Here is a 72,089-nt window from a genome sequence, read left to right on the forward strand (position 1 = left end):
CCCAGACGCTCGGCCGCTGGGCAGTGAGTAGAGGAACGGTGGGGTCTTGTCGTACGATGAATTAATTACTGCCGAGCAGTACAGACGACTGAGCCACTGCGGTGCGCACCGCACGAATCTCGCCACCTGGTGTCGAGGGATGGGTCACTGGGTGACGGGCTTAAGGGGACCCGTGATGGAATGAGCATCAGTGAGTCAAGGAACTCTAATAACGCACTGCATGTTAAGTGACTGAATTGAATTAAACTAAAGTTTAAAAACCCCACGGCATTGAGTGAAAAAAGCCAGGCACCCGGGAGCACAGGCCAGGAACAAATGAGACTACAGCCCCCCTCAGCCCATCAGCAGGGGTGCCCTCTGCTTCGCCCGGCCTGGGGCAACTCAGCCGGCAGCACCACCAGCAGAGGCCGCGGTCACTTCCCGCAGCCAGTGCTGGTCGGACTGGCCTCCGTGGTTCTCGTTGGGACTGCGAAACTCATCTCCGCACCAACCTCCAGGAACCTCTGGGGACTGAGACTGATCACTGAGAGCCCCGGAGAACACACATGTGCCCAGAGCCACTTTTTACTGGCGAATTTAAAGCACAAGCCTAGGAATTAGGGTGTGGGGAGGGAGAAGCGGGGTCACCCAAGTGGTCAGGTGTCTAGGCTACCCAGGGCTTTCTGAAAGAGAAGCCCTAACCCTGACGCCGGTGGGGGGAGTGGGGGACAGTCTAATTCCTGCTCATGTGGCTCCTCGCTGTGTGCTGCAGCTGGAGGTATGATTATTCAGGACGGATGACTTTTGAAACTGAGGCCTCCGCAGTCCCCACCGAATGTCAAGCATTTAAATTAGGGTCAGAGGTCTCCAGGCAGGCACTGACCCCCAGCAGTGTTTAGGGATGCATACTTAATGTGGCAAACTTCTAAACAAATGCAAAGAGGTGACTACTGTGCCCAAGAGGGTTTCCTTTAGGGAGGAGGGAGGTTGTGACTGGGCTGCAGGAGGGGGTCCCGGCCACCAGCGTCCCATTTCGGATTGTTAGGGTACGGAGTCGACCACCCCTCAATTAGACAGAGAACACTCTTGATAATGCAAGTCACACAGCGAGGTTTATTTCCAGCTAGCTGGGGTCCAAGTATCCACCCGGCGCAGTGGGTTTCAACAAGGACCCCAAGCACTCAAAGCCAAGGGTTTATATAGCATTTTCAAGGTACTTCTTCATAGCTACATACATATGCACTCCACTTTGACAGTTTAACTTTGTTTAACCTTTTGCCACACCGGCGTCACCCTGGCGTCATCCTGGCTGTTAAGCGAGATTTAGGTTTAGAGGAAATTTAACTTTATTTACATTTTCTTCTGCCTCAGCCTCCTTCCGTTTTATGGTGCGACCTTAGGACTTAAGAACTGAGCCCTTTGCTCAGTTGGTTAAGCAGCTGCCTTCGGCTCAGGTCATGATCCCAGCGTCCTGGGATCGAGTCCCGCATCGGGCTCCTTGCTCTGCAGGGAGCCTGCTTCTCCCTTTGCCTCTGCCTGCCACTCTGTCTGCCTGTGCTTGCTCTCTCGCCCTCTCTCTCTGATACATAAATAAATAAAATCTAAAAAAAAAAAAGCCAAATGAAGAACTGAGCCCTTTGTTTCTGGAAATTGGGCCGTTGAAGAGATAGCCCTTTTTGTTGTAAATCACCAGGACATTTGCAAACCAAGGGAGATTCCTGTCTTGCAGGATTGTGATCTCCGCAAGTTAACTATTTGTTTTTCTTTAACATTTGGTCCCTATGGCGCCATTACCTAACCTCCCTGATGGTATATGATTAAGTTGTTTTTTCAGGTTTTAGCTACTTTCTCTCATCTCAAGTTACGTGTGCTCTGTGGGCTGGTTAGGGACGCTCAGTAAAATGGCTTCCCGGCCTTCAGGATGGCCATTCTTATGCTAACCCACTCTTACAGTGCAAGGTGCCAGCTTTTGCTTTGCCAAGATGGCTGTACTTATGTCGGGGCTAGACTCGAGGTGGGTACAGCCTTGTTTTTCTTGGCCTTCACACCTGGAGCTGATTTCTGGGACTCCCCTGGGGGAGGGGAGCAGGGACTGTAAAACAGGTCCTTACAGGATGTCCAGCGGCATGCTCCGGGATGTGTGCATCGCAGTGATTAACATTCTGTGACTCAGGCCCTTGCCCTGTATTTGCTGCATCTCACGCTGAGAACACAATTCTCTGAACAAAGAGAAAACCAGTGCGGACAGAACGGCCGGCGAGACAGAGGGTGAAGACATGTGGCTGGGATCAGAGGCTGGGAGGGGGGACACAGGGCCGGCCAAGAGCGAGGCAGGAGGCCCTGAGTTTCCTGTGTGCCCCGTGATGACCGCCGGACGAGCACAGCATACGAGGGGCCCTGCCAGGCGTTGCCCGGCTTTGAGTTCCAGCCTTCAGCAACAAGCCCAAGGACGTTGTTGGGAGCCTTGCTGATTTCTTCACTATTAGCCACAGAGAAAACAAGATTAATGAATAGGAACTAATCCACAAGCAGATTTCTGAATTCGCCACGCCAAAAAGGCACCCATCAAGTACTACGTGAATTGTGCGTCCTATTTCACAAAAAGGGTCACACGAATTAATGGCAGAAGACACTGTCTCCAACTTGAGAAATGAAAAAACCAGGACATTTGGGGATTTAAGCCATGTATCTGAAGCGGCCCTGAACGGAAAACAAGTTCAGGAGTAATTCACTAGCAGAGAGCGTTGCTTTGCGCATCGTCAATGATTTCTGCTTCTAATTACTCGGCCCGACTGAAGAGCTTGTGGTCTGTTGCCCAAGAACATGTTCATGATAAGGGGTTGGAGCTACAGGCAGTGAACGGGGAAGAAGTAACCTGGAAGACACGGGCTAGTGTGACGAGGCTTGTTTGCACCACCTTCCTGGCCCCAGATGTACCCTCTCTGGTGACAGGAATGTCCTCCTTCCTCCTGGGACAGGGAGGGCACCTTTCACAGGGAGAAGATTGCCTGCTTTCAGGAGGACAAAGGAGGGTCAGACTGTCCTGTGCGCCGCGCCCCGACTCTTTCTCAAGTGCCTTTAATTCAAAATATCCGTATGCCCGAGTGGGACACCTGCAATAGACACCCGTGGGCAGAATTCTCCTCTTTAGTTTCTAGTCCACGTTTCGGTTACCCACTCTGGATGGAATCCACCTTTCTTTCGACTTCTTAGCACTTTCTTTTCTTTTTCTTCCTTCCTTTTAAAGATTTTACTTATTTGAGAGAGAGTGCACATGAGCAGGGGAGGGCAGTGGGAGACGGAGAAGCAGGCTCCCCGCTGAGCAGGAAGCCGGATGCGGGACTGGATCCCAGGACCCCGAGATCACGACCCCAGCGGAAGGCAGACGCCCCACGGGCTGAGCCTCCCAGGTCCCTGTCCTGGTGCTTCCTAGGGGAAGGGCAGGCGGGAGCGTGTGGAGCAGCGCTCGGTGCCGTGGTGGGAGCAGATCGCTCCTGGCGGCAGCGTGATGGCAGCAGCCTCATGTGTTCAAACACGTCTAACAAAAATGCTAGAATTACAGCTGCTTACTGAGAAATACTGTAATGTTCACGGTGGACATTAAGAACCATGAACTCTAAGCACTGAGCTACTGCTTTTCATTTTTTTCTAGACAGATCCGGTTGAGAACATGTTTGAACAGAACCTCGAGATCAAGTTCTACATCAGTTCTGGACCCGCATCTCTGTCCTCACACAGTGGAGACGAAGCCAACCCCGTTAAGGTGCCTCCTGGGAGAGCTTGGCTCCCACCCTGTCAGTGTGTGACACGGCAAAGGGAGTACGAGCCCCGGTCAGACAGATGGCGCCATGTCTCTCCTCATGGAAAGCACTGCGGGGCTGGCACGGTCCCTGGTCCCTTCGCGGGTCCTCAGGTTAACTGGTGGTGCTGGGGGATTTGGTGCTCACAGGAGAACTCCGCTCCTCAAAGCCTGTGACAGACAACACAGCCTCCATGGGCTCTTGAGGAACAGCAGCTCGCGACTGCGTCCGCTCCGAGCACTCGGGAATCAGGGTAGAGCAGGAACCTGCACTGGAGCATCCAGTCCAAGGCTCGGTGTAATTAGTAAGCAGTAAACTATCTGTAATATATGTTTATGTAAACATAAACATAGCTGGAAATATTTTCTCTTCTTCTATACGATGGCGCGTAAAACAACATTTCATTGGCTCTTCCTTCACGTTAATCAGAGACTGAGTCTCTGCAAGAGAAAATGTTTCCTGCAGAAGGTGAAGGGGTCGGTGCCTCTCTGCTCACGCGCTCCCTGCTTAGAAACACCGCGCCCCTGCACCCCGGTTAATCTGGGCAGGGGTTCTTTGCTGCTGGCTTTGGGGCCAGGGGCTGGGCCGGAGGCTGTGTGAGGCATACATGTGGTTTAGTCGGGAAGGCTCCAGTGTGGCCTCTAGCAGTGCCAGACTTTACCTGCAAATTCTGCTCTGCTCGGAGCCTCCAAAATTTTGATGACCATTTATCTTACTGGTTTAAAAGTTCAGTGACTGAAGCTTTTCCATCATAGAGGAATAACCCACCATGAGTCCCCAGGTCTACTGCCCACGAGGCAGCCAGTTTCGTGTCAGATAGAGAGACGAGGATGAAATGGAAGGCACTGCCCGTGTGACTGACACTGTCCTCCCCCTGGGACGCCCCTGCCCCCTTCTTGTACTTGGCGTCACATGCACGAGTGCTCAGCTGGGGACTGCTCAGCCGGCATGAAGCACGCGCACATGGAGTCCCTGCTCCTGCACAGCGGGCAGTGCTGAGACGCCTCCCTCGCTCCGAGTGGTGTTCCGGCATGCCTGGGCCCGTGCGCTTAGATCTACAGGTCGGTTCTCCTCTGGAGGCATGTCTGAGTTCCTGCCCTGTCTCACCACCGCAGTGTCTCCATTATAGTGAGCCTGTCTGGGCCCTGATGCTTCTACGGCGTCCCCTTTCCCAATCCAGGGTCTTAGCCATCTGCGGCCAACCAGGCTCCCGGGCAGGTGACCTCTGCCTGACAGGTGCTCAGGAGGCCCCCAGGCCACGAGCCTAGGGCCTACAGCATTCAGCTCATGTCATCTCATCCCGCGGACACTTCAGCATCCCCCATATCACAAGATGAAGGGAAGGGATGGGACAAGAAGATGTTTTGGGAGAGAGAGAGACCACATTCACCTAACTTTTATTACAGTGTATTGTTCAAACTGGTCAAATTTGTTATTGTTGTTCATCCCTTACCATTCCTAATTTATAAAGCAGACTTCTTCACAGGTGTGTACGAATAGGAAAATGTATTTATGTATATAAGGTTTGATACTATGTGTGGTTTCAGTACCCACTGGGGGGCCTGCTTACATACTGGTGAGTTTGTTCACTATTTTCACATACATGCGTATTTTCAATGTAAAATTTTGGCAACAGAGTGCTTTAATTTCCAGGGAATAGTTGCAGGTTTTATGGAAGCTTTGCAGGTACGGTATGAATTTAGTTTTCCTAGCCTACTTGTAATTTACTATTACAAAATTATTGACTATGTTCCCTATGTGCACTTTTCATCTACATGAGTTATTTATAACTGGGAGTTTTTATTATTTATTATTTTTTTAACTTAAATTCAATGAGTCAACATCTAGCACATCACTAGTTTCTGATGTAGTGTTCAATGACTCATGGCTGCGTGTAACTGGGAGTTTGTATTTCTTGGTCCCCTTCACCCACTTTATCCGTCCCACCACACCTCTCCCTTCTGCCAACCACCAGTGTGTTCTCTGTTTTTATTCAGAGATATTTATACTCACGTCTTCTTTATCCCTTCATATTGGTGGACACTTGTGCTGCTTCCATGTCTTGGCTACCGTAAATAATGCTGCAATAAACAGAGGAGTGCAGATACCTTTTCAAATCAGTATTTTCACTTTCTTTGGGTAAATACCCAGCAGTGGAATTACTGGATCACATGGTACTTCTATTTTTAAATTTTGGAGAAAGCTCCGTATTGCTTTCCATAGTGGATGCACCAGTCTATATTCCCACCATGGTGGATCCGGGTTCCCTTCTCTCCCTATCCTTGTCCACACTTATTTCTTGCCTTTTTGATAATAATCATTCTGACAGGTGTGGGGTGGGAGCTCACTGTAATTTTGACTTGCATTTCCCTGATGATGAGTGATATAGAGCATCTTTTCATGTGTCTGTTGGCCATCTGTGTGTCTTCTTTGGGAAAAAAAGTGTCTATTCAGGTCCTCTGCCCATTTTAAAGTCAGATTATTTGGCTTTTTGGTGTTGAGTTGCATGAGTTCTTTATATATTTTGGACATTAACCCTTACTGGGTATAGTATTTGCAAGTATCTTGTCCCATTTGGCATGTTGCCTTTTCATTTTGTTGATAGTTACCTTTGTCGTGCAAGTTTTAAAAAATTTTGGTCTACTTCCAATAGTTTATGCTTGCTTTGTTTCTCTTTCCTGAGGAGACATGTCCATAAATATGTTGCAGAGGGTGATGTCCAAGAGATTACTGCCTATATTTTCTTAGGGTTTTTATGGTTTCAGGTCTCACATTTAGGTCTTAAACCCATCTTGAATTTATTTTTGTGTATGGTCTAAGAAAGTGATCCAGTTTCATTCTTTTGCATGTAGCCGTCCAGTTTTCCCAACCCCATCTGTACCATCCTTTTCTTACTGAATAGTCTTGGTATCCTTGTTGAAAATCAGTTGATTGTATAAGCGAGGGTTAATTTCTGGGCATTCCATTGGTATATATAACTGTCTGTATGTCAGTACCACACTTAGATTTCTAAGTGTGAGATCCCCCCCCACTCTGTTCTTCTCAATACTGTTTGGGCCATTTGGATCCCTTGAGAGTCCATATGCATTTTGGGATAAATTTTCCTATTTCTGCAAAAGTGTCTCTGAGACTTTGATAAGAACTGCACTGAAACTGTGGCTCATTTTGGGTATTATGGACATCTTAACAATATTAATTCTTCTAATACATGAATATGGGATGTTATTCCATTTATTGGCATCCTCTGGATTTCCTTCTCCAATGTTCTATAGCTTACAGTGTACAAATTATTTGCCTCCATGGTTAAGTTTATTCCTAAGAATTTTTTTCTTTTCCATGCTATTACAAAGGGGGCTTTTTCATGTATGATCATGTCATCTGTGAATAAATGTACACAGGTCCTCTTCCCTATATGGGAAGAGGTTCCCATATAAATTTTAGAATAATATTATTTATATCTGTAACAAAGCTTTATAGTACTAGCATTTTGAGAGAGGCAGCATTAAACCTGTATTTATTTATTTATTTATAAGAAGATTTATTTATTTATTTATTTGACAGACAGAGATCACAAATAGGCAGAGAGGCAGGCAGAGAGAGAGGGGAAGCATATTCCCTGCCGAGCAAAGAGCCCGATGCAGGGCTTGATCTCAGGTCCCTGAGATCATGACCTGAACCGAAGGCAGAGGCTTTAACCCATTGAGCCACCCAGGCGCCCCAAAACCTGTATTGAATCTAGAGAGAACTGGCAGCGTTCCTATGTTGAGTCTTCCCATTCATGGGCTCAGTATGCCTCTCCTCTGACTCACATATTCTTGGACTTCTCTCAACAGCACTTTGTTGTTTTGAGCACACAAGTCTTGGATGTGTTTTGTGAGATTTATAGCTAAGTATTTTTTTTTTTTTTAGCAACTGTAGATGGTGTTGTCAAAGTATAGTTGATTTTTGTATGTTGATCTTGTATCTTGAGAACCTTAAAGCTCATTAATTTCTAGGATGTTTTTGTTTGTGCGTGTAGATTCCTTGGAATTTTCTATGATCATTTCATCCGAAAATTGGTATAGTTTTATTTCTTCCTTCCCAATCTGTATGGCTTTTGTTTCCTTCTCTTGCCCTACTGCCCTGGCTAGAACTTCCATTGCTATCACAGAAGAATGGACATCTCTTGTACTCACATTAAGGGAAAACAACTCAATCTTTCACCACTAATTATGATGGTAGATGTAGGATTTTTGTAGATGCTCTTTACTAATTTGAGGAAATTTCTTCCGTTCTAGGTTGCAGAGAGTTTTTATCACAAATGAATTTAAATTTTTGGAATGTTACTTCTGCATTAATGTATTCTATGATGAATTTTTGTTTGTTAGCCTGTTAATATGACAGATAGCATTGACTTATTTTCAAATACTGGGTCAGCTTTACTTCTCTGAAATAAACACAATACTCATAATGTATATGCTTTGTGTACACTGTGGGATTCTATTTGCTAATACACTGGTAAGACTTTTGTATCCACATTACCCCAGAATATCTGTCCACAGTGTTTTCGTGTATGTGCTGCGCTTGTCTGATTTTGCCATCATAGTAATATAGGCTTCATAGAATGTGTTGGAGAGTATTCTCTTTTATTTAGTGAAAAAAATTGTAGGATATTATTGATAATTATTTTTTAAGCATTTGCTATAATTTTTGAATAAAGCTAATCTGGAGATTTCTTTTTGGGAGTTTTTAAGTTATAAATTCCATTTCTTTAATAGTTTTCAGGTTATTCAAATTACTTATCTCCTATTGGGTGAATTGTGGTAGTTTGTACTTTTGGAGAAACTGGTCCATTTTATTTAAGAGATTTCATTGTGGATATATAATTTACTACTCTATTGTGTCAACACTTTATCTGATCAAAAAAAGTGTGGCAACTTCACCTCCCTTTACATCATTTTACTCTTCCTCATTTGTAATAGAATTGTGTTACATCTCTCTCTCTATGTACTGAGGGATATTAGACAGTATTACAATGTCTGCTTCAACCAGCTAACATAATTTAGAAAATCTATCAAGACCATACTTTCAGGGATCATCTCTACAGTCTGTTCCTAGAAAAGTTTCTCTCCATGTGTAGAACACCCAAAACCACAAGGAGGAGATACAGTGTCCCTTCCTGAGAGTGAAGCTGGGTCTGGATGTTGCTTCTCCAGCTGCCCTTTGCCACTGATGATCATTTTTCTCCTCCTCTGGGGGAGTAAAAGGGAAGGGACACCCTTTGAGAGGCTTCTAAAAAAATCTATCCTATTTACCTGTATTTTCACTCTTGCCACATTCTTCCTTCCTTTTGGTTCTTTCATTTCCGTTCTGTGTAGAGAACTTACTGTAGCCATCCCAGGTATACTGCAGACAAGTACTCTCCAAGTTTTTGAGACTGTTTTGATTTAAAAATCACTTAAAAATTTAGTGGGCTTTAGGGACACCTTGCTGACCCAGTCTGTAGATCATGCAACCCTTGGTCTCAGGATTTTAAGTTTGACCTGCACATTAGGTGTAGAGATTACTTAAAAATAAAATCTTTTCTTTTTTTCAGAAAGATTTTATTTATTTATTTGACAGAGAAAAAGTGAGAGGGAACATGCAGGGGGTGAGGGGCAGAGGAGAGAGAGAGAAGGAAGCTCCCCGCTGAGCAAAGGAACCAAGCAGGGTTCCTAGGGCTCGATCCCAGGACCCTGGGATCATGACCTGAGCTGAAGGCAGATGCCTGGACCCTGGGATCCAGGCATCCCAAGGAACCTCTTAAAAAAATAAAAATCTTTGGAAAAATTTAGTGGACTTTATTTGGGGCTAGTTTTACATTCATAGAAAAATGTAGTGCCAAATACAAGTTTTTACTTACCTGTCTCACCACCACCCACCCTCCCCCATCCCAGTTATTTCCCATTGTTAACAACTTGCGTTAGTTTGGTACATTTGTTACAGTTATGAGCCGTTATTATTATTAATAACTGAAGTCTATCGTTAAGGATCACGTTTTGGATTACACACTTTATGAATGTACAACCAGATAAATGACAAACGGGTAACAGACAGATCGATCACTATGGTATCAGAAATGTGCAGTTCACTGTTTTAACGACACCTGTTCCCCACCTATTCTTCCCTCCCTCTCTCCACCACCTCAAATCCTGGAAACCACCAGACTTTTCACTGTCTTCACAGCTTTGCTCTTTCCACTGTCATATAGCTGGAATCGTATAGCTTTTTCAGATTGGCTTCTTTCATTTCGCAATGTGCATTTAATACATTTTTCCCCTCTGGCTGCTTTCATTATTATTTTTTTTAATTTAATTTTTTGCCTTTAGTTTCCAGAAGTTTTACTACATTGTGTCTTGAATGTATTTCTTTGGGTTTATCCTATTCAGAACTCAGCTTCTTTAATCTATTGTCTATGTCTTTAACTGAACTCAGGATTTTCAGACATTATTTTTCTGAGGACTTTCTCAGCTTCACCCTTTATACTCTCCTTCTGGGACTCTGATGTTAGATCTTTTGTAATAGTCCTATTTTTGTCTATGATGTTCATATAGGATAATTTATATTGTTCTATCAAGTTCATGAATTCTCTCCTCTGTTCTGTTCTTCTTTTGAGCCATCCTCTGAATTTTTAATAGTGATTACTGCATTTTTTAAGTTTCTCAAATTCCACCGGTTCTTCCTTACAGCTTCTATTTCTTTACTGAGACTTTTTACAAGTTTTTAAAAAATGCTTTTGCCAGAATGTTTCTTTGATTCATATAAAAATTAGAATCTCCTCGTCTATAGCTACAAAAACTCTTTCTGGGATTTTGATTGGTGTTGCATTAAATGAATAGATTAATGAGAATTAATATACTCACTATATGGCATCTTCCAATTCATGAACATGATATGTCATTCCATGTTTTTAGGGCTTAATTGCTTTCATCAGTGCTTGGTAGTTGTCAGGCAACAGAGCCTGTGCATGTTTTGTTAGGCTTATTTACATATGTTTATAAATATATATTTACTTAGTGTTATATATATATGTGTGTGTGTATATATATATATTTAAATTTAGAGGTACTGTGAATAGTACTTAAATAGTACTTTAAAATTAGTTTCCTATAGATTCAATGCAATCCCAGTCCAAACTCTGGCAAGTTATTTTGTGAATGTTGACAAACTGATACTATAGTTTATACACAGAAACAAAAGACCAAGAATAATCAACATAATATCAAAGGGGAAGAACCAAGGTGGAGGACTGATGCTACCCAACCTCAATACTTACTATACCGCTACAGTAACCAAGACAGCATGGTACTGGTAAAAGCAAAGACAGACAGATTGATGGGACAGAACAGGAAGCCCAGAAATAGACCCACATAAATATGATCAACTGATCCTTGGCACGAGAGCAAAAGCAAAACAACGGAGAGAAAGTGGGCTTTTCAACAAACGGTGCTGGGACAACAGGACATCCCCCTGTAAAAGAATGAATCTAGACTCAGAGCTTACATGCTCCACAAAAATTAACTCAAAATGCACCACAGACCTAAATGTAAAATGCAAAACTATAAAACTCATTGAAGAGATCACAGGAGAAAATCTAGATGACCTTGAATTTGGCAATGACTTTTTAGACACAGTATCCAAAGATAAGCTGGGCTCTATTAAAATGAAAAACTCCTCTGTAAAGACAACGTCAAGAGAATGCAAAGACAGTTGACAGATTGAGGGAAAATATTTGCAAAGACAAATTTAAACTGCTATCCAAAATACACAAAGAACTCTTAAAACTCAACAATAAAAAAACGAAACAGGGGCGCCTGGGTGGCTCAGTGGGTTGAGCCGCTGCCTTTGGCTCAGGTCATGATCTCAGGGTCCTGGGATCGAGTCCCGCATCGGGCTCTCTGCTCGGCAGGGAGCCTGCTTCCTCTTCTCTCTCTCTCTGCCTGCCTCTCTGCCTACTTGTGATCTCTCTCTGTCAAATAAATAAATAAAATCTTTAAAAAAAAAAACAAAAAACGAAACAATTAAAAAAGACCTAAACAGGTACTTCAATACAGAAGATGCATGGATTATAAATAAGCATGTGATTTTCTATCCGATGTCATCAGAGAAGTGCAAAACTTAAAACAACAACGAGACACCACTCCACGCCTGTCAGCCTGGCCAAAACCTGGAACACTGACTCCACAACATGCCAGTGCGGCCACAGTGACTCCGACCATTGCTGCTCAGAATGCAGCATGGTGCAGCACCTGGAAGGCGGTCTGGCAGTGTCTTACAGATCTGAGCACACTCTTCCATACTACCCGCAGCTGCACTCCTCGATCCTTACCTAAATAAAATGATAACTAATCCCTGTATCGAATTATGTACATGGATGTTTATAGCAGCTTTATTCGTAAATGCCACAAGGTGGAAGCAACCAAGATGTGCTTCAGCAGGTGAGGGATAAATGGTACATCCAGACAATGGGACATTACTCACTATTTAAAAGAAACAAATTATTAAGCCATGAAAAGCCATGAAGAGACCTTAAAGTATTCACACGTAAAAGAGCTCATCTGAAAAGGCAACATACTGTACGATTCCAACCACATGCCATTTGAAACAGGCAAAACCACGGGTCTAGTGAAGCGATCGGCGCTCACCATGGTTCGAGGGAGAAAGGGTGAACAGGTGATGCACAGAGGATTTCCGAGGTCGTGAAGATACTCTGTACGGTACATGTCTGCACATTTGTCTAAATCCAAAGAACGTACAACACCAAGAGTGAACCCTAGCACAAACTATGGACTTTGAGGGATGATGTGTCAGTATTTCACGGATTCTAATTCTGGTGGGAGATGTTGATAACTGGGGAGGCTGTGCATGTGTGGGGGCAGGGGATAGTGGGGAAATCTCTGTACTTCCCCTCAATTTTTCTATGAACCTTAAACTGTTCTGAAATATTGTCTTGGTAAAAAAACATCTAGTTCCCAATTATTTATTGGTGTTATACAGAAATATGATCAATTTGTGTTAACCCTCTGTCCTGTGATCTTCCCAAACTTACCAGTTCAAGCTTTTTTTCCTTTGACATTCCTTGGAATTGTCTATGCACACAATCATATCATCTGCAAATAGGACAGTTTGCTTTCTTTCCCACATGTATACCTCTCTTTCCCAGTTCAACCTAGAACACCGGCTAGGATTTTCAGCTTGATGTTGAATTAAAGTGGTGGTAGTGTGTTGGTGGGAATGCAAGTTGGTGCAGCCTCTTTGGAGAACAGTGTGGAGATTCCTCAAGAAATTAAAAATAGAGCTTCCCTACGACCCTGCAATTGCACTCCTGGGTATTTACCCCAAAGATACAGATGTCGTGAAAAGAAGGGCCATCTGTACCCCAATGTTTATAGCAGCAATGGCCACAGTCGCCAAACTATGGAAAGAACCAAGATGCCCTTCAACGGATGAATGGATAAGGAAGATGTGGTCCATATACACTATGGAGTATTATGCCTCCATCAGAAAGGACGAATATCCAACTTTTGTAGCAACATGGACGGGACTGGAAGAGATTATGCTGAGTGAAATCAGTCAAGCAGAGAGAGTCAATTATCATATGGTTTCACTCATTTGTGGAGCATAACCAATAGCATGGAGGACAAGGGGCGTTAGAGAGGAGTAGGGAATTTGGGTAAATTGGAAGGGGAGGTGAACCATGAGAGACTATGGACTCTGAAAAACAGTCTGAGGGGTTTGAAGTGGCGGGGGGGTGGGAGGTTGGGGTACCAGGTGGTGGGTATTATAGAGGGCACAGCTTGCATGGAGCACTGGGTGTGGTGAAAAAATAATGAACACTGTTTTTCTGAAAATAAATAAATTGGGAAAAAAATAATGAATACTGTTTTTCTGAAAATAAATAAATTGGGGAAAAAAAAAGTGGTGGTAGTGGTCATTCTTGCCTTGTTTTCATTCTTAGGCAGAAGCATTCGATTTTTCACCCTGAGTGGTAATGCTTGCCTTTGTTTTTTTGTAAATGCCTTTCATCGGATTAAGGAAATCCTTCTTATTCCTAGTCTGTTGAGAGTTTAATCATGAATGGATATTGAATTTGTCAAACGCTTTTTGCATCAACTGGTACGATGTGGTATCTCTTCTTTAGACTTAAGATAGTCTCTTTTTAAACAGAAGAAAATTAAAACAAGGGTAATTCATCAATAAATATCTAATATTTTTAAGAGGAAATCTTTATCATATTCATTTTTATAAATTCATATGAAAAAGTCTATTTAATGGGACACATAGTAAATAGCACAGTGACTCTCCATCAATTTCTTTTTAAAGTGCCTTGATTTTTTTTTTTTTTTACTTTATTAACACATAATGTATTGTTTGTTTCAGGGGTACAGGTCTGTGATTCTCAGTCTCACCACAGCACACACCCTCCCCAATGTCCATCCCCCAGCCACCCCATCCCTCCAACCCCACCCCCACTCCAACAACCTTCAGTTTGTTCCCTGAGATTAAGAGTCTCTCATTCTTTGTCTCCCTCTCTGGTTTCATCTTGTTTCATTTTTCCCTCTCTTCCCCTATGATCGTCTGTCTTGTTTCTCAAATTCCTCATATCAATGAGATCATATGATAATTGTCTTTCTCTGATTGACTTATCTGACTTAGCATAATGCCCTTTAGTTCCATCCACAACATTGCAAATGGCAAGATTTCATTTTTTTGAGCCCTTTTAAAAGTATTTTTGTAAATTTGGCACATGTCCCCTATCTCCTGCATTTACTACCAAACTTGTAGGTTTTCTCCACGGTATGTGCCATCCTGAAAGGAGGGACATTCCTCAAGTCTGTATACCTACATGTTCTGCTCAACCATTTAACATCTTCCTTACAACTAAGTGTACTCCCCAGTAACACCCGTAAGCATCCAATTCTTCCCATTTCAAGAAATATTTTCTGAGTTCCCAGGAAAGAAATATTGTATGTCATATAGACAGCTAAGTTTTATAGTTGTTGAAGTCTAACTATATAAAGGTGATCTAGATTACCCAAGAATATTTTAAAAGATTTATTTATTTATTTGAGAGAGAGACAGTGAGAGAGATCATGAGCGAGGAGAAGGTCAGAGGGAGAAGCAGACTCCCCGTGGAGCTGGGAGCCCGATGTGGGACTCGATCCCGGGATTCCAGGATCATGACCTGAGCCGAAGGCAGTTGTCCAACCAACTGAGCCACCCAGGCATCCCAGAATATTTTTAGATAATTAGTACTAACTCAATCTTGCTGAACCCTCTGTAATTGATTTTAATATATTTCCATATATGTTACAGTCATTAAATTCTTATTCACACTTATAAAACAGGTATTTCAAAGAGTCTTTTGAGGACTCTGATCATATATCTACTTATTAAAAGTCCCTTCCAAATACACTTATGATGGGTGTTCTTTTAACGTGGTCCACACGCTACGACATATTATTTAAAATAATAATATGCCAACCTGCAACACATTGTATAAGATAAACACACACTTTGTTTGTGGGAAGGGAAGCATATACTAAATCACTTAAAATATCTTTTCCCCACTGTAAGAATTTTAATTTTACTATGTTTTTGTCTATTAACCAGTATAATCCTTTTGCCTCACTGGGGGAATTACTCCATCCTCACAGTTTTGGAGATCTGTGTAACGTGCCCTTGTCTATGTTCATTCCCTTGATTCAGGTTGTAGATTCTGCTCATCTTCCGGTCCACACTCCAACAATAAAGAGAAAGGAATATCACAGTAGCATCCGCCTTCCAACTAAGGTACTTGATTTAATTATAAGCTTAGCGGGTTCCTTTCAAAATGAGAATAAACTGGTTTTGCTGCTACTGCCTTGGTATTTACCAAATTTTTTTTTTTTTGCAGTTACATTCATCAAACCTCCAATGAGATTTAAAAATTAACACAACAGAAATTTCCATTATAAGAATCTTCTTAAGGTTTGATTACAGCACAGGGGTGAAACATTTTGACTATTTCAGGGGAATGTCTTTTCTATTAAATGGGCTTTGTGTGCCTGTCAAGTCTCATTTAGAAATCTTGGATGATAGTAAACTAATTAACTGAGTTTTGCCATGAAATCCACTCAAGGGATCTTGTATCTCATAACTTCCAGATAAATTCCAAATTCAGCCATAATTCAAATGTAAAACTGAAACCACATATTAGAAATATATTAGAAAGTCTTATAATTTTGGAGGAAAGCCTTCATTTTTTTAATCAATGTACTGCCTATTTAACAAATAATTAAAAATGACCAAAATATTCAAAGCATTCCTTTTTATTAGCAATAAGTAACCAGAAGCTGTAACAAATAGCAATAAAAAGGAAATTCATAAACACAATAAACCTGTTTTCCCAAACCTGATAGCAAATACTATCATAAATGATGAAACACTAAATCTTTTCAATTAAAACCAGGAACAGGACAGAATTACCCCATATCACCGTTAGTATTCAGTCATTTTCTAGGAAATGCAATAAAAATGAAAATAAAATGGCTGGAATAAACACTGGAACATAACGGTCTTTCACAAGGTCAGTATGACTGTTTGCCCACAACACCCAAGAGATTCTGGTTTAGAAAAATAACCTACTAAAATTAATAAGGTAATTTGAAAATAAGGTAAATATATAAAATAACACAGGTTATCTCTGTAATATAATGAATATCTAGGAAAGAAATAGAAGATATTTCCATGCCAAGATCAACAAAAATATACATTTAGAAAAACTAAGAATAAAACACGATGAGTGCTCCATGCAAGCCGTGTCCTCTATAATACCCACCACCTGGTACCCCAACCTCCCACCCCCCCGCCACTTCAAACCCCTCAGATTGTTTTTCAGAGTCCATAGTCTCTCATGGTTCACCTCCCCTTCCAATTTCCCTCAACTCCCTTCTCCTCTCCATCTCCCTATGTCCTCCATGCTATTTGTTATGCTCCACAAATAAGTGAAACCATATGATAATTGACTCTCTCTGCTTGACTTATTTCACTCAGCATAATCTCTTCCAGTCCCATCCATGTTGCTAAAATAAGTGGATATTGTATAATAATCTGGATACAAATTTAAAATATATAAATCTATTAGTTTGTAAAATTAAAAAATTAGAAATTATACTTGCTGTGACAGCTATGCAATATCTAGAAATAAAATAAGTTGTTTTATACCAAAACAAACAAACAAACAAACACGATGAGTGTTCTGTCAAAGTGAATGTAAGGTAGTATCGATCTGAATATCAAAAGTATTTTATTTTCTTCTTTCTGGTGTTCCTTCCTTTGTTGCGGTTCATCGCAGTGTATTAGAAAATGCATACATCTCTGCTCTCTAACAAAAGCCAAGAAAGGGAGAAAAAGAGCAGGTGCAGATGTCAGCTTCAGGCGGGAGGTGAGAGCGTGGGTGAGGTGGGCAGAGCTGAGGGATCTTCATGCTGAGTGACGGGGACGCCTACTGACCAGTGACCAGGCAGCAGGTCCTTTAGAAGCCTAGAAGCACTCAGGGACTGGAGACACCAGGTCCCCCAGGAGGTGAGGGTGCTGTGCATCTGTGCAGAAGGGGGGCAAACCGAAGACCTGAATAGGGGGTACAGGGAGCCCCACCCCACACGGGGTCCAGGGCAGGGCCTGCAGACTGTCCTTCTGTCCACGGTACGATGAAGAAGGAGATACACGAAGGACGGCAGACTTGCCGATGGGTGTTTGGAGAAGCCAGAGTTTGTTAGGATTCCCGTGTTGCCCGTTTACAGTAACAGTAATTTTGAGGACAAAGGGGACTGATCAGGGACTGGCCGACCCTCGGCGGGTTACTGATCTGCTGCTCATGGTGATGGCACATGCAGCTCTCCTCGGTGGGGCTTTGGTTCGGAGTTTCAGGATGCCTCTGTCCCACAGCCACACAGCCTGCTTTGCTGCACCCTCCAATTCATGAATTTTTTTATTGGTAGATAATGAAACACATGATTTGCTAGAGAGAAAATTTTAAAATTATTCTTTCCTTCCACAGAAGGTATAAAAACTGTGTTCCTTCTGGCTTTCTCCTCATTCAAGTATGTATGCAGAGGCCGTCTCACCCCCCACGGCAGCATCTGTCAGTTGAGACAGCATCGTTGCAAGGTTCAGAATATACTGGAACAAATAAAAGCCAGGCCCGATTTATTTGGTTCCAAACAGTATTAATGAGTATGTGATCACCAATAGATGATTCTCTTCCTCCTCCTCTTTCTTTCCTTGGTAATTTTTTGGGATCCCTTGCTCAACATTTCGTAGTTAGGAAGGAATGAGGGGACAAGATCTTCCGTTCTGGTGAGAAAGTCGGGGAGCTGCTTTTCTTTGTGCGTAAAATGGTATCTGTGACCAGAACCACTGCTTCAGTGTGATTTCACCTCCCGTGCTTGGTTGGTCTGCCTTGTAGAGTAAAAGCCACCGGTTTTTCCTCACGTCCTTCACAGCCCCCACCAAGTGTCACCAGTGCACATCTCTGATGGTGGGTTTGATAAGACAAGGCTGTGCCTGCGACGGTAAGACCCGGGGAAGAGTGATGTGGGGGGCCAAGGCTGGCGTCTCTATCCTTACGTGCCCTCGTCTGCAGGGGCTCCCGCAGCGAAGCACACACCCGGGGCGGTGGGGGGGGGTGTAGAAACACAGATGTGTTGCTCATAGGCCAGAAGTCTGGTTCTGGTGAGAGCGGTCTTCAGGGGGGCAGAGCACGGACTTCTGCCTGTGCCCCCACAGGGTGAAGGGGCCTCCCTCATGAGAGCGTTCATCCCAAGCATGAGGGCTCTGCCCGCTGCTCCTCAGCATCTCCCACGGACAGGCCCCACCTCCAAACATCACTGCATTGGGGGGGTACAATGTCAACATATGGATTTTGGGGGGACACATTCAGTCCGTTGCAATATGTCATTAAGCAAACATTCTGTTGTCTCTGAATTGCAGAAGCATGGCAGGAAAGGGATTCCTTTGCTAAAAATCTCTCGGAATCTGTTGCATTTTGGAAAGATTGGAGCCTTGGTCATTGGGAATGTTAGGGGGACTGTGGCACTGTGAGACGGCAGCCTTTGCGGCCTGTGCGTGGCCCCGGAAGCCCTGCGGTGCAGCCTGCAGGCAGGGCCACATCTTTTAAGAACATGCATTTAGGAATATTTTGTTCCCTGTAATACTGCTAGAGCACGATGACCAGATTCAGGAGTTCATGCGGCAGGAAACGGACGCTATCCGTGAGCTGTAGCTGCTTTATCCAACTCACTGAGTCTACTGTAAATACTACTGTCAGGGAGCAAAGTGCTTTTGGAAATATCGGACAGTGGGTCACTGTGCTCTAGGACGAGGAATGAGGGAAACTTCTAGGCAACAGACCCTGTGCTGTGGTGGGTTCCCTTGCCAGCGCTGTCCAGTGCTCACTCCAGGACACGGTGCTGAGCGGGACAACTTTCCTGCCCTCAGCACTGCCACCGTCACACCCCTTTCACCATAAATGCAACCTGGTGCATGAGACAAAACGGGATCTAAAATGGGGAATTCGGGGCTTATAATATCCTCCCAGGGCGGGGTGAGGGGGCAGGCTCTGAGCAGAGTGCTTCAGCGGCTATCAGGGTCAGAAAAAGAGGACAGGATCAGGAAGCCGCCACCACTGCTGCACTCCCCGTGCCCGCTACTTCTGCCAGGATCAGGAAAGGCCCTGCCCTGTCTGCAGCATCAGGACATCCCCCACAGAATAAAGCCTCCGCCCTGCAGCTGGCACCTCACCCCTGTCCAGGCAGGGTCCATGCAGTCCAGCGGGTGGTCGGCAGCTGGCACCGCTCCCAGCCAGGCTGCTCATCTCAGTCTCATAGGAAGTCCTCTTGTCCTCTTGCTGGTGCAACTTCCAGCAGGCCAGCTCCGCTGCAAGGGAGGCTGGGAAGTGCAGCTTTCAGTGTGCTGATGCTCCAAGAGCGGACCGAACTGCAGTGGAGGGTGAGGGAGGGAAACCATTGTGTCTCCTGCTGTCACGTCTCTTTATTCCCTCCAAAAAGCATGTGGGTTCTCATGTCACACAACCTGTGTAGAAAAGGCTCCCAGACCTTGTCCAGTGCCTTCTCAGCAGAAGAAAGGTGCCCTCTGTCTAGACGCACAGGCAGGCATGGGAACAGCCTATGAAGGCCGTGTCTGGGTAAGTGTCGATATTTGGGGTTTAGATGAACTCTTGTTAAGTTTATCAATCACCTCGCACTCTGTGAGCACATTCGGAAAAAAAATTACATACATGTAATATCTATAACGGATTATGCAGTGCAAATTATGTGCGAATGAACATATTTGTTCTATCCTGAGGAGACAGTTTGAGAACAAAATTCAGTTGTCCCCAGTAGGATATTTATTTTTTTTAAAGATTTTATTTATTTATTTGACAGACAGAGATCACAAGTAGGCAGAGAGGCAGGCAGAGAGAGGGGGGAAGCAGGCTCCCTGCTGAGCAGAGCACCCAGTGCAGGGCTCGATCCCAGGACCCTGAGACTATGACCTGAGCTGAAGGCAGAGGCTTTAACCCACTGAGCCACCCAGGTGCTCCGTCAGTAGGGTATTCTTAAATGTCTCAAAGTTTTCTGTTCAAACCTCATCCTGTGATGAATAAATGTTGGAAACTAGTGATGGAACTTTGAATTCCAGTCTGCCATGACAAAAGTTAAGACTAAAAGTAAAATAACTTTTTTGATAAATATTTAAAGTCAAGTTGAATTTGAGGCATGGTGTTACCAAATTTGAATTTAATGTTAACAGAGACAAAGAAATTATTTGAATATATCGCTAGTGTGAACTGAAATGGTGCCAGTCTTATTTTAGAAGAGATGCTCAGTCTTCAAAGGAATTCCCTGTTGTTTTGAAATTTCAATATACAGCTCTGTCCCACATCTTTAACAAGAAAAGTGACAGATTTATAACATGTTTATAATTTTAATTGTGTGTGTAATAATTGGATAGCATGTGATGCTTCAGCTCATACCGTTTTTATTTGTTGATGTGTTTAAATCCAAACTAAAGATCCCAAAGAAGGCAGGGGCAAGGAAGGGATGGCAGAGAGCCCTGGCTGTTGTCTGTGACTTCAAGCTCTTCCTGTACAACATGGATGAAGAAAAAGACTCCAAACCCAACGTTGTTGTGAGTCAAGTGATTGACATGAGGTAAACTTTGAAAGAGAGAATTTTTTAATTAAAAATATGGGAATAAAAATGGCTTCTGATATTTTCTTTAAAAAGTGTTGTCATTAACATTTAACTTTATGTTAAACTTCCTAATTTTCTCCATTGCCATGTAAACTTCAAAACAGAAGATTTTTGCCCAAAGTTTACATCACCAGCCCTAAGGTATGGATCATAATTCAGTGCAGTATTTGTAAGGTTCTTACTCAGAAGTTATCTTCTTAGTGTGTGTGTGTGCGCGCGTGACAAGAAGAGACAGCATCTCAGAACCAGACACTTCCTGTGAGATGGAATTCACACACCATAAATGTCACCATTTTAAAGTGTTCCATTCTCTGGTTTTCCCATGTTCACAAGCTCGTACAACTACCACCACCATCTAATTTTAGAGCATTTTAGTCAGGCCAAAACCAAACCATATTTGCCTTATCTCCATTCTCCCTCACCCCAAGCCCCCGGCAAGGGGTAGCTAGTTCTTCGTGTCTGGATCCGCTGCCCCGGCTATGGCACGTAACTGCAGTCACACGGACAGCCTGCCGCGGGCCTCCTGCATGGAGCATGCTGTCTGCCAGCCTCCTCCATGTCGCCTGTATCCTATTTCATTACTTTTCATGGCTTATGCCCTTCTTTGGGTTGAGGAAATTCCCTTCTATTTCTAGTTTGTTAAGTGTTTTTATCAGGTGTTGGGTTTCGGCAAATTTTGCTGTGACTGTCAAGGGGACCATATGGTCCCTCCTTCATTAGCATGTTGTATTACACCGATTTTTTAGAATACAGAACCTACCGTACATTCCTGGGATAAATCCCACTTGGTTATGGTGTGGGAAAAACAGGAATATCCTTTCTACATGCTGCTGGATTGGATTTGCTGTAATTTATTGAGGATTTTCCCATCTGTATTAATATAGAATATTGGTCTATAGTTTTCTTTCATTAGATTTTTTTGCCTGGCTTTGGTGTTAGATTAATAATGGCCTCAGAATGAGTTGAAAAGTACTCTTTCCCCTCTTATTTTTTTGAAGAGTTTGTGAAGAGTTGGTATTAAATATGTTTGGTAGAATTCACCAACAGAGCCATCTGGTCTTGAACTTCTATTAAAGGGAAGTTTTCTGATTCCTGTCTCAATCTCTACTTGCTATAAATCCACTCAGATTTCCATACCCTCCTGAGTCAGCTTTAATATTTTGTGTCTCCTAGGAAATTTTCTATTCTTTGAGATTTTCTAATTTTTTTGGCACGTGATTGCTCATAATATTACCTTACACTTCTAGTTTCTGAGAGGTCAGTTAGTTATGTGCCCTCTCTCATTTCTGATTTTAGTAATTTGAATCTTTTCTAATTTTTTTCTTGGTTTAGCTAAAGCTTACCAATTTTGTTAATCTTTTTAAAGGACCAACTTTTTTTTTTCTTGGTTTTCTCTTCTTTTTTCTACATTCTGTTTCTTTAATTCCCACACTCCGTTCTTTGTCACTTCCTTCCTTCTGCTAATTCTGGGTTAGTTTGCTCTTCTTTTTCTAGTTTACTAAGGTGGAAAGTTAGGTTATTGAGTTGAGATCCTCAATTATTTCTTTTGTCCCCTTTCATCCTTTCCCTTGCTTAGGGCTCCCACAATGTGTATCTTAGCACTGTTTATGGTGCCCTGCAGGTCTCTGAGGCTCTGTTCCCTTTCCTTCATTGTTCTTTCTTTCCTTTCCTCAGACTGGATCATACTAATTGGCCCGTCTTCAAGGTCAGTGATTTGGTCTTCTGCCTATTCAAAACTGTTTTCGAGCCCCACTAGTGAATTATTCATTTCAATTATTTCACTTTTCAACTTCAGAATTTCTACTTGGTTCCATTTTTACCATTTCAAATTCATTATTGATACTTTCTATTTGGTGAGACATCATTCTTATAATTTTTAAAAAAGGTTTTGTTTATTTATGACAGACACAGCGAAAGAGGGAACACAAGCAGGGGAAGCTGGAGAGGGAGAAGCAGACTCCCTGCTGAGCAGAGAGCCCAAGATGCAGGGCTTGATCGAAGGACCCTGGGATCATAACCTGAGTCAAAGACAGATGCTTAATGACTGAGCCACCCAGGCATCCCACATCCTTATAATTTTCTTTAGTTCTTTAGCCATGGCTTCCTTTAGGTCTTCAAACATATTCAAAATGGATGATTTGAATTTTTTTTTTTTTTTTTTTGCCGCTTCAACATTTTTATTCAGACTTTTTGAGATCAGTGAACGTTCACATGTAAGGAATAATACAAAGAGATCCAATGCATCCTTTACCCAGTTTCCCCTGACAGTTATATCTTGCAAAACATCGCAACTGGATATTGACATTGATATAGTCAAGGTGCAGAACAGTTCCATCACCAAAAGCTCCTCAGGTTACATTCTTATATCCACATCCAGCTCCTTCTTCCCTGATCCCTTGGAACTATTAACCTGTTCTCAATTTCTAGAATATTGTCATTTCAAGAATGTTACATAAATAGAGTTATACAATATTGAACATTTTAACATAGACTGTTTTTCATGTAACATTAATTCCCTGGGAGTTCATCTAAGTTGTGGCATGTTCATTCCTTTCATTGCAGAGTGGTATTCCACAGGATGGGTACAGCAGAGTTTGTTTAACCATTTACCCACTGAAGAACATATGGGTTGTTTCCATTTGGGGGCTATTAAAACTGCTATGAGTTTTTGTGTACAATTTTTGTGTGAATATTTTTCATTCCTCTGAGACAAACACTAGAGTACAACACCGTGTTGTATGGCATATATGCTTAGTTTTTAAGACACTGCCAAACTGTTTTTCAGGGTGGTCATACCGTTTTATATTCCCATATTGAAGATGAGTGATCTAGTTTCCCTGTATCTTTTTTTTTTTCCAATTTATTTATTTTCAGAAAAACAGTATTCATTATTTTTTCACCACACCCAGTGCTCCATGCAAGCTGTGCCCTCTATAATACCCACCACCTGGTACCCCAACCTCCCACCCCCCCGCCACTTCAAACCCCTCAGATTGTTTTTCAGAGTCCATAGTCTCTCATGGTTCATCTCCCCTTCCAATTTACCCAAAAGCACATACCCTCCCCAATGTCCATAACCCTATCCCCCTTCTCCCAATACCCCTCCCCCCAGCAACCCACAGTTTGTTTCGTGAGATTAAGAGTCACTTATGGTTTGTCTCCCTCCCTATCCCATCTTGTTTCATGGATTCTTCTCCTACCCACTTAAGCCCCCATGTTGCATCACCACTTCCTCATATCAGGGAGATCATATGATAGTTGTCTTTCTCCGCTTGACTTATTTCGCTAAGCATGATACGCTCTAGTTCCATCCATGTTGTCGCAAATGGCAAGATTTCGTTTCTTTTGATGGCTGCATAGTATTCCATTGTGTATATATACCACATCTTCTTGATCCATTCATCTGTTGATGGACATCTAGGTTCTTTCCATAGTTTGGCTATTGTGGACATTGCTGCTATAAACATTCGGGTGCACGTGCCCCTTTGGATCACTACGTTTGTATCTTTAGGGTAAATTCCCAGTAGTGCAATTTCTGGGTCATAGGGCAGTTCTATTTTCAACATTTTGAGGAACCTCCATGCTGTTTTCCAGAGCGGTTGCACCAGCTTGCATTCCCACCAACAGTGTAGGAGGGTTCCCCTTTCTCCGCATCCTCGCCAGCATCTGTCATTTCCTGACTTGTTGATTTTAGCCATTCTGACTGGTGTGAGGTGATATCTCATTGTGGTTTTGATTTGTATTTCCCTGATACCGAGTGATATGGAGCACTTTTTCATGTGTCTGTTGGCCATCTGGATGTCTTCTTTGCAGAAACGTCTGTTCATGTCCTCTGCCCATTTCTTGATTGGATTATTTGTTCTTTGGGTGTTGAGTTTGTTAAGTTCTTTATAGATTTTGGACACTAGTCCTTTATCTGATATGTCGTTTGTAAATATCTTCTCCCATTCTGTCAGTTGTCTTTTGGTTTTGTTAACTGTTTCCTTTGCTGTGCAAAAGCTTTTGATTTTGATGAAATCCCAAAAGTTCATTTTTGCCCTTGCTTCCCTTGCCTTTGGCGATGTTCCTAGGAAGATGTTGCTGCGGCTGAGGTCGAAGAGGTTGCTGCCTGTGTTCTCCTCAAGGATTTTGATGGATTCCTTTCTCACATTGAGGTCCTTAATCCATTTTGAATCTATTTTTGTGTGTGGTGTAAGGAAATGGTCCAATTTCATTTTTCTGCACGTGGCTGTCCAATTTCCCCAACACCATTTATTGAAGAGGCTGTCTTTTTTCCATTGGACATTCTTTCCTGCTTTGTCGAAGATTAGTTGACCATAGAGTTGAGGGTCTATTTCTGGGCTCTCTATTCTGTTCCATTGGTCTATGTGTCTGTTTTTGTGCCAGTACCATGCTGTCTTGATGACGACAGCTTTGTAATAAAGCTTGAAGTCCGGAATTGTGATGCCACCAACTTTGGCTTTGTTTTTCAATATCCCTTTGGCTATTCGAGGTCTTTTCTGGTTCCATATAAATTTTAAAATTATTTGTTCCATTTCTTTGAAAAAGATGGATGGTACTTTGATAGGAATTGCATTAAATGTGTAGATTGCTTTAGGTAGCATAGACATTTTCACAATATTTATTCTTCCAATCCAGGAGCATGGAACATTTTTCCATTTCTTTGTGTCTTCCTCAATTTCTTTCATGAGTACTTTATAGTTTTCTGAGTATAGATTCTTAGCCTCTTTGGTTAGGTTTATTCCTAGGTATCTTATGGTTTGGGGTGCAATTGTAAATGGGATTGACTCCTTAATTTCTCTTTCTTCTGTCTTGTTGTTGGTGTAGAGAAATGCAACTGATTTCTGTGCATTGATCTTATATCCTGACACTTTACTGAATTCCTGTATAAGTTCTAGCAGTTTTGGAGTGGAGTCTTTTGGGTTTTCCACATAGAGTATCATATCATCTGCGAAGAGTGATAATTTGACTTCTTCTTTGCCGATTTGGATGCCTTTAATTTCCTTTTGTTGTCTGATTGCTGAGGCTAGGGCTTCTAGTACTATGTTGAATAGCAGTGGTGATAATGGACATCCCTGCCGTGTTCCTGACCTTAGTGGAAAAGCTTTCAGTTTTTCTCCATTGAGAATGATATTTGCGGTGGGTTTTTCATAGATGGCTTTGATGATATTGAGGTATGTGCCCTCTATCCCTACACTTTGAAGGGTTTTGATCAGGAAGGGATGCTGTACTTTGTCAAATGCTTTTTCAGCATCTATTGAGAGTATCATATGGTTCTTGTTCTTTCTTTTATTGATGTGTTGTATCACATTGACTGATTTGCGGATGTTGAACCAACCTTGCAGCCCTGGGATAAATCCCACTTGGTCGTGGTGAATAATCCTTTTAATGTACTGTTGAATCCTATTGGCTAGTATTTTGGTGAGAATTTTTGCATCTGTGTTCATCAAGGATATTGGTCTATAGCTCTCTTTTTTGATGGGATCCTTGTCTGGTTTTGGGATCAAGGTGATGCTGGCCTCATAAAATGAGTTTGGGAGTTTTCCTTCCATTTCTATTTTTTGGAACAGTTTCAGGAGAATAGGAATTAGTTCTTCTTTAAATGTTTGGTAGAATTCCCCCGGGAAGCCATCTGGCCCTGGGCTTTTGTTTGTTTGGAGATTTTTAATGACTGTTTCAATCTCCTTACTGGTTATGGGTCTGTTCAGGCTTTCTATTTCTTCCTGGTTCAATTTTGGTAGTTTATATGTTTCTAGGAATGCATCCATTTCTTCCAGATTGTCAAATTTGTTGGCGTAGAGTTGCTCATAGTATGTTCTTATAATAGTTTGTATTTCTTTGGTGTTAGTTGTGATCTCTCCTCTTTCATTCATGATTTTATTTATTTGGGTCCTTTCTCTTTTCTTTTTGATAAGTCTTGCCAAGGGTTTATCAATTTTATTAATTCTTTCAAAGAACCAGCTCCTAGTTTGGTTGATTTGTTCTATTGTTTTTTTGGTTTCTATTTCATTGATTTCTGCTCTGATCTTTATGATTTCTCTTCTCCTGCTGGGCTTAGGGTTTCTTTCTTGTTCTTTCTCCAGCTCCTTTAGGTGTAGGGTTAGGTTGTGTACCTGAGACCTTTCTTGTTTCTTGAGAAAAGCTTGTACCGCTATATATTTTCCTCTCAGGACTGCCTTTGTTGTGTCCCACAGATTTTGAACCGTTGTATTTTCATTATCATTTGTTTCCATGATTTTTTTCAATTCTTCTTTAATTTCCCGGTTGACCCATTCATTCTTTAGAAGGATGCTGTTTAGTCTCCATGTATTTGTGTTCTTTCCAAACTTCCTCTTGTGGTTGAGTTCTAGCTTCAGAGCATTGTGGTCTGAAAATATGCAGGGAATGATCCCAATCTTTTGATACTGGTTGAGTCCTGATTTAGGACCGAGGATGTGATCTATTCTGGAGAATGTTCCATGTGCACTAGAGAAGAATGTGTATTCTGTTGCTTTGGGATGAAATGTTCTGAATATATCTGTGATGTCCATCTCATCCAGTGTATCATTTAAGGCCTTTATTTCCCTGTTGATCTTTTGCTTGGATGATCTGTCCATTTCAGTGAGGGGAGTGTTAAAGTCCCCTACTATTATTGTATTATTGTTGATGTGTTTCTTTGATTTTGTTATTAATTGGTTTATATAGTTTGCTGCGCCCACATTGGGGGCATAGATATTTAAAATTGTTAGATCTTCTTGTTGGACAGACCCTTTGAGTATGATATAGTGTCCTTCCTCATTTCTTATTATAGTCTTTGGCTTAAAATCTAATTGATCTGATATAAGGATTGCCACTCCTGCTTTTTCTGATGTCCATTAGCATGGTAAATTCTTTTCCACACCCTAACTTTAAGTCTGGAGGTGTCTTCGGGTTTAAAATGAGTTTCTTGGAGGCAACATATAGATGGGTTTTGTTTTTTTATCCATTCTGATACCCTGTGTCTTTTGATTGGGGCATTTAGCCCATTAACATTCAGGGTAACTATTGAGAGATATGATTTTAGTGCCATTGTATTGCCTGTAAGGTGACTGTTACTGTATATTGTCTCTGTTCCTTTCTGATCTACCACTTGTAGGCTCTCTCTTTGCTTAGAGGACCCCTTTCAGTATTTCCTGTAGAGCTGGTTTGGTGTTTGCAAATTCTTTCAGTTTTTGTTTGTCCTGGAAGCTTTTAATCTCTCCTTCTATTTTCAATGATAGCCTAGCTGGATATAGTATTCTTGGCTGCATGTTTTTCTCGTTTAGTGCTCTGAAAATGTCACGCCAGCTCTTTCTGGCCTGCCAGGTCTCTGTGGATAAGTCAGCTGCCAATCTAATACTTTTACCATTGTATGTTACAGACTTCTTTTCCCGGGCTGCTTTCAGGATTTTCTCTTTGTCACTAAGGCTTGTAAATTTTACTATTAGGTGACGGGGTGTGGACCTATTCTTATTGATTTTGAGGGGCGTTCTCTGAACCTCCTGAATTTTGATGCTCGTTCCCTTTGCCATATTGGGGAAATTCTCCCCAATAATTCTCTCCAGTATACCTTCTGCTCCCCTCTCTCTTTCTTCTTCTTCTGGAATCCCAATTATTCTAATGTTTTTTCGTCTTATGGTGTCACTTATCTCTCGAATTCTCCCCTCATGGTCCAGTAGCTGTTTGTCCCTCTTTTGCTCAGCTTCTTTATTCTCTGTCATTTGGTCTTCTATATCGCTAATTCTTTCTTCTGCCTCATTTATCCTAGCAGTGAGAGCCTCCATTTTTGATTGAACTTCATTAATAGCCTTTTTGATTTCAACTTGGTTAGATTTTAGTTCTTTTATTTCTCCAGAAAGGGCTTTTATATCTCTGGAGAGGGTTTCTCTAATATCTTCCATGCCTTTTTCAAGCCCGGCTATAACCTTGAGAATTGTCATTTTTAACTCTAGATCTGACATATTACCAATGTCAGTGTTGATTAGGTCCCTAGCCTTCGGTACTGCCTCTTGTTCTTTTTTTTGTTGTGAATTTTTCCGCCTTGTCATTTTGTCCAGCTAAGAGTATATGAAGGAGCAAGTAAAATACTAAAAGGGTGGCAACAATCCCAGGAAAATATGCTTTAACCAAATCAGAAGAGATCCCAAATCATGCGGGGGGATTTCTCCCCCCTCACGATTGGGTGAGGGATCTCCTCTGATTGGGATCTCCTTTGATTGGGATCTCCCAATCTCTTCTGATTGGGATCTCCCAATCTCTTCTGATTGGGATCTCTTCTGATTTGGGGATAAAAAGAGGTTCAAAAAGAAAGAAAGAAAAAAAGAAAAAAAGAATTAAAAAAAAGAGATTGAATTAAAAATTCAATCAAGAATTTAAAAAAGAATTAAGAAAAAAAAAGATTGAAGAGATTAGGATCTCTTCTGATTTGGGGATAAAAAGAGGTTCAAAAAGAAAGAAAGAAAAAAAAAGAAAAAAAAAGAATTAAAAAAAGAAAATGAATAAAGAAAAGTATAAAAAAGCAAAATATATATATATTAGATAATCTAGTTAAAAAATGTTAAAAAAGAAAAGGGTAAAATTATAAAAAATTTTAGCAGAAGAGGAGAAAAAAAATGAAAAAGAAAAAAAAATAAATTAACTGCAAGACTAAAAAATCACCGGCAGAAAGCCATGAGTTCCGTGGTTTGTTTTCTCCTCCTCTGGAATTCTGCTGCTCTCTCCTTGGTATTGAAACTGCACTCCTTGGTAGGTGAACTTGGTCTTGCCTGGATTTCTTGTTGATCTTCTGGGGGAGGGGCCTGGTGTAGTGATTCTCAAGTGTCTTTGCCCCAGGCGGAATTACACCGCCCTTACCAGGGGCCGGGCTGAGTGATCTGCTCGGCTTTGCTTTCAGGAGCTTTTGTTCCCTGAGCGCTTTCCGTAGAGTTCCAGAGGACGGGAATACAAATGGCGGCCTCCTGGTCTCCGGCCCGGAGGAGCCGAGAGCCCAGGGCCCCGCTTCCCTGTGCGCCCTCAGCGAACTGCTCCTGGTAACTCGCGTCTGCCTAACCTCCGGCCGCGCTCCGAGCTCACCGAGCTTGCGACCGGTTCAAGGCAACTCCGAGCTGCGAGCTTACTGTCGGCTCTGTCTCTGCAGCCGGCTTTCCCGTTCCAATATCCACAAGCTTTGCGATACTCAGACACCCCCGATCCTTCTGTGACCCCGCGGGACCTGAGGTCACGCCGACCCCGTGTGGGCTTCGCCCCGGTTTAGCCTCCGGAGCGATGTCCCTCAGCGGAACAGACTTTTAAAAGTCCTGATTTTGTGCTCCGTTGCTCCGCCGCTTGCCGGGAGCCGGCCCCTCCCCCTGGGGTCTATCTTCCCGTCGCTTTGGATTCACTTCTCCGCTAGTTCTACCTTTCAGAAAGTGGTTGTTTTTCTGTTTCTAGAATTGCTGTTCTTCTTCTCTTCGATCTGCCGATGGATTTGCAGGTGTTTGCAATCTTTAGATAAGCTCTCTAGCTGATCTCCTGCTAGCTGAGGTAGTCTCAGCCTGCTACTTCTCCGCCATCTTGACTCCTTCCCTCGATTTGAATCTTTATTCAATAAATTCAACATCTGGGTTTCCTGGGGAACAGTTTCTACTGGCTATGTTTTTCCTGTGTATTTTTCATACTTTTGTGTTTCTTTCCATGTCTTACAAATTTTTCTTAAAAAGTGGACATTTTGGGGTGGCTGGGTGGCTCAGTGGGTTAAGCCTCTGCCTTCAGCTCAGGTCATGGTCTCAGGGTCCTGGGATCGAGCCCCCCATTAGGCTCTCTGCTCAGCGGGGACCCTGCTTTCCCCTCCCCCTGTCTGCCTTTCTGCCTGCTTGTGTACTCTGTCTGTCAAATAAATAAATGAAATCTTAAAAACAACAACAACAACAAAAAATCCTAGACATTTCAAATAATGAAACTGGCAGCTCCGGTAATCAAATCCTACCACCTCTCCAGGATTTGTCGATGTTGTTACTTGTAATTGTTGTTTGTTTCTTTGGTGACTTTTCTGAACTCATCTGTAAAGTCTTTACTATTGGTCCTATGAGGTCACTGAAGTGTCTACTTTGTTAGCTTAGTGGCCAGCTAATGATCGTACAGAGGTTTTTTAAAAGCATCTGGACGGGGTATATCTCCCAGTCTTTGCTGAAGGACTTGTGTGCAAATTGGGGCGCTCCTTAAGCACTCAGCCAGGCAGCTGACAACATTGTCTTAGCCTTACTTTCTACCTGTACAAATCCTCAAGAACAAGGGAAGAAGAAATAGCTGTAAACTTCCCCAATTTAATGTAAAACATTAATCTACACATCCAAGTCATCAAGAAGGGAGCATTTAGGGCCTTCTCAGGTCTTTCCTGAGAATAGCACAGCCCCAGGAATGTTCACAGGCCTGCACATGTGCATCGACTTCTCGATTCCTAGCAGCATGCTCGAGCTGCTCAAAGGCCCTATGGACATCTCACGTCCTATCTTATCTTTTCAACATTTTTTACTTACTTCTTTTTTTTCCCTAGTTGTTAAACATGGCTGAGGCAGCTGTGTAGCTGAGATGCTTCTAGGCCATTGTTTTCTATAAGTGCCCCTGTGGATAGTGCTCGCTTCGGCAGCACATATACTAAGTGCCCCTGTGGATAGATTTTTCAAACTTGGGAGTTCTGAGTTAAGTCCAATATGGCAGTTCCTTTCCCGCACCTCCTCCTCTTTTCTGCTCCCCAGCGGCCCCTGGCTTCTAGGATGCACTGTAAACGCAGGCTGCCATTTTCAAGGCTGTTGAGGAGTTAGAAAATGGAGCATGCAACTAGGGCAAGTTAGATCAGCACAGAGCTCATGATTCCTACCAAGATTTAGCTGTTTCTCTTGAATAAATCCTCCTTGGATTGCCAAACTTTGGTTAGTTTGTACAGTTCTGAAAAAGTTGATTTTGCTGAATTTTACCGTTTTTTTCCCCTCTTTTTTTTTCTTTATGAAGGAGAGAATCCTCAGAGGTCCTTACTCTGCCATTTTTGCAGATCTCTCTCTAAGTGTTTACTATTAAGTAACAATGAATCAGTGAACTTGGAGCAAGTGTATCTTACTGAAAGAATTGCAGTAATATGTTCTCTCCTCCCCCCTGCCTGTTCCGAATCTTTTAAGCCCCTTTATACATTCCTCCTGGTGTATCTGGGCATCTTGCCTTGGTCTTTTACTCCTCCCCCTTCTGTACACACCCAGTGTGATCCCGTCATTCCCCATCATTTCCCATGGCTCCAGGTGTCCCCTGCACCATGACGACATGCCCTGCCTAAACGTTCTATCACAGATTTTTCGGGTCTCCATGTCTCCATGTCTCTATGTTGTATTTTGATACGTTGCCCAAAAACTCTCTTTTATATTCTCCATACTAGTGAATGTCACCCTTGTCAGAAATGTGATGGTACCCTGAGCAACTGGCACAAGAAACCAGGTGATCTTGAAGGGGACTCTGAAAGATTAGTCTGGCAGTAGACATTTTTTTATGCGAGAGAGAGGGAGAGAGGGAGTGAGGGAGCGCATTTGGTGGTGGGGACAGGAAATGAAAGCAATGCTGCAGTTGAGTCCCGCAGGCAATCATCCTCTCTTTAGCCTGAATGAGTGTCTGCACTAATGCGATGGCTCTGGGAATTACAGAAGAAGAGATGGTACAAGAAACCCTGCCCAAGGTGATCGCACAGAGAAAGGAAAATGAAGAAAAGGGTACAAGAGTAGATGTACTGAGGTTTTAAGTCGTGAAGACTAAGAAAGCGGAACAGCAGTAAGTTGTAAGGGAGAATCATCATACCAGGAGAAGATGTAAGTGTGTTTTAGATGTTGAAGGAGCAGAAAATCAGCAAGTGAGCTGGATTGCACAGACTTCTACTTTCAACCAAAATGCAGTAACAGGGGCTCAGGGTGCAGGACTGGCTCAGGCAGAAGAGCATGGAACTCGCTCTCAGGTTGTGAGTTTGAGCCCTATATTGGGTGTAAAGATTATTAGAAATAACTTAAAATAAAAAAAAACATGGAGTAACAGGGACCATATTTAACCTTCCCTCTGAAACAACCACAAAACCGATTTAAGGTGCTGGACACCACATAATAAAAGGCAGTGATCCCTAACAGGTGGAAATAAGTGAGGTGATCTGTGCATTCTCCTCAGGCTACTGCCTCGTGAGAGTTTTGGGGACGTGATGCAGGAAGTGGAATTCCAGGCAGAGCCAGGTAGACTCCTAGAGTTGAAGACATGGCGCCGAGTCAGAGAGAGACCTCCCCGGGGATCTGGAGGAGACCTCATTCGAGGAGTCACCAGATGACCGGTCAGCGTGTGTATGTGAGGAAACCACCAGAGGCCAGTGAGAGAACCACCTGAATGGCTGGAGAGAAGAGTGTCTGTGCCAACCAGCCAAATGCAAACCTTGAGATAACTGAGTAACTCCGTATCTGTTACATAGTGGAATTTTAATAAAACATGATCCCACAAAGAAAATTCCAAGTCCAGATAGTTTCACCGAGGTATTTTTTTCCCCTAACGATTGACTGTCTAAGGAACATGCAATACCAATTCTACATCAGATTTTCCAGGAAATGAGGAGCAGGTTCCTAACTTATTCTACGGGGCCTGCATCACCTTGATACTGAAGCCAAAGACATTGCAAGAAAAGTACAAACCCTTCCTTCTTCTCAAACTGTTCCAAAAAATACAAGAGAAAGGAAAACTTCCAAATTCATTCTATGAGGCTAGTACCACCCTGATACCAAAACCAGATAAAGACACCACAAAAAAAGAGAATTACAGGCCAATATCTCTCATGAACATAGATGCAAAATTCTTCAACAAAGTATTAGCAAACCAAATCCAATAATACATTAAAAAATCATATAGTACACATCAAGTAGGATTTATTTCTGGGACACAACTGTGGTTCAGTATTCACAAAGCAATCAACATGATATGTCACATCACTAACAGAAAGGGTAAAAACCATATGATCATTTCAATAGGTGCAGAAAATGCACCTGACAAAGTACTATGTCCATTCATGATAAAAAGCACTCTGTAAAATACGTCTGGAGGGAACATAACACAACATAGTAAAAGCCTTATATGGAGAACTCATGACCAACATCACACTCAATGGTGAAAAACAGAGAGCTTCTCCCCTAAGGCCCGGAGCAAGACGAGGACGTCCACTCTCACCACTGTTACTCCGCGCAGCACTGCAAGTCCCAGCCACAGCGATGAGATGGCATAAAGACGTAGACACTATCCAAGATGGTAAGGAAGAAGTGAAACCCTCACTATCTGCACAAGACATGATGCTATGTATAGAAAGCTCTAAAGATTCCACCAAAAAGCTGGTTGAGTTAAAAAAAAAAATGAATCCGGTAAAGTCACAGGATACAAAATCAATGTACAGAAATCTGTTGCATTCCTATACACTAATAATGAAGCAGTAGAAAGTGAAATTAAAAAAAATAACTCCATTTATGGGGCACCTGGGTGGCTCAGTGGGTTAAAGCCTCTGCCTTCAGCTCAGGTCATGATCCCAGGGGCCTGGGCTCTCTGCTCAGCAGGGACCCTGCTTCCTCCTCTCTGTCTGCCTGCCTCTCTGCCTACTTGTGATCTCTGTCTGTCCAATAAATAAATAAAATCTTAAAAAAAATAACCCCATTTACAATTACACCAAAGACAAGAAAATATCTAGGAACAAGCTTATTCAAAGAAATAAAAGACCTGTACCCTTAGAAAACACTGATGAAAGAAATTCAAGACAATGCAAAGAAATGGAAGACACTCCATGCTTTTGGACTGAAGAACAAATATTGTTAAAATGCCTATACTACCCAAAGCAATCTAGATTTAATGCAATACCTATCAAAATGCCAACAGCTTTCTTCATAGAACCAGAACAATATTACAATTTGTATGGAACCACAAAAGACCTCAAATAGCCAAAGCAATCTTGAAAAAGAAAAAAATTGGAAGTATCACAATTTCAGAATTTAAGTTATACTACAAGATATTAGTAATTAAAACAGTATGGTACTGGCATAAAAATAGGCACACAGTAGTGCAATTGCAGGGTCATAGGGAAGCTCTATTTTTAATTTCTTGAGGAATCTCCACACTGTTTTCCAAAGTGGCTGCACCAACTTGCATTCCCACCAACAGTGTAAGAGGGTTCCCCTTTCTCCACATCCTCTCCAACACATGTTGTTTCCTGTTTTGCTAATTTTGGCCATTCTAACTGGTGTAAGGTGGTATTTCAATGTGGTTTTAATTTGAATCTCCCTGATGGCTAGTGATGATGAACATTTTTTCATGTGTCTGATAGCCATTTGTATGTCTTCATTGGAGAAGTGTCTGTTCATATCTTCTGCCCATTTTTTAAATATAGTTGTCTGTTTTGTGTGTGTTGAGTTTGAGGAGTACTTTATAGATCCCTGATATCAACCTTTTGTCTGTACTGTCATTTGCAAATATCTTCTCCCATTCCATGGGTTGCCTCTTTGTTTTTTTGACTGTTTCCTTTGCTGTGCAGAAGCTTTTGATCTTGATGAAGTCCCAAAATTTCATTTTCTCTTTTGTTTCCTTACCCTGAAATTGCACTACTGGGTATTTACCCCATAGATACAGATGTAGTGAAAAGAAGGGCCATCTGTACCCCAATGTTTATAGCAGCAATGGCCACATCACCAAACTGTGGAAAGAACCAAGATGCCCTTCAATGGATGAATGGATAAGGAAGACGTGGTCCATATACATTATGGAGAATTATGCCTCCATCAGAAAGGATGAATACCCAACTTTTGTAGCAACATGGACGGGACTGGAGGAGATTATGCTGAGTGAAATAAGTCAAGCAGAGAGAGTCAAGTATCATATGGTTTCACTTATTTGTGGAGCATAACAATTAGCATGGAGGACAAGGGGAGATGGAGAGGAGAAGGGAATTGAGGGAAATTGGAAGGGGAGGTGAACCATGAGAGACTATGGACACTGAAAAACAATCTGAGGGTTTTGAAGGGGCGAGGGGTGGGAGGTTGGGGGAACCAGGTGGTGGATATTAGAGAGGGCATGGATTGCATGGAGTACTGGGTGTGGTGCAAAAACAATGAATACTGTTATGCTGAAAAGAAATAAAAAATTAAAAAAAAGAAATGAAAAATAATGTTAACAATAAGACAATATTTCAAGAATTATAGAAATATTCACAAACAAATACTAGTATACCAATTAGATCTTTAAAAACCTTTGCAAGAACTCTATTAAGTAGGTATTGTATATTCTCATTTTATATTTGAAAAAAACTGACCTTCAGAGAGACTAAGTGAACTTGCTAGAAGTCCCAAAACTGGTACATGGAGCTGGGATTAAAACTGACACCTCTTAAAAAAAAATAGGCACACAGATCAATGGAACAGAAAACCCAGAAATAAACCCATAATTATATGGCCAATTAAACTCTGACAAGGTAGGAAAGAATATACAACAGGAAAAAGACTGTTCAAAAAATGGGGTTGGGAAAAGTGAATGAAAGTGAGCCGCTTTCTTTCACCATATGCAAAAGTAAAATCAAGATGGATGTAAGACCTCAACATGAGACCAGAAGCCATAAAAATCCTCAAGGAGAGCATAGGCAATTATTTCTCTGATGTCAGCTGAAGTAACTCTTTTTTAGCTATGTCTCCTGAGGCAAGGGAAGTAAAAGCAAAAACAGTTACAGAAATTGTTTCTGCATTGCAAGAGCAACAGTCAACAAAACTGAAAGGCAATCTGCTGAACAGAAGATACCTGCATATGGCACATGTAATAAAGGATTAGTATCCAAAACATATAAATAACTAATACAATTCAACCCCTCAAAATCAAATAATCCAATTTAAAAATGGGCAGAAGACATGAACAGCCATTTCTCCAAAGACACATCCGGGTAGCCAACAGACACATGAAAAGATGCTCAACATCACCCATAAAGGAAAATGCAAATCAAAAGATCCCACCTCACACTGGTCAGAATGGCTAAAATAAAAAACACAAGAAACCACAAATGTTGTTAAGGATGTGGAGAAAAAGGACCCATCTTACACTGTTGGTGGGAATGCAAATTGGTACAGTCACTGTGGAAAAGAGCATAAAGTTTCCTCAAAAAGTTAAAAATAGAATTATCCTATAATCCAGTAGTTGCACTACTGGGTATTTACCCCAAAACACTTATTCAAAGGGATACACGCATGCCTATGTTTACTGCCACATTATTTACAATAGCTCAACTATGAAAGCGGCCCAAAGAGACGAATGGATAAGGAAGATGTGGTGTGCACACACGCACACTGCTCAGCTATAAAAAAGAATGAATTCTTTCCATTTGCCATTAGAGCTCAAAATCAGTCAGAGAAAGACAAATCCATATGATCTCACTTATATGTGGAATTTAAGAAACTAATAAGCAAAGGGAAAGAGAGAGAGAGAGAATGAAATCAAGATCAAGACCCTAACTACTGAGAACTGACGGTTACCAGAGGGGAGGAGGGTGGGAGGATGGGGGAAATGGGGGATGGGGATTTGAGAGTACACTGACATGATGAAATAAAATAAAATAAAATATTAAAAAAACATAAACCAATATTCTTTGATTGTAAACTTAGGTGCAAGAAGTCTTTACAAAATGTTAGTAAATCGAATCCAGTGTTCCATAAAAATTACACTGCATCATGAACAAGCGTGGTGTATCTGAGGAAGGTTGGATTATGTTCCAAAATCAATTTACTACTTTAACTAATGAAAAAGGATCATGTCAACAGATACAGTAAATGTGTTGGACAAAATCACACTTATTCTTGATGAACTCTTAACAAGGGAGTTTCCTCATCCTGCTAAGAGTATCTATGCAAATCTTGTTAATATCATAATTAGTGGCAAAAGACTCAGTGCTTTCTCTCTAAGAGCAGAAGCACGACAACGATGTTTACTCTCATCACCCTGAATTCTTTAACATTGTACTAGAAATCCCAGCCAGGGAAGAAAAAGAAATAAAACACATCCAGGTTGGAAAAAAGGAGGCAAAGTTATTCACTGACAAAATGAACATCTATGAAGAAAATCCAAACCCATCTATAGAAAAGCTCTTAGAACTAATATACGAATTTAGCCAGTTGGCAGGATGCATGATCAATATATAAAAATGGATGCACTTCTTTGTACAAGGACAAGTAATAAGAAACTGAAATTAAATAAGCAAGAGCATTTGCAATAGCACCAAAACATATTAAAAGTTAGTAATCAATCTGACAAAAGATGTGTAAGACTTGTACACTGAAACAATAAAATATTGATTAAAAAATTAACGAAGACCTAAATAAATGGAGAATGACTGTGTTCATGCACTGGAAAGGTCAGTATTTTAAAAATGTGAGCGTTCCCAAAGTTGATCTATATTTTCAACACAATCTTAATCAAAATCCCAGGAGGCATTTTCACTTTTGGTAGAAATTGACAAAGTTAATTTTAAAATTCATAGGGAAATGCCAAGAGGTAGAAGAGATGAAACAATTTTGAAAAGAAGAACAAATCTAGAAATACATACACAAATACATACATATATAAAACATTTGAAACATACATACAAAATGTATTTGCAAATATATGAGATATACTTACATATGTGTACACAATAGGTTTGTTTGTATATTTCTGATTTTCTATCCTATGAATAAACAGCTAATCCTGACACAATACAGGTGGGAATTGTGCAGTCTACTTACACACAAATTTTTTTTTTGATAAATAGAAGAGTCCAGCATACTGTATTATAAATGATTTGCTTTTCCTTATGATTTTAATAACATTTTCTTTTCTCTATCTTATTATAAGAATATAGTATGTAACATTTATAAAATACAGAATATGTGTTAATCTACTTGTTTCTGCTATCAGTAAGACTTCCAATCAACAGTAGGCTACTAGCAATGAAGTTTCAGGGGAGTTAAAATTTACACAGGGATTTCTGACTGTACAGGGATGCTCAGTGCTCCTAACCCCCACATTGTTCACAGATCAACTATATAAAATATTTTCTAACAGTTGCCAAGTCTATCAACAAATGGTACTGGAATTTTAGATATTTATGCAAAAAAACCCCACTTTGATCCATACTTTTTACCATATACAAAAATTAACTGAAAATAGATCACAGAACCAAATGGAGAACGTATAACTATAAAGTACCCAGAAAGAGACATAGGGGAAAACCTTTCTGATCTTGGATAAGACAAAGAATTTTTAGATATAACACCAAAGCACAACATGTATGAGAAAAAAATTGATAAACTGGATGATAACCAAATTTAAGACTTCGGCTCCTAGAAGTCCGCTGTTGTGAGAAGCAATGAACTGCGGCGTGGGGGTGATCAAACTCCTGACAAGGACGCATGTCCACAATGTACAAACAATTCTTAAAACTCAATATAAGAGAGTAAATAGCTCAACTTTCAAAAAATGGGCAAAAATTTGAAAAGATACTTTAACAAGGAAGACACACATATGGCAAGTAAGCATGTGAAAAATACTCAACATCCTTAATTATTAGGAAAATTTAAATAAAACCACCATGTGATGCCATCACACATCCATAAGAAAGGCTAAAATTGAAAACCCTGAGCATTTCCAGTGCTGGGAAGATGTGGGGACCTGGAACATTCTTGCCCTGCTTTGTAAATCGAGTAACCGCTTTGGAAAAACATTTGGCAGCTCGTCGTGAAGTTAAATGCACGCCTACTACAGCATCCCGTCTCTCTGGAGAGGCTGGAATACCTGGAAATACTCCCGGGAATTTTTTCCCCAAGAGAAATCACATGTGCCTGGATAGTCACAGCTGCTGTACTTACAAAAGCCCCACACTTGAAAGCCCCCCGACACCAGCACTGGGAGAGCGGGTAAATTGTAGCCTGGCCACACCACGGAATACTGCTCACCAGAGAAGGAAACGCAGATGCATCCGTGCAACAACATGAGCGACAGCCACGCGAAAACTACATATTGTGTGTCTCCATTTATAGAAAATTCAAACTACAGTGGCAGGAGGCAGATCAGAGGCTGACTGGGGAGGGATTACAAAGCAGTCCCAGGAACCTTCTTCGGGTGACAGACGGGCATGCTCGTCACTTTGTGGTGATGGCGTCACAGGTGTACACATACACCAAACTTTCCTAACTGTCCGCTTGAACACACATGCAGTTCCAGGCCAGGTACCCCTCGGTAACAGGTAAAAAACCTACCCAATCATCTCATCTGAGGGCACAAGGCCCTTACTCTAGGCCTTTGGAGCCAGTAGGTGCTCCCATTCCAGTCCTTGAGGACTGTCTGAATTGGGGTCAGCCTGAGTTTCCTGAGGTTTTCTTTTCTTTTTTCTAAAGATTTGTTTATTTGAGAGAGACAGAGAGAGAGAGAGAGAGAGCGTGAGTGGGAGGAAGACAGAGGAGAGAAGAGGCAGACTCCCTGCTGAGAGGGGAGCCTGCTGTGGGGCTTGATCTCACAAGCCTGAGATCACAACCTAAACCAAACCCAAAAGAGAGCACTCAACCATCTGAACCCTCTACTTGGATTTTCCAGTACGCTCTGGCCAAGCACTGCTGATGTGACAATCTGATTGCGATCAGTTACTGCTGGAAAGAAAGTAAAAAATCAACAAAATTAAAATGGATGATTATGTTTATATATTCTTACTTTCAGGTGATTCCACTCACTTTCAGTGTCTTGATTTTCCTTCAGGGATGGAGCATTTTCTGTCAGCTCTGTCTGGCTCTCCAATTTTATTCTTGTGAGGAGAAAGGAAATGCCCTGTGTGTTTACAGTAAGCGCGCCTGCTGCCCTGGGTCTGAGGGGGGGGCGGTGCCCCTTGTTTCAGCCTGTGTGCTGCAGAAGGTCCCGGGAGGCTGAGATTTCAGATGTGCTGGGGGATCATGTCCCCCTTCCTACCTCCCACTTGCCACAGTGAATCTATTCCCCTATTTCTATTTGGGGATAACAGAAAGGGCTTTTTACAGGAGCCACAGGGTTTCACCCCACAGTTAAATCTGAGCCTGAAAATGCAGATGTTCCTGAGGCGGCCCATTCACTCTACAGTATTAGCCAACAGGACAGGTGTCAGGTCTGTAGCAGAAACAGAGGCTGACTAAGCAGAGCGGTATTGAGAGTACGAATGAAGAGGGGGAACAGTGACAGAGAAAGAGAGATGACCTCCTTCAAGGTCATCATGACCAGTGGTTCGTCGTGGACCTGCAGCCGCTGAGTGTGCGGCTTCCCAAACTAGAAACTAGAAGCACTTTGTAAAATTGTTTCCTTTGAGGCAACCTTTTGAAGTCCATTCAAATTCAAACCAAGAGTACAAAATAAAAAATCAAGCAAGAATGTCCTTTTGCAATCTCTCTTTTTAAAAAAGATTGATTTTAGAGGGAGAGAGAGAAAGTGCTTGCACAGCGGGGAGGGCAGCGGGAGAGTAAACGAGACACGGAGATTTCCTGCTGAGCGCGGGGTGCCCAACTCGGGGCTCCATCTCACAACCCCGAGATTATGACCTGAGCCAAAACCAAGAGCCCAATGCTCAGCTCATGGTGCCGCCCAGGCATCCCTGCAATCTCTTAAAAAAAGAACACTTCGCTCTTTAGAATTCATATAAAAAATTAAAGTGATCTTGGAAGTGATTCTTTATCCATAAAGTGACAGAGAAAGAAAAGGACTGCGGTCCCCTTGTGACCCAGGTGGTTACAGTCAATCCGTGACTCTTGTATTCAACGAAGGCTGCACAAAGGTGTTCCTGGGTCCTTAGTCCCGGGATAGACATCCATGCAGACTCTACTCAGCCACCAAAAAACCCTACAATGGCCTGGCCATTGGCACTGACTTAGGAAGCAGGAATTTATTACACTACTGCTGCTTAATTGATGTTTACAAAAGAAGGTTTTACATATAAATTTAGAGCGCTGCTAGGCTAAGTATGTATTTTTAAGTTTAAATTTTATTTGCCATTCACTAGTAATGATGTATACTACAGGCACGCAGCAGCCAGGAAAGCATAAGCACTTCTAAGTATCTGTGACTTAACAACAAAGAACCCCTGAATGTTGCATAATAGCAGAATTGATTATGATGACTGCGATTGAGACACATTGCCTGACTGCATTTAAGAAGACACCAAAATGTACACAGCTGTGTCTGGAGTGAAGAAGCAGAGAGGCTCAGAGTGGGGGTTCTGGCATCACACTGCTAGCAGTTTCCCCCGCTGTGCCTATCTTCTCACCTGGAAAATGGGCAGAGCAGTGGTGTCGGCCTGCTGAATTTTTCCATGGGGGATTAGATCAATTAACACGTGTGCATTTCTTAGAGCAGTTCCCGGTGGAGTCAACACTCAATAAATGGTACCTATTTTCACTGATGAAATTCAGTATTATTTAGATAGAGTATCCAGCGTTCTTATGAGGATCACAATAGAGGTGATTCTGACATTTTGCTTTTGGCCTGGGTTCTGATGCTCACATCATTTATTCTACTAACCGGGTAGAGGGTAACGGTATTAGAAGTGACATCTACCAATGGTGATTTTGATGAAAAGTGCTGAACGGGCTGGCATGAAGAGTTCTGTTTTCGATAACTGAGATGTTCCTTAAATCATTGCAGGTCATGGCTTCGCAGCTCTCGGCGCCTCGTAACCGGTACTCGGTACCCATCCTAGCAGACAGCGAGAACGACAAGTGGGAGTGGGTGCGAGCGCTGAGGGACCTGCACAAGACGCTGAGAAAAAGCCCCTCCAGAGACCGCTCAGTCTATGTGCTGGAAGAGGCTTATGACAGCAGCCTGCCCTTGATCAGAACCAGCCGGACAGCTGCGATCATAGGTACGGACCTGCCACACAGGCGCCTCACCCCAGTCTCCAGCTCGAGATAAAAAAAACAGTAACTTTATGCACTATTCATGTGTCAGCCAAACCTGGCTGAGGCTGGTGGGGTCTCCCCACAGCCCACCTGCTGTTAATACTCTGCAAAAATATTAGTATACTTGATTCTATGATGGCTCTCCAGGCCCCATGCAAAACGGTGTCTCTTTAATATTCATTAATACCTGTCCTGAGTCTGAATAATTCTGAGTTCCCAAACCCAGCTGGCTCCAACACACCAACAGTGTGACCCTGTGTACTAATTGTGCACTACCACCTACCTCAAGGGCAGAGACCATCTTTTGTGTCCGTATTCCCAATGCTCAGAACTCAGTAAACAAATGAAAAATGAGTGAGCAAATGAATGAATTGCCAAGATCAATACTGAATAAACAAGTTTATTTTTATTGCCCAGTTTTTATTTTATTTATTTATTTATTTATTTTTTAAATTTATTTCAGAGAGAGAGACAGTGAGAGAGAGAATGAGTGAGGAGAAGGTCAGAGAGCGAAGCAGACTCCCCATGGAGCTGGGAGCCTGATGTGGGACTCGATCCCGGGACTCCAGGATCACGCCCTGAGCCGGAGGCAGTCGTCCAACCAACTGCGCCACCCAAGCGTCCCTATTGCCCAGTTTTTTTTTTGCCTTAGAGCCACCTTGCTATTTACTGCTGTATAAGAGGGAACCCGTTACTACCGTACCCATGCGTTAAGTGCACACAGTTCCTGCTTTCCAGCTATGAAAGGAATTAAGTGAGCTAATACATAGTTCTGTGCTCTGTACTCAAGGCAGTTGCTCAGTAAGTGCTGAACTTCCACTCTGAGACTTAGTCCAAGCTATGTCCTGACACACACCGGTGCATTACAGTTCAGGCCAGGAGCACTGATAAATTAAATGCACAGTTTTTTTTTTCATTCATGAGACAGTAACTTATTGAGAGCAAATTTAAAAATATACCATAACTTAAACTATCTTTTCAAGTATTCACAAAGGTAATGATCTTTCTGTTGAGAAAATTCGTGTTTTATTTTTACTTCTACAAGCTGAAAGCAAAAAGGTACAAATTATGTTTTTCATTTTTATATATGCCAAATATGTATCTAATTTGACTTTTAAACTTTTTCCATATTGATAAATTTGTCCAGTTTAATCTAATAGCTTTACTTAATGTTCACCGCCCCCCCCCCCAAAAAAAAACCCTGACGTTATATTTACATGTCAAATACAGATCACAAAAGAATCGCTCTGGGAAATGAAGAAGGGTTCTTTGTCGTGCACATTACCATAGGTGGTAAGGAGAGTCTTTACTGTTCTGCCATAACTCTGAAAATACAGTATCAGATTTGTTCTTTCATTCTGTAAAAGAAATCTTCCAGATCTGGTTTGATATATTTTCAAGTCAAATGATGACTTTTCTAATATCTAGAGATCCATAATCTTCCCAGAGTCTAAGTATCTTTACGGTTGATTTTATGTAATGAGTCTACTGATAAGAACTCAGTTTACTGTCTTCAAATTGGCACCTGAAAAAAAAAAAACCCACATGGTTCTGCTTGCTAGCCCGTCCCACTCCTGCTGGCACTGCAGTGAGCATATAACGGTATTTCCTGGAGAAGAGAGCAGAGTTCTTTGTCCTTGTCTGGGTGCTCAGCTGTTTGAAGGGGACATGAAGGACTAGATGAAGTCAAACAGCCATTCTATACCGCTGTCCCCATGAATGTCTGGTGCCTGTCTGGTGGCTTAGCTAAAGGAGAACCCACATTTGAAGGACATCAACTGTGTCCTGTGTTGAAGGCCTCCTGTGCTGTGTGGGTGACTCAGTCCTGCCAAGGAGGGCCATGAAAGCAGGAGTCCAGCATGAGAACAGGAATGGGTCTCTTTTTTGTGTGGCAATGCACTCCATGCACCTAGAACAGTGCTGGGCACACAGGAACCACTCCACACATAGTTGTGTAATCAAGGACTCAATGTAGTGCCAGAAGAAAAAAGGATACTTTTTCCCCCCTAAAAAAGTAGTATGTTAGCATTTGTTGGACACTGAATGGTGTTTGGCCTGCTGCCTAGAATATCAGGGTTTAAGGTTATTAAGCTAATTTATTGAATAAAATAAATAAGTAAATATTTATTTATTATGCTTTATTATGTTAACTTTATTATTAAGGTAATTTTGTTGTCTTTGGAGTAATTACTTTCTTGAACATATATGATTTTTGATCTCTTATCCTTTCCTTCCTATCCTTTTCTATCCCTCTCAAATCTATCCTGAGATTATCTCTGTGATTTTATTAGAGCCTAACTTAGATCCATTAGAATAGTAACTGGGAGAGAATTTAAAAATAAGAAAACATTCTCCTTACAGTAAAGGTAACTATTTTTCCAAAAATTGGAAGGGGAGGTGAACCATGAGAGACTATGGACTCTGAAAAACAGTCTGAGGGGTTTGAAGTGGCGGGGGGGTGGGAGGTTGGGGTACCAGGTGGTGGGTATTATAGAGGGCATGGCTTGCATGGAGCACTGGGTGTGGTGAAAAAATAATGAATACTGTTTTTCTGAAAATAAATAAATTGGAAAAAAAGGCCTAATTTTCAAGAAAATGAAAAGGCAATTTACTGAATATGAGAGAATATTTTCAAAATCATACCTTATAAGGGTATATATCTAAAATATATAGAGAAATCCTACAACTCACTAGCAAAAAAAAAAAATCTCCAGTCTAATTTAAAAATGGTCAGAGGATTTGAATAGACATTTTTCCCCAAAAAAGACATATAGATGGCCAACAGCAACACGAATGGAAAGGTTCTTAATATCCTGAATCATCAGGGAAATGCAAATAAAAACTACAATGAGATATCATTCTTAACTGTTAGAATGGATATTATCAGAAAGACAAGGAATAACAAGTGTTGGCAAGAATGTGGAAAAAAGAGAACTCATATACTGTATTGCTGGGGATGTAATCTAGTTCAGCCTCTGTGTAAAACAGTATGGAAGTTCCTCAGATTACTATATGACTTAGCAATTCTAGTTCTGGTGATTTATCCAAAGGAAAAATATACTAACTAGAAAAGATATCTACGCCCTCATGTTCACTGCAGAATTATTTGTAGTAATCAAGATATGAAACAACCTAAGTGTCCATCAATGGATGGACTGATAAAAAAATGTGGTATTCTATACAATGAAATATTATTTAGCTGTAAAAAGAACATCTTTCCATCTGTGACATCATGGATGAACCTCAAGGGTATTATGCTAAGTGAAATAAATCAGACAAAGATCAATTTTGATGGCTCTTTTATGTGGAATCTAAAAAAACAAGCCAACCCCCCCCCCACAGCAGCTCATGGATAACAGAGAACAGATTGGTGGTTGCTAGAGGCGAGGAATGGAGGGTGAAAAATGGATGAATGGGGTCAAAAGGTATAGGTTTCCAGTTCTAAAATAAGTAAGTCCTGGAGGCATAACGTATAGCGCAGTGACTATAGTTAATAATAGTTTACTGTTTACTTGAAAGTTGCTGGGAGATCTCAGCAATTCTCATTATAAGAACAAAAATTTTGTTAACTATGTATGGTGCTGGATGTTAACTAGGCTTATTATGGTGATCATTTTGCAGTTTATACAAATACTGAATCATTCTATTGTATACCTGAAATATAATGGTATACCTCAATTATAACTCATTAAAAATTTTTAAAAAATAAGTTACATTGCTAATTTGCAGGTGAGTGGCCATTTTATTTGTAAAGAATTTATTCACAGAACATTAAGATTTATGAGATCATTTTTATTGACCTTTTTCAACTGTTTTTATGTAAAGCTGAAAAGAACATTCAAAATAAACAGATTATTCTGAACTTGACAATGACTTATAACCATGTTGATTTGTGTAGAAATTATTCGGGTTAGTGACATGAAGAAGATTCATCAGATTGAGCTCATTCCTCATGGCCAGATGGTTGCGGTGATCTCCGGGAGAAGTCACCACGTGTGGCTGTTTCCCATGTCAGCTTTGGATGGACGGAAGACTGACACTCACAAGCTAGCAGAAACAAAAGGGTGTCAGACAATGACTTCCGGAACAGTGTGCCAAGGGGCCCACACATGCCTCTGTGTAGCAAGGAAAAGCCAAGTCTTTTGTTATGAGCTGTTTCAGAGCAAGAAAATTTCTCACAGAAAATTTAAAGAGCTCCAGATCCCAACCAATGTCCAGTGGCTGGCCATCTTCAATGAGCAGCTTTGTGTAGGATTCCAGTCGGGGTTCCTGAGATGCCCCTTGAGGAAAGAAGGAGTCCCATACAGGATGCTCCACTCACAGGACCCGACACTATCGTTTATCGCACATGAGCCCGTGGACGCTCTTTGTGCCGTCGAGATCTCCAGTATTGAGTATCTGCTATGTTTTAAGAGCATTGGCATTTACACTGACAGCAGGGGCCTCCGATCTAGGCCAGTTGAGCTTATGTGGCCAGCAGCTCCAACTTACTGCCGTAAGGCTATCTTACAATTTGTTCCCTTGTCTTTCTGTATCTTTCTTGCCTTTTTAATTCTACTTCTATTTCCACTAACTATTGTTAGTGACAGGTTTCATTTCTGAAAACAACATCACTGAAGATATTTCCTGATTTTTCTAAGTCGTTTCAAGTAGAACAGCTGTAATGAAGTTATATCTAGGTCATACATGTGATAACTTAGCCTTTATCTTTTACTTTTTCATAGGAAAATTTACACTGCTTATATCCTTAATCCAAATTGTTGTTTTCTGTAAGCTCCTAAACAGGTTATCTTCATGGTAACTGAAAATCACATACACATTAATAAGTCATAAGAAACAGTTACTATCTTTTGCTTTTTGGATTTAGTTTATGTAAAGTGTACCTGTAATGCTCCTAAATAATTTTAGCTTATTTCATATTTTATTAGTACAAGTCATCATTTTATAAATTAAATACAGCCTTTTGATTCACTTACAGAATAGTACAGAGAACTTAATATAAGCAACTTACTCTTCCAAGGGTTAAGGGCACAGTATTAAACATAAAACAGGCTCGTCTGTGTCCATATGGAGATTATAATCATGACATGAGACCAACAATCAAGCAAGTGCTGTGACAGGGGAGCAGAACAGTCTACAAGAGCACACAGGAGGGATGCTTAATCTAACACCCTAGGCCAGGGAAGGCCAGCTCAAGAAATGTAAAGTGCCTTTGTCTTTCAACTCTTTACAAACACATTCTACTGTTTTCTGACTTCCACCATTCCTGATGAGAAAGCAACCATTTTCATTGTTGTTCCCTCCATGTCTTCTATTTAGCAGTTTTTAAGATTTTCTCATTATCTTTGGTTTTCAGCAATTTGACTATGATGGGCTTACATGCAGTTTTTTTGGTATATATTCTCCTTGGGGTTTTCAGAACTTTTTGGATCTGAAGACTGATATCTCTCATTAATTTTGGAAAATTTTTAGGCATTAAATTTCTGCAAATTTTTCTTATTCTCTTTTCTGCAGATCAAAGTACATGTTTAACAGACCTCTTCATTTTTAAAATAAGATTTGTTTAGAGTGAGAGAGTGTGTACGCACATGTACCAGCAGGGTGGGGTGGGGAGGCTTACCACTGAGCAGGGAGCCTGAATTGGGGCTGGATCTCAGAACCCCAATATCATGACCTGAGCCAAAGGCAGAAGCTTAACTGAGCCATGCAGGTGCCCCCAGACCTCTTGATTTTGTTTCATAGGTCACTGAGACTTTTTAAAAAATATTTTTTTCTGTCCTTTAGTTTGGATAATTTCTACTGACCCCCCATCTTCAATTTCACTGACCTTTTCCCCCTGGTTTATCCATGAATTAAGCATTTCAGATACTGTATTCTTCTGTTTATAATTTCAACTTTTTTTTTGAAATTTCCAGTTAGTGAAATTGTCCTATCTTCTAATACATTTATGTTTTCATGAAGTCCTGAACTACTTACAATAATTAATTAATTATTCCAACATATGGCTCATCTGCAGGTGTTTCCATTGACTTTTTTTCCTTCTGGATTAAGGGTATCTTCCTGCCTTTTTACATCTTATTATTTTTTTGCCCTTTGCTGGATGTTATGGATGCTATGACACAGGGACTCTGGACTGTACTATGCATAACATGGAGGGCTGTGTTTTGTTCTGACAGGCAATTAATCTTAATCTGATGGACAAGTCACCCTGCTTTTGCTGAGGATTGACTTTAGACTTTGTTAGGATGGACCTATTTTGGCCTTTTAGTCCTTACTCATAAATAATGGCCTTTTGGGGGTCTCAACTGAGTTCCCAGGGTTTCTGGGCACTCAGTGCCCACTGACTCTCCACTTTGTCTATGTCAGAAATCAAATGTCTCTCCAGCACAGTACTACTTACTGCATTTTTGTTCATCCCTCAAGACTCTGAGCAGGTCTCAAGGAGTTTTGCTCTGTCCATGAGCAGCTTTGGATTTGGCCAGGGACTTTGAGGGAACCGGAGTACACATACCTGTGACAACTTTTCTGTGGCTCTTTCCTCTGTGTATCCTGCCTTGAAAATTCCAGACACATTAGTATCTGTTTCCTCTGCCCAGAAAAACTTCCACTCTCTGCTTGGGCTCCATTTTTTCTGCACAGCAGTTTGGAAATTTTCCCTAGTAGAAAGCTAGGGGAATGTAGGGTCTACCTCATGTCTTTCTCTCTCTCTCTTTTTTTTTTTTAGGAATGGCAATCTTGTGCTGTATACTAATACCTAAAAAGTTACTTCTTATATATATATTTTCCAGTTTTATAATTATTGATGGTGGCAGGGTATGTCCAATATCAGCAGCTCTGTCCTAATTGGAACAGGCCATCCACACTGCACTTCATGAAGAACTCTAAGTTCAGTGTTTCAGATATGGAGTTCAAGATGACAGTTCAAGAGACAGGGCTGGAGGGATCCTCATGAGCCACACCACAGAAGGTGTTCTGTAGGCACAGTGAGATTTGCAATTTCAGAAAAACCCCTAGATTCCAATGGTTAGATTAAAGATGATGCAAGGTGAGACTGGAGGCCAAGAGACTAACTTGGAGGTCATTGTAGAAATTGTGGATTAAAGCTGTGTAAGGCAGAGGCAGTTACGGTGGAAAGGAGAGAATCTGAGGGATACTGAAGATATAACTGACAAAATTTACACTTGGTTGGAAGTGGAAGCGGTGGGTCAAGAGAATCAGCAATGATTCTCAGATGTCGAACTTGAGCAAATGAGCAGATGCCAATATTTCCTAATAAAACCAAAGGAAAAGTGGATTCGGACAGGGGATGAAGGTTATGCTCATTCAACTTCTTTCTTTTTTGTTGTGTGGAAATCTTTTAAATCAGATCCCAGAAGTCACTATCATTCCACTTTTATATATTTTACATTACACCTCTAAAAATATGGACATTTTCATAAAACCACATTGCTATTATCACCCCTGAAGAAGTTACCCATGGTTCTTATTATCATCAAATACATATTCAAACATTCCTGATTATCACAAGATGTCTCTTTTGACAATGCATTTCTTGGAATCAAAACGTGAAGGTCCACATATTCCTTGTTATTGATACATCTTAGATATTGTCTAATCTTGAGTGGTCTTCCATGCCGCTGACTTGCTGTCCTGCAGGATATTCCACATCATGGAAACACCATGATGTTTCCTCATGGTGCTTTGCATCTTCCTTTATATTCTAAATTTCCTGTAACTGAAAACAAGCTCTAAAGACTATTATGAAGAATACTTCATTAATAGTGTTGTACATGTCCAACTGAAGCACACTCGGGCACGTGATGTCTGCTCATCTACTCATGGCAACACTAAAATGGGTTCCTGGTTTCTGATGATGTCAGCCTGATTCCCTGGACGTACTGAGTGTGTACCGCCAGTGGGACAGTAAATAGGTAAGAGGGCACAGGTTAGAAAACCAAGAAGCACAAATGTCAGAGGGATAGTCAGGAGGCAAGAAGCCCGCAAGCATCACTGAGCAGTCAAGTAAGACAGACTAAAATGTGTGTGTTGGCTTCAGCAATAATGGGTGGTTGACGACTTGCTGTGAGAGCAGTTTAATGCAGGAGTGAGGGCCCAGGTCAGACTGCTTGGACTGAGGTGTGGAAGTGGGAAGAAAGGTGGCTGGCACTCTTCAGAGCACGGCTCTAAGGAAAGGGAGAAGGATGGCACAAGTACAGCAGAGGAAGGGTTGTTACATTGCTGTTGTTTTCATGGAGAGAAGCTCATATGAGAAGTTCGTAACTGTAAGTCATTATTAGTCACGGAGAAAGTTCCAAAGACGCTAGTGGCTGCCAGTGTTTGCTGCTTTGTTCGTGAACATCATTCTCCACATATACTGTTCTCATCTTCTACTATGTTCGTGCTGTGAACTCAATTAGTTTAGGAGCCACAGACTTTGAAATGTTATGCAATTACTTAGTAAAGCTTCCGTTAGATGAAAATGTTAGAAAGCTTTTTGTCAGGCTTTCACTGTGTCATATTCTAAAATGTAAACCATATACATCATCATTTATATTTTTACTTATCTTAACCATATTAAAAACATTTGAGGCAGCAATATGATAATTAGACTAGTATAATGGTATGAGATTCTCTTAGGTTTCCAATCTGAAGGATTCTTTTTTTTAAAATGTATTAAGGCTTAGCAGATAAAATTTATCATGAATACTGTGTGATTCCACTCATACAACATATTTGAAATGACAAAATTTTAGAAATGGAAGACAAGCTATTGATTCTCAGGAGTTAGGGAAGGAGGGGGATGTGGGTGGGATTATAAAAGGGAACCCTGAGGGATACTAGTTGTGGTGTAAATAGTCTGTATCTTGACTATAGTTATGGATACATGAACCTACACAGGTGATAACATTGTACAGACCTACACACACACACATACACACACACACACACACACACACACACAGAGTGGGGAGATCTGCCCAGGATGAGTAGGCTGATTCTATCAATGTCAGTATCCTAGCTTTGCAAAATGTTACACTGCGATGAACTAGACAGAGTGTGCAAGAGATCTTTCTGTATTCTTAAAACTGCATGTGAATTTATAATTATCTTAATAAAAAACCCAGTTAAAAAGTGAATCCTGAACCCCATACTTGCTGTCACCTGCTCCCCATCTCCCAGGTTACAATGCCCCATATCTCTCCGTGTATAGTGAAAATGCAGTGGACATCTTTAATGTGAACTCCATGGAATGGATCCAGACTGTCCCTCTCAAGAAGGTGATTTGACATTGAGATCATGTGACTAATGAAAATTGTTGACTGAAAATGGAAGCAGGAATATTCATTTGTACATCTGCTAATTTGGAGGCTGAACTGAGAGTAGAAAATACTCATCAAAACCCTAAATGGTTAATTTAATTATTAGTACAAAAGTATTCTGTGATTCATACTTAAAGTAGCATTGTTATGATCAAACAGTACATTTATATGTACTCATTTATATCATATGCTATAGATGCTACAACCCACATTCAGTTTAGTTACTTTTACTTGTTATTAATTTTCACTTAGTATACTTGTGTATCCTGAAAAAGAAAATTTTACAGACCAAGAAAAAAAAAACAAAGCTCTGTTTAAGATTCTCAATTAGAATTTTATAAATTCATAATAAAAAAGTATACTTTTACTACAAATAATCTCAAACACAAATAAAAATTTAAACATAAAAGACTGCCATTTTGTAAGAAAAGATCACTGAAGATTAAAGAATAAATTTGGGGATATTTATCCATAAGATGAACTATGTATCAAAAAATTTATATTGGAATAGGATGAAGAAAGTAGTCCAAATTATGTGAGATTTTGTCCTGCTTTAAACAGTATCAGCTGTGGGAAAAGCTTTTGCAAGGACTACCTGACTACATAAAACATGAAAATTTTTTAGCATTCTAAATGTGAATGAGTAACATTAACTATTTGATAAAATGAATTTATTTAGGCAGATGAATCTTCTGAAGATAACTTTAATACTAATAATTTCTAAAAAGTTAACTTAAAAATTGAATGTATTTCTATGTTACCAATATTCAGATTTCTTTAATCTGTGATATTCATATTTCTGAAATTTTATCCCTTTGACTGGTATTTTTCTGTTTTTTTTTTTACTTGTTTCGTTGGTTTTTGAGAATATTTTGAGGGGAGCGCTTAGAATATTTTAATAACTAATGCTTTATATATAAGCAAACAAACTTACAGCTTAATTTTAAAAAGTATTTGTTGAGATGGTAATCTTGTTTTTTATTATTTTAGGTTCGACCCCTAAATAGTGAAGGATCCTTAAATATTTTACTTTCAGAGACAAAAAGATTAATATATTTCAAAAAGAAAATGACATGTAAGAAACAACTTCTTCTTCCTCTAAGAACTACTAAGAGATCACGTCTCTAGCTGACTTCCCAAGGTCAGAGAACAAACAAGTGGAGAAGATCTGACATTGATTCACTGTGCTGGTGGCAAAGAGTGATTGTCATCGTTGCATATCTGTATAGACATAACATTTACTCTAGGCACACTTGTTATTTTCAAGTGGGACTGATGGAGGCATGGTTGGACATAAGCACCTGTAAACAATGTAGTCCCCATTTACAGTGTTCACTGTGCAGACTCACTCACTCTCTAACAAGCTACAGTTCAGGTACTGAAAGCAGATGTAGCATCCTCCCCCGCAATCCCCAAGCCTACTTCAGCTTCCCCCACCTGTATTTTTAGACTCTAGATTTGCAGTAAGAAAAAAGCCATATGGATTCATTTCTTTTTTTCCTATTTTACTGATAGGATGGAATACACCATGTAGCTAAGTATCAGTTTGCTAGGACTGCCATGACCAACTATCACAGAGTAGGTAGCTTAAACCACAGAAGTGTACTGGTTCGCAGTCCCAGAGGCCACAAGTTTAAGATTAGGGTGTCAGCAGGGTCTGTTCCTTTTGAAGGCTGTTGAGAGACAACCTGCTCCAGGTTGGTCATGCCAATGACCTCATCTTAACTTGATCATCTGCAAATATCTTATTTCCAAATAAGGTCATATTCACAGGTACTGGAGATTAGGACATTTAATCTTTTAGGAGGAACCTCAATTTAATGTGTAGCAAGCTTTCCTATTTTCTTTTTGATGGTTTCTGAGTGACAGTTTATTTACTTCTAGATATTAAGAACTAAAATAGGGTAGGCCCTGGTCTCCTAGGGGTCTATAGAAAGGTTGCATCCTCTGCCAGGTTTAGAACAGGGAGAGAGCAGGGACGAATTCTTACCTCCAGTAGAGGGGAGGTGGGCTGGGGGCGGGGAGGGGGTTTACCCCACTTGTACCTCTTCCTCCTATTGTAGGCCTCAGAAAAGCTTGGCTTTTTTTTTTAACAGTAATTGTTTTTATTTATAGACAGATTCACCCTTCACATTTCACCCTGCAGCACAACAGAATATTCTAATGCTCTTACACCACAAAAATGTGGTAGGAGGAAAATAGCACAGACATGTGAACGCCAATCAAAGTGGAAAGACACCAATGCAATGGCTCCCTCCTTCTAAAGAAGCCATGTTGCTTTAACAGATATGAGTCAGCACAGATTTATTCTTCAGTTAATGGTTAAACTGAACATTAAATTCTGTTCATTAATGCTCCCTTCATATTCTTGATAATGGATAATGGATGCCATAAGCATCCAGTTTCAAATTTTAAAAATTAGAGTAGTATATTTGTGCAGATCTTTAATTGCAAGATTAATATGAAATTAATGGACGGGAATGCATTTTAACAGTTTAAAGGATGCTGTTGTTTTATTTGTTTAAAAATTTGTATAGATGGAGAAGAGACGGTATTTCCTGAAACATCAGATAATCATCAGAAACAAATGGTCCGGCACCTCCACAGCAAGCGGCAATATTCCTTCAGAGTTCCCAGAAGGAAGGGGCGTCTGCCCATGGGGCTCTGATCACCACCCTTCACATGTGGGCCAGAGGAAGCACTCCAGAACCACATGTTGTTTGATGTTATTTGGAAGAAAAAGAAATAAATCTCTGAAACTTGGGCAGAAATCTCTGTTCACATCAATGTTATGTTTATTTCTCTGTGAGACTTCAAAAAAACCTTTATGTAGTAAGTATAAATGGAAGTGTAATGTTGATTCATTTCTCTGTGTGAAATAACTGAAATTCAGTATGTAAGCCTCCATATAACAAATGTGTACACACATCATAATGTATGTCCCATTATCATTTTGTAAGCAAATAAATAGTACTCTGTATGCATGTAGATTGATTACTCTCTGACTCTGGGTGTGTATTGCTTTGACTTTAGGATAACCTTTGGTAATGAACCACTACTTGGCAATAATCTCTGTAACTGAATAGGTGGAAAAATAGGCTGGTCTTCTTTGGATTGCAAAGAAAAACATTTCTAAAGTGGTGCAAATTCTTTCAAAAGAACCATAATCACATGAAAAATATATAATATGGCAGAGCTTCTTTGATGTCTGTGGTTGTTTAAGGCAGTATTTCTACCAAAAACTGAAGTTTTTCAAGTTTCAAATTTTCAAGTCTTTTTTGAAAGAAGCAAGAACTGTTAAAATCTTCAATCATAAGTGTGGATTTTTCTATTTTTTCCTTTCACATCAATTTTGGTTTCTTGTATTTTTGAAGTTTTTGTTATTGGATTCACATGCATTTAGGTTATGTTAGGTAAGATAACTGATCTTATCATTATGAACATTTCGTCTTTCTCTTTAGTAGTATTCCGTATCAAGGAGACTCCTTGGTCCAATATCCATTTAAGCCACTCTAGCTTATCTTACTTTAGAATCTGCATAGTTTATCTTCTTTTCCATCCTCCAGTCTTTTTTTCCCCCTCCCTTAAAGATTTATTTATTTATTTGATAGGGAGAGAGATCACAAGGACGCAGAGAGAGACAGAGGGAGGGGGAAGTAGGCTCCCCGCCGAGCAGAGAGCCCGATGCGGGGCCCGATCCCAAGACCCTGAGATTACGACTTGAGCCGAAGGCAAGGGCTCAACCCACTGAGCCACCCAGGCGCCCCATCCATCCTTCAATCTTAACCTACATGTGCCAAATGATTTAAAATGCGTTTCCTATATATATGGATAGGTTTTGATTTTCATTAAATCTCATGTTGTCCATGTTTTAATTGGGAGTATTTAGAACACTTATATTTAATACAAATACATTGACATGTTTGATTTTAAGTATATTATCTTTCTTATTTGTCCTGTTTTTCTTTCTTTGTTCCTGTATTCTTTTGAATATTTTATTATCCAATTTTTCTGTTATAATTATTATTTATACCATTTTTTGTTGCTTTCCAATTTAGATTGTTACAGTTCTGATACCAATTAAGATGTATGAATTTTTCAGCATCACCAAGAAATTCTCACACTAGCTGGGTATCCTTGACATACCCTGGAGATAGTGTCAGGTTCCACCTGTTAAAAGCTCAGTCCCAAAAGACTGACCACTCCCCTCCACTTCAGACAAATCTCAAACCTAGGTTGTCACCTGTAGTTTTGACATGTCACCTGTAGTATGATCAGAGACTCCAACAACTCCCTCCTAGGGTTCAAGTAACTTGCTAGAGTGGCTCACAGAACTCAGAGAAACATCTTACTTATCATTGGTTTATTATAAAAGGAACTCAGGAACACCCAAATGGGAGAAATTGGACAAGTTATATGGAAAGGGAAAAGAGTTTCCCTCCAAGTCCAGCATCTCCCTGAACCTTCTCTTCCTGAGTTTCTGTGGAGGCTTCATGACACAGACATTATATCAAATGGTCATTGGTAATGGATTTAACTTCCAGCACTTCATCCTTTTCCAGAGGTTGAGGAGAGTGGAACTGTCAATTCAAACCTTCTAATTACATTCTAATCACAGAGCTGGGTTCCTTGGCAACCAGACCCCATTCTTAGGTTCTTTCTAAAGTCACCTGATTTAATATAACAAAAGACACCTTTATCACTCTCAACACTTAGGAAATTCCAAGGATTTTAGAAGCTTGGTGGAAGAAATGGGACAAAGACCAAATATAAATCTCTTAATATAAATCACGGTATCATAAATATGCATCTTTAACTTACCACTATCCACCCTGAAATGATACGTTTGTCTATATTGTAAAAACCTGTAGCAATTCATTCCATCTCCCTCTCCAAACTTTTGTGCTATTATAATACATTTTGTTTCCACATGTATTCTATTTTTAAAAATTTTTAATTTCTTTTCAGTGTTCAATAATTCACTGTTTATGCACCACTCAGTGCTCCATGCAATACATGCCCTCCATAATACCCACCACCAGGCTCACCCAACCTCCCACGCCCCTCCCTTCCAAAACCCTCAAAGTTTGTTTCTCAGAGTCCACAGTCTCTCATGGTTCACCTCCCCCTCAGATTTCTTCCAACTCACTTCCTTCCATCTCCCCATGTCCTCCATGTTATTCCTTATGCTCCTCAAATAAGTGAAACCATATGATACTTGACTCTGCTTGACTTATTTCACTTAGCATAATCTCCTCCAGTCCTGTCCATGTTGATACAAAAGTTGGGTATTCATCCTTTCTGATGCAGGCATAATACTCCATAGTGTAGATGGACCACATCTTCCTTATCCATTCGCCTGTTGAAGGGCATCTGGTTCTTTCCACAATTTGGCTGTTGTGGCCATAACTGCTATGAACATTGAGCTACAAATGGCCCTTATTTTCACTACATCTGTATCTTTGGGATAAATACCCAGAAGTGAAATTGCAGGGTCATAGGGTAGCTCTACATTTAATTTCTTAAGGAATCTCTACACTGTTTTCCAAAGCAGCTGCACCAGCTTGCATTCCCACCAACAGTGTAAGAGGGTTCCCCTTTCTCCACATCCTCTCCAACACACGCTGTTTACTGTCTTGTTCATTTTTGTCATTCTAACTCGTACAAGGTGGTATCTCAACGTGGTTTTGATTTGAATCTCCCTGATGGCTAATGATGACGAACATTTATTTATGTGCCTATTAGCCATTTGTATGTCTTCTTTGGAGAAGTGTCTGTTCATGTCTTATGCCCATTTTTTGACTTATTTGTTTTTTGGGTGTTGAGTTTGAAGAGTTCTTTATAGATGTTGGATATCAGCCCTTTGTCTATAGTGTCATTTGCGAATGTCTTCTCCCATTCCATGGGTTTCCCCTTTTTTTCTTGACCGTTTCCTTTGCCGTGCAGAAGCTTTTCATCTTGATGAAGTCCCAAAAGTTCATTTTTGCTTTTGTTTCCTTTGCCTTTGGTGACATATCTTGAAAGAAGTTGTTGCAGCTGATGTCGAAGAGGTTACTGCCTATGTTCGCCCCTAGGATTCTGATGGATTCCTGCCTCACTGAGGTCTTTTATCCATTTTTAGTTTATCTCTGTGTATGGTGTAAGAGAATGGTTGAGTTTCATTCTTCTACACATAACTGTCCAGTTTTCCCAGCACCATTTATTGAAGAGACTGTCTTTTTTTCTAATGTATATTTTTTCCTGCTTTGTCGAAGATTATTTGACCATAGAGTTGAGGGTCTGTATCTGGGCTCTCTACTCTGTTCCATTGGTCTATGTGTCTGTTTTTGTGCCAGAAAGAAAACTTCCAGACTCTTTTTATGAAGCCAGCATTACTGTGATCCCCAAATCAGGCAAAGACCCCTCCAAAAAGGAGGATTTCAGACCAATATCCCTGAAGAATACGGATGCCAAAATTCTCAACAAGATCCTAGCTAATAGGATCCAACATTACATTAAAAAGATTATCCACCATGACCAGGTGGAATTTATCCACGGAATGCAAGGGTGGTTCAACATTTGCAAATCAATCAATGTGACAGAACAAATCAGTAACAGAAGAGAGAAGAACCACGTGGTCCCCTCAATTGACGCAGAAAAAGCATTTGACAAGATACAGCATCCAGTCCTGATTAAAAGTCTTCAAAGTATACAGATAGAGGGAACATTCCTCAACTTCACAAAATCTATCTAAGAAAACCCCACAGAGAATATCAACCTCAATGGGGGAAAAGCTGACAGCTTTCCCTTTGAGATCAGGAACATGATAAGGTTGTCCACTCTCACCCCTGTTGTTCAACATAGTACCAGAAGTCCTAGCAACAGCAATCAGAAAATAAAAAGAAATAAAAGGTATTAAAATTGGCAAAGAAGAAGTCAAACTCTCTCTCTTCACAGATGACATGATACTTTATATGGAAAACCTGAAAGACTCCACCCCCAAACTACTAGAACTCATACAGAAATTCAGTAACGTGGCAGGATACAAAGTCAATGTACAGAAATCAATTGCTTTCTTATACACTAACAATGAAAATACAGGAAGGGAAATTAGAGAATCGATTCCATTTACTATAGCACCAAGAATCATAAGATACCTCAGAATAAACCTAACCAAAGAGATAAAGGATCTGTACTCGAAGAAATACAGAACAGTCATGAAAGAAATTGAGGAAGACACAAAAAGATGGAAGACCACTCCATGCTCACGGATCAGAAGAATAAACATTGTTAAAATGTCTATACTGCCCAGAGCCATCTATACTTTCAATGTCAGCAGGATCAAAATTCTACTGGCTGGGGTTCCTGGGTGGCTCAGTGGTTTAAGCCTCTGCCTTGGGCTCAGGCCATGATCTCAGGGTCCTGGGATTGAGCCCCACATCCGGCTCTCTGCTCAGCGGGGAGCCTGCTTCTCCCTCTCTGTGCCTGCCTCTCTGCCTACTTGCGATCTCCCTCTCTGTCAAATGAATAAATAAAATCTTAAAAAAAAACAAAAAACAAAAACAAAACAAAAAATTCCACTGGCATTTTTCAAAGAGCTGGAGCAAACAATCCTAAAACTTGTATGGAACCAGAAGAGACCCCGAACTGCTAAGGAAATGTTTAAAAAGAAAAAACTGGGGGCATCACGTTGCCTGATTTCAAGCTTTACTACAAAGCTGTGAGCACCAAGAGGGCATGGTTCTGGTGTTCTATTTTTATTAAACTATCACACTTGGGTATTATTTTTGCTTAAACAAACTATCAAGAACTTATTTTTAAAAAGTAAAACAATGTATATTTACCCACATATTTATCATTTTTGGCAGTCTTCATTTTCAATGATTTTTAATGATTTGTTTTGCTTGGTAAAAGACATTGTTTTTGAAGAAATAAGAGTTGTTGTTTGCAAAATGACTCACTTTGTGAATTTGTTTTATTTTTATTGTTCTCATTCCTTCATTGAATATTCTCAAATTGGGATTACCTATCAAGTATGTATTATACATAGACAAAAGGAACAGCATTTGCAGATGTGAATACCAGTTGTTCTCACCTGGAGACCATTTTTCAGGGAACATTTGCTAAAACCCCACGGACTGTGGTTTTTTTGGTTGTGAAAACTAGGTGGGGTGGGTGTGGTACTGGCATCAGTGGGCAGAGCACGCGCAGGCTGCCGAACGCCCTGCAGAGCACCAGTCAGGGCCCTGCAACGAAGAAGAATCTGGCCCAAGATGTGAATCGTGTGGCGGGTAATATACTGAGGCTGGTACATGAGGCGCCACAGCTCGTTCCGCAAACTGTGTCTGTGCTGGGGGAACGACCTGCGCCGTGTTTGTGAGGAACCAGCCCAGGGTCCCACGTGCCCTGCAGCAGGGTCTGGAGCTCACCGTGCGGGACAGAAAGTGCGGGGCGTGCTGACTGGGCACCATCACCAACATCACAGTGTGAGGAGGCAGCGCGGTGGTCCCACAGCCGGACCGCGGAGCACGCGGCGCAGCTGAGGTAAGAAACGCGCGGGCTTTAAGGAGACCAACGACTAACAACTGTCTGGATGAGGGGATAAGCCCAGGTTTCGGTCTTGACAGCGGGGAGGCCGCGGCTCCGTGGGTCGGGAGCGCGGGCAAGGGTCTGAGTCTGGGACCCCGGGAGCCCGCAAGGGCAGCGTCCTGGAGGCGGCGGCTGGGCGCTGAGGCGGGAGGGCTAGGCTTCAAGACGATAGAGCATCAGGAGGCGCACGTCGGGGTTACTGGGACGCCAGGGAGGGGGGACGGCAGGAGCTTCCGTCACGGAGAAGGAACCAGGCACTGTCGCGGGGGCGGACACCCGGAGGTCCAGCACTCGCGCCGTCCAACGCCGCCCAGGATGTCCGCGCTCGCAAGGGACGAGGCCCGCGGACCCAGTCGCCGAGCAGCCTGGCTGCACGTGCTCCGCCCCCGCAGCTCGTCCCCGCACCTCATCCCCGCACACGGGGCTCGCTGCACTCCAAACACCGTCCCGCCGGCCCCCGCAGCCCGTCCCGCAGCCCGTAGCTTACCGCCCCTGACGGTTCGACGACGCCGGCTCTCGGCCCTCTCGGCCAGCAGAGACGCTCCTGGAGGGCAGGCTGGGCAGGGGCCGGCGCCCCACGCGGGGCAGGGCCAAGCCCACATGGGGATCCGCGGCGACACACACTGCGCCTCCCACGTGTCCCCTCTGCCGCCGCGTCGAGCGAGGCCCAGTGGAGCCTCACCGGAGCTCAGCGAACCACACTCTGGAAAATCCCCCGGCAGGCCCCTGTGCGCAGGCGCAGCCCCGCCCCGGAAGCTGTCTCTGGTGGGAGGGGGGCGGGGCGGCGGGAGGAGGGCGGGGCGGCCGGGGCGCGTTGCGTTGGGAGCTGGCGTAGGCTCCTGTGGGGGCGGCGAAGCGCGGGCTTCGTGGATTGGGGGAGGCCGCGGGGCCGCCGGCGACTTCTGGCCGCCTTGGAGGATTCGGGGGTGGGGAGTCTGCGAGGCTGCTGGTTCGGAGGGAGGCGGAGGGCGCTGCCTGCAGGGGCGAGCCGGGCGCGGGGCGAGCCGGACGCGGGGCGAGCCTCGGGCCCGTGCGGGCGTCGGGCGGAGAAGACGCCTGGTTCTTGCCGGGCGGTCGCAGGCTCCGGCGCGGTGGTGTCCTGGAGCGCAGAGCCGGCGCGGGTCCGGGAGGGCGGCTCTGGGGCTGACCTGACTCCCGGCCGGACACCGGGGTGCGGTGACACCGGAAACCCCCACGGGACACCGAGCGGACATGTGAGCGGACACCCCGGGAGCCACGCGGGCCCGCGGGCGCGACAGAACGCCGGCCGCCGAGCAGCATCGCGTGCCGCCGGACCGCGGGGAGCGCCGCTGGGGGTCTGCACGAGGCGAGGAAGCAGCCCCGTCGGGTCCCGCGCTGCGCCTTGTGTGGACGGCGCCGTGGTCGTCGTTGCTCGTGACAGCCCGGGCAGGACGGCTCGGTGCGCGCCCACGGGCCGCGGGCGCTTGCGGGAGATGTCACCCGCAGGCGCACGGAGACGCTGACAATCAGCCGACCGTGCAGAGGACGGAGTGGCCACGTGCGTGACCGCCGACGGGGCCGCCGCCCTGACGCCTAGTGACCGCAGTGCACCAGGGACAGACGCGGATGTGTCCTAGGTGACGTCCGCGCGCTCTGAACTCTGCCCGACCCACAGCGCTGCTGCCGCACCTCGAACTGCTCTGGGGCAGGGAACGGGTGGGGTGCGGGTGGGCCTCGAGGCGGGGGCGGGGGCACGAGAGAAATGGGTGAACTGCCGAATTTTGTGTAGTTACGTTTACATGAACCCGGGCCAAAGTCGGCGTGCTCGCCGGGGTCCAGTAGGTCAGACCCGACCCGACCCGACCGAAGCCTCCTCCGGCCCCACCCAGCCCTTAGCCTCTGGCCGGCTTCCTGCCCCGGAACCTCCTCCACGGGTTGGTCTCCGTCCTGACCTCCCTGCACATCCTTTCCTCAGAAAACCACCTCGCGCTTCCTTCCCCGCGGAGGGTGTGGCCCGCACGTGGACAGCCGCTCGGCTGCAGGCAGATCCGCACCCGCTGCTGTCCCGCCTGACTCCCAGGGCTGGCGCCGCGCGCACTGGCGCTGCTCCCGCCGGGCTGTGTCTTCTCTGTGGAAGTGACCGCTGACGTGCCGTGCGCTCTGCTTACGCGTCCGCTGCCCTGTCTCTGTGCCTGACCTACCTGTGTTGTCGGGGCACAGAGTCTCCCTTGCTCTCCTTCCAGCCCCGCTCGCGCTCAAGACATCGCTCTCTGGGGCCCCTGGGTTGCTCAGTCCGCGAAGACCTGTCTCTGGCTCCCGTCATGTTCTTGGGGTCCCGGGATTGAGCTCCGCCCAGCAGGGAACCTGCTTCTCCTCCCTTTGCCTCCCTCCCGCCAGGTGGTCGTTGCTCTAGCTCTCTATCCAATAAGTAAATAAAACCTTAAAAAAAAAAAAGAGAAAAGATTGTTATTCGTGCCCTCTCCAGCACAACGATGTGTTTGCCTGGTCAGCCCTAGGGCTGGACCCTGAGATTCCTAAACCCGAAATAATTTCTGCAGCCAGTGTGGACTTGAGAGGGACCTGGTGCACTGCCTCTGAGGTTTGGTCTCCCATGGAGCAGGTGGCACGTGTAAACAGGCTTTCTGAAATGGGATCTATGAAGAATGCGGGCAGCCCCTGCCTGTGGAGACCCAGGAGGCAGTGACGATGGTTGGCCTAATAACATCATCTCGGACCTAGTATGTTGGCTTCCTAAGATCTCCTTTAAGCTATTGTTTTCTTTTTTTTAAAGATTTATTTATTTATTTATTTGAGAGAGAGACAGTGAGAGAGAGCATGAGCGAGGAGAAGGTCAGAGAGCGAAGCAGACTCCCCATGGAGCTGGGAGCCTGATGTGGGACTCGATTCCGGGACTCCAGGATCACGCCCTGAGCCGAAGGCAGTCGTCCAACCAACTGAGCCACCCAGGCGTCCCTAAGCTATTGTTTTCTTGACCGTCACCCAAATGTGTTTTTATTTCTTGTACTTGAAGGAAAAATGGCAGCTGCTGCTCCTGCTCTCTTTAAATTGGCGGGACACAGCCACACCGCAGGAATATGAAACAGGACGGCCTGAGCAGGCAGGAGTTCGTTGTGTGTTCAGCAAAGTCACATTTGGAACGGCTAGAGATGTACACAGCATCCACCATGCTTCATGGCAGGTGAGACACCCCAATGGTAGAAGACTGTAAATCACTGGGTGAAGTTACTCTGCAAAAACAAATCAGCTTACAATTCTTTTCCTTTTTGCTTTGTCATAATATGTTAGTTGTTAAGGGCTATTTCATCCTTTTCTGTGTAATCTAGTTAATATTCTTTTAAAAACCCGTCAGAGGGACGCCTGGGTGGCGCAGTTGGTTAAACGACTGCCTCCGGCTCAGGGCGTGATCCTGGAGTCCTGGGATCGAGTCCCACATCAGGCTTCCAGCTCCATGGGGAGTCTGCTTCGCTCTCTGACCTTCTCCTCGCTCATTCTCTCTCTCACTGTCTCTCTCAAATAAATAAAATAAAATAAAATAAAATAAAACAATCTTTAAAAACCCGTCAGAATTTAACCTCAGGAAAAGGAACATTTTAGCCTGTTCAGAAATGTAAAGATTCTTACATCACAAAATGTTAAAATGTATTTGATGTGTGCTACACATGTAAATATCCTGGTTCTGTGTCTGTGCTCATGAATTACATGTATTGCTTTAATGGTTATTACAATTTATAACATTTTTTTAAGTAGGCTCCACAGGGTTCGAACTCATAACCCTGAAATCAAGACCTGAGCTGAGATCAAGAGTCAGACACTTAACCTACCGAGTCACCCAGGCAATGCAGGTTGTGAATGATTTTTTTTTGATCTTTACATTTGTTTTAATTTTTTATTCCAATTTATTTATTTTCAGAAAAACAGTATTCATTATTTTTTCACCACACCCAGTGCTCCATGCAAGCCGTGCCCTCTATAATACCCACCACCTGGTACCCCAAAATCCCACCCCCCTGCCACTTCAAACCCCTCAGGTTGTTTTTCAGAGTCCATAGTCTCTCATGGTTCATGAATGATTTTTTAAAAAAACCTCTATCTTTGAGGTGGTGAAGCTCATTTTGGGCTGCTATGTAATGAAGCCACGTAGCCACTAGGTGGAGTACAGCACGGAGCACACTGCCCTTCTGCAGAGACTTCCTTATTCTTTTTAAAATATTTTATTTTTTTAAGTAAAGTCTGCACACAATGTGGAGCTTGAACTCACAGCCATGGGATGTGATAGAACAAATCAATAAGAAAAGAGAGAAGAGCCACATGGTCCTCTCAATTGATGCAGAAAAAGCATTTGACAAAATTCAGCATCCGTTCCTGATTAAAATGCTTCAAAGTATAGGGATAGAGGGAACACTCCTGAACTTCATAAAACCTATCTATGAAAGACCCACAGCAAATATCATCCTCAATGGGAAAAAGCTTGCAGCATTCCCTTTGAGATCATGAACATGACAAGGATGCCCGCTCTCACCACTCTTGTTCAACATAGTATTAGAAGTCCCAGCAACAGCAATCAGACAACAAAGAGAAATAAAAGGTATCCAAATTGGCAATGAAGAAGTCAAACTCTCTCTCTTCGCAGATGACATGATTCTTTATATGGAAAACCCAAAAGACTCCCCCCAAACTACTAGAACTCATACAGCAATTCAGTAATGTGGCAGGATACAAAGTCAATGTACAGAAATCAGTTGCTTTCTTATACACTAACAACGAAAACACAGAAAGGGAGATTAGAGAATCAATTCCATCTACTGTAGCACCAAGAACCATAAGAATAAACCTAATAAACTGGGAATAAACCTAACCAAAGAGGTAAAGGATCTGTACTCGAGGAACTACAGAACACTCATGAAAGAAAATGAAGAAAACACAAAAAGATGGAAGACCATTCCATGCTCTTGGATCGGAAGAATAAACATTGTTAAAATGTCTATACTGCCTAAAGCTATCTATACTTTGAATGCTATTCCAATCCAAAGCCCTGAGATCAAGAGTCGCACACTTTTCCAACTCAGCCAGCCGGGCACCCAGAGACTTTTACTGTTTAATACAAAAAATCAAATGGAAAAGTTCTTTGGAAGTGGGCATTTTTGAATACACGTCCATATTAAAATTTCAAAGCACTAAATATGATCAAAACGTTCAGGACAAAAATTAGGAAGATAAATTATCCTGGTAGAGTTATTCTTCATTTTCCTCTTTTTTGAGGGTTTATTCCTTTTTCTTTCACACATTTTCAGTTTCAAATCCCATGTATAGTATATAAAAGGAAAACGCAGCACTATCTAAAGGAGCACACATGTGTATGCCTAGACACATAAATACATGGTTCTTACTGTAGTATTTACAAGGGGAAATCAATGACTGCTATTGTCACAAAAGAACGTTTGATCTTTCTGTATGTATTTCTCTCTTTCTCAGCAACTGGAAAAGTAGCAACAAAGTTTACGTTTCTTTTTTTTATGTTTAGACAATGGCTGCTCACAAAATTGATAACTTAGACTGTCAGGAAGGATAACATTACATGTCAGAATGGCTTTTGGAGGTTCTGGCGTGTTTATATTGCTCTGCTGTGATGAAGAATTCAAAAGCCCTTTCCTCTGAATGGATTTTATTTGTCACCATTTATTCATTACTTTTGTTTGAAGATAATTGCAGAAAATCAAACACAGTTTTTGGTGTGTTTATTTTTAAAGAAAGCATTGTTGTCTGTGATATACCTGTGGGAATTCAATGCCATTGTTTTACTTATCATATATTGAAGTTGTCAACTAGCATCAAGTTCTCAGGTGCTCCTTCCCTGAACAGGGAATGAACTTTGGGGACCACTAGCATCATTGCTATGACATGTCTGAGGCCAGTTCAGTTCATGCAGGGAAAAGTCATGCCCTGGGGAGCTCCTAGTGGGGGTGTCCTGAGCGGTCCTGCAGATATTAATGTTCCCCAGACTTGGAAAGAGTTACTTAGAGTGCTGGAGTGCTCAGTCAAACCTGGCAGCTCATTCATTCATTCATCAGCACAGGAGTGCCTGTGTGTATCGTGTCTTCTGTACACAGATGAGGGGAGCAGGCAAGGGTGTGGACAGAGAACAAGGAAAGGAGAATGCCCAGGACTGAGTCTGAAGCATGTGCTCAGGAATTGGAGGGAGTTGTGACATTCTGGGAGGCAGGAAGTAAACCAGGAGGGTTTGTGGCACAGAGAGAGCTTTAAGGAGGTGTGAGCTGTCACAATTGTCCCCTGGTACTGGGAGTTGGTACAGTGGTGCGTGAGATCTCCTGGGAATGACAATGACAAGATGGGGGGTGGGGACCATCGGGAGGGCTGTTTGATGGCATGAGGGGCCCGGAAGTCCAATAGGGTGAGTGGGAGATTGGGAAATGAATAATCCATACCCCTTTGCCTTTGAGTAGTGGAAGAGAGATGGGCAATGCCACAGGAGGGTAATGCAGGTTAGAGTGGGAAAGTACCTGAATCAGAGATGCCCACACTCCGGAGGAAAGTCTGCACCCTCCACATATCACCCAGAGCCAGCCTCCTCTTATCCAAACCACATCCACGTCCAGGGAAGAGGGTTTTCATCTGGACTCAGGAGATAGACACCAGCTCTCCAGCAGTCATGGTTCCACTCCAGAAACATGAGCAGGTAACTAAGAGATACCAACACGTGAAGAAAGCCAGAGAGGACTCACTGCAGAAAACAGAAGAAAATGATGCTAATACAAAGAAGGCAAGGGTTGAGATAGTCAGACCCAATCCAAGATATTGTGGGTGTGCTGGATACAGCTGTACCTGAAGCCTGATCTCGAGCATTTGGATTACACAAGCCAAGATGCCTCTCTTGCTACAGCAGGTCTGAATTGTACCTATCATCCACATACGAGATGGCCTTGACTGTGTTCACTGATGTATCTACTCTTGGAAAATTCGGGGACATTTTTAGGGTGAATGTATATTAATTGTAGGGAAAACAAACATTAACTCTGATGCCATTATTTCTCCTGAAAATTATTTACAACACAAAGAAATGAGACAACTAGACAGAAGAGTAAATTAAGTTTATGACAGTATCAGAGTCTTCAGTCTTTGCTTTATGATCCATTTAATAAGTTCTTAGCATCAATGATGACCTGTAGGTCCTCATAATCCTCTCCAAAGAAATCGGTCCACTGTGAGTCTGTCTTGTGGACTAATTCATTATCCCCTGTTTTGTTTTTCCTTAAAACTTCGTCCATTAACAAACTGTTTTCTGTTTCAGTCTGTATTGTTGCATTTTGTCTGTAGGCTCCTAACACTTTGCATGCAAAAGCTGCCGTTCTCCCACTTCCGTTTTTCATGCCTCAAATAATGTTGTAGGGCTATTCTTTTTATTTTTTATTTTTTAAAGATTTTATTTATTTATTTGACACAGAAAGAGATCACAAGTAGGCAGAAAGGCAAGCAGAGGGGGAGGGGGAAGAAGGCTCCCTGCCGAGCAGAGAGCCCAATGCGGGGTTCAATCCCAGGACCCTGAGATCATGACCTGAGCCAAAGGCAGAAGCCTCAGCCCACTGAGCCACCCAGGTGCCCCTGTAGGGCTGTTCTTAATGAGGAAAGTGGTCTGAGAACTGTCTTCCCTTGTCTCTGTGGACACGAAGTGCCAGATCTTCTAAGGACTTTGTATCTGACGTAAACTATGTGTTCCTGGTGTATTATTTTTTCCATCGTTAGCTCTGAGATTCCATACCCCACAGGGTTCAAGAAGAGAGCAGAAATCCCTTGGGGAGCTACCATGTGAGGAGACATCTCCTTTCTCTTTCAGAGCAACCTACGTTTGTTTATTTAACTTCCCTTGAAATGATGCTACCTTTCCCTTATGGGAATAGCAATCTTATGGCTCACTGTCCACTCATAAATCATCTGAAGGATGTAGGTTGTGAATTTGGATCTGGTGCTGAAATTCAAAAGATGAAGTTTTTATGTGGCCTTTAAATTTTATTCTTTTTTCTTTTTTCATTGTTTTTTGGAAGCCTGTCTGGGCAAAACCGTCACTGAATTGGGTCAAAGAGAAGACCAAGGTTGGAAAAGAGAATAGTAAAGTTTGACCTTCAAAAAACCAGGGGGCTGGGCCGGCTGAGTGCACTGTGAAGGGAGAGAGGCTGTCCTGACCCAGCCGTGCCCCCCCCTCCATCGATCTGGCCCTTGCATCACCTATGGTTTGTACCCCAAACCAAGACGCTTTTGCTCATTTATTTAAATTATCAAGTTCATAAAAAGGACAAACTTTCTAGGTAACACAGGAAGGGCTCTGAGCCCCACAGATGTGATGTGATGGTGAATTTTCCTTCCTTCTGTCCAAGAGGTAAGAACTCCCTGTATTGTTCATTGGTGTTGCTACAAATGCCTCTCTGTCCCCCAGAAAAGGAGGGGCTGGGCTGGATCTAATCTGGAGGTCTTCCAGAAGCTTCCACGCCATTAGAATAACCTGTTTGGATTAGGATTAAATTGCTCTGAGGGGAAGTTTCTCACTGTAAAACAAAACAGCATGGAACGGGCCAGTAGCATGGTCAGAACTTGCCACCAAATGGAAAAGGAATCGAGAGAGCCTCCATGAAGAGACGGTGACTTCCCTAGCTGCGCCATAAGGTTTTACCCCCCAGCGAGAAGCAAACAGCTGTTTCAAAGTACAGCACAGGCTGGTTATGGCTTATTAAATAAAGTGTTTCAAAGGACCAGAAGTTAGATCTTGAAGGATGTCAAGACAAGATCAGGAGAGATCGTAGAATCTTAGTGCTGAATCGTCTGTGTGGTCCTTGTGGGCGAATCCCCCACTCTGCAGGGTGCCCCCACCCCCGTGCTCTTTCATGCGTGTGGGGTGAGCCCCACACAGGTTCCGCCGGGGCTCCTCGATCCCCATGGACAAGCCTCATGCAGCTGTCCCCAGCCGTGCTCAGAACGGGAGGGCCAAGCGGTGCCTTCGTGTGCTCAGAACGGGAGGGCCAAGTGGTGCCTTTGCCCTTCAGGAAGGGAGAAAGCCTGCATCTCCCTGTGCCTCACCTAAGGGGCAAGCTCCCCTCAGTGGCTCACCGCAGGGCAGGTGGCCCCAGGGCCCCAAGCCACACTGTAGTTCCGGGCTTGGAAAAGCGGTGAGCATGGAGGTCTGGTGCAGGTGTGCTATCCGGGCTCAGGTCATGAAGATGACTAAGGAAACCTGCTCCTCGAGTCTGAAATCCGGGAACTGCTCCTTCTAGCCTCTGTGTGGCCCCGGGGAGTCGGAAGCCAGGGGCCACTGTGACTCTGTGGAGGGCTAAGACTCTGCTTCTTTCTAGGGTTTGCTTCCTAAGCTCACAACGGAGGGACGCAAGTAGCAGGTTCTGCCTGGGAAAGCATCGGAAGAACAGCCCGAATGGCTTGGGTTAAGGACGGTTTTCTTGGCACTTGCAGATTTGAAGGCAGGTAGGAGATGGGAAACTTACAGGTCCTTCTGCCTTTTCTTCAAGTTTCCTTAAAAACAAAACAAAACAATAACAAAACCACACACACAAAAAATACCCCCAAAAAACAACAAAGAAAGTGAGGACAGTAAATCCAGGAGGTGGAATTAGAAGCCTCATACGATGTCCTGGGATTTTTATTTCATTTGCTCTGTGTCTCCAGGAAGGAAAATTCAATCACCTCTGAGCTTCTGTGCTTGTCATCTTAGAACCCGGTCACCAGTGAACACCCGTCTGGCCGTCCTGAATGCTGTGACTTCCCCAACGTGATGCAGGCAGCAGAGTGGGGGGCTCGCTGTGTACAAGCAGAGCTCCAGCCCTCGTGTCTGGGTCCACCCTCTTGGGGGGCCCCTGTCCCTGAGGATTCCTGGTATCTGAGTGTTCCCACTGGCCACTCACATCTAGGCCTACGAGCCTTGGTCAGCTCTAAAACGGGTTGACTTTGGGTCAGATGTGACTTCAAATCAAGTCAGAAGGCAGCATTCCTCATACTTATTTGCAAAAATGTCTCTAGTTTCTACAGATTCCTTCCATCCTGCCTCCATAGCAAGCCTGTCCCAGGCCCAGGATTTGCTGACATGATTTTTAAAACCCTGCTTTTCTTTCTTTAAGCTCCTTATGCCCTCCTACAGTACACGTTGGGAGAATATAAAAAATTCTAAACTGGCCTGCTTTGCACATTTATAACGCTGCCAACTTTATCAGCTAAACAAAGTTGTAGATTTTGAAATTGGGGTTTAAAAATTCACACAATTTTAAATTTTAATTGAGACAGAAATGAAAACAAATTGTAGGAAGTGTAATAAAAAGAATTTTGCCACCCTGTATCACTTTAAGCTTGAACCTTTCCATAGTGACCCTAATAATCAATTACGCATTGATATAGCTTGGTCTTCTATTAGAAAAATTAGAAAAAATTAGAAAAGGAGAAGTTTGAGTCTTTGGGGGGAAATCTGAAGGAAATGGAAACTTTGAGTGACATCAGAGGGGAATTACTGTAGCAGCTGCTGGAGGACGGTATAAATGACCTAGATATGGAGAGTGATGCCGAACAGAGGAGACTGCCTTGTAAGCACCACTGTGGGACACCGCCACTCCTTTCATTCGACAAATCACCCTGTTCATCTGGGGGGATTTCTCCAGACTCACGTCCTATTTCTGGCTGCATCATGTGCCCACCATCAAATTCATGTGCTGGAGTCCTAACCCCCGGTAACTCAGAGGGCGACCTTATTTAGAGAGGGTCTTAACTCAGCGAACCAGGTTGTTTTGAGGTCATTGGGCTGGGCTGTAATCCAGTAGGACCGGTGTCTTTAGAGAGGGAGAGATTTGAACACAGACCCAAGGAGGGAAGACACCATAAAGATACACAGAGAGAAGACAGTTGTCTACAGGCCAGAGACGAGACTGGAATGGATCCTTCCCTCATGGCCCCTGGAAGGAATCAAATCTGTCTCACCTGGATTTTAGACTTCTGGCTTCTATGGAAACCTCCTGGTCAGTGTTGCTTTGTTGCTGTGGCTGGCTGGAGCAGACCCAGGCCAGTCCTATTGTGATAGGGCGGTAGAACAGGGCTACAGAGCTTGGAGGGAACTTGGGCTCTTTTTAGACCAGAACTATGCAAGAAGGGCACAGTGCTGGCCTCAGAGGTGGGAACTTATGTAATTAAAAATTTCCTAGTAGCTGTGTCAAAAAAAAGGATTAAAATTAATTTTAACAATATATT

At 42.4% G+C, this 72,089-nt stretch overlaps 1 protein-coding gene and 1 non-coding gene across 2 annotated transcripts; both read left to right on the plus strand.

Moving 5' to 3' along the window:
* The first annotated feature begins 4,810 nt into the window (after nucleotides 1-4,810).
* Nucleotides 4,811-54,960, plus strand: LOC122905387 (serine/threonine-protein kinase MRCK alpha-like). The gene is made up of 12 exons (XM_044247004.1): nucleotides 4,811-4,840; nucleotides 15,507-15,590; nucleotides 18,247-18,352; nucleotides 19,847-19,983; nucleotides 20,853-20,992; nucleotides 40,814-40,895; nucleotides 42,719-42,935; nucleotides 44,203-44,265; nucleotides 46,871-47,467; nucleotides 52,153-52,250; nucleotides 53,283-53,367; nucleotides 54,830-54,960. Exons 1-12 carry the CDS (start codon nucleotides 4,811-4,813, stop codon nucleotides 54,958-54,960), a joined length of 1,770 nt encoding a protein of 589 aa, XP_044102939.1.
* Nucleotides 8,835-9,048, plus strand: LOC122905607. Its single transcript, XR_006384369.1, has one exon. It is a non-coding gene; the product is annotated as a small nucleolar RNA U3 (small nucleolar RNA).
* Nucleotides 54,961-72,089: the final 17,129 nt, after the last annotated feature.

This window comes from Neovison vison, chromosome 4 (assembly GCF_020171115.1).
Source record: "Neovison vison isolate M4711 chromosome 4, ASM_NN_V1, whole genome shotgun sequence".
NCBI lineage: Eukaryota > Metazoa > Chordata > Mammalia > Carnivora > Mustelidae > Neogale > Neogale vison.

Bases quoted from the DNA above. Each gene is read 5' to 3' on its own strand.
- LOC122905387 (XM_044247004.1), top strand. From the start codon at position 4,811: ATGCCTGGGCCCGTGCGCTTAGATCTACAG. The intron at 40,896-42,718 runs GTAAGCGCGCCT...AAATCATTGCAG, and splicing joins AAATGCCCTGTGTGTTTACA to GTCATGGCTTCGCAGCTCTC. The intron at 47,468-52,152 runs GTAAGGCTATCT...CCCATCTCCCAG, and splicing joins AGCAGCTCCAACTTACTGCC to GTTACAATGCCCCATATCTC.